Raw genomic sequence first — 72,089 nt, forward strand, 5'->3', positions numbered from 1 at the left:
AAAACAGAGGAAAATTTCTTATTTCATTAATGAACTGATATTTTGTACACATTAACAATCTCGAATATGTAGCTATTTATACATGCTTTACATACTCTAACTAATTGCTCACTAACTAATTATTAAACACAAGCACACTCAACTAACAATAACAAAATACAGAGTGTGCATTGTGAAGTTAGTTAAGCTGGTAACTGCTGCTGACTTGGATCTTCTGACGTGGCACTAATGACAGCTGGTAACTTGACATTCTTGTTACAAGGCTTAACACCATGCTGATTCTTCTTCTTCACTTCTGCATAATGAGCTATCTTCACAATAGCATTTGTGAAAATGTGGAGATCCGCACTCAAGAATGATTAAATATAACTGAGCATGTATTTATGTAACTCAATTAATTTCATGCTAATTAATTATGTGGTCAGCTGGTGGAAGAAAACAGGACTTAGGGAGAGGTTGAATTTTGCAAGAGACAGAATAATGGAGAATTTCTTCTGGACCGTGGGGGTGATATTCGAACCGGATTTTGGATATAGTAGACGGATGTCTACAATGGTCAATGCCTTAATAACAACAATAGAGGATGTTTATGATGTCTATAGGACTTTGGACGAACTTGAACTTTTCACAGATGCAGTTGAGAGGTTACTTTTATTTAATGTCATTTCTATTCGTATGATTGTGTATGGAAAATGATTTAGTGAGGATTAGTACTTATCGTATGATAAACACTTGGACACATGATATAATTTTGTGATTCCTAATGAATATTGTTAAAATTATGAAGTAATTATATAAATTATATGATAGTATTGCCCAGCATAAAGCGAGCACATTATTCACTAGATCATTACTCAGGAATTTATAAATTTATACACCTCTCTTATTTTAATTTAGTTGTATTACATTGTTAGGTGGGACGCTACTACAATAGAGCAACTTTCAGACTATACGAAGTTGTGCTTTCTTGCTCTCCATAATTCCATAAATGAAATGGCTTTTGATGCTCTTCGGGATCAAGGAGTTTGCATGGTCATTTCTTATCTTAAGAAAGCTGTACTAGTAGATTAAACCTTTCATTTTGATTAAGGAATATAATTCTCCAATCACCTTAAGAATATCAAAAAGTTTAAATAATTGCTATGATAACTAGTATTATCTCTACATCATTTCAAGTTTTAATTTTATGTAAACCGATCACTTTTCTCTTAACTCCGTTAGTCACTATTAAAATAATATAAGATAAAGATTATTTTGCACTACAATTTTACCATGTGTTTTTCATTTTAGGGTAAATTGGTCTTTTACCTTAAATTATTTAATGATAGCTAATAGAGTTAATAAAAAAATGTCTGGTTGATATAAAACTAAAATTTGAGTTAGTGCCAAGATATTATTTGAAATTTATGGTGACTAATTATATTTATAATATTCTTGAGGTGCTTGGAAATTATTTCCCTTTAATTAATTTAATTTATGCTTTTGTATTTGATATTATATTAATCAATTCGATATACAAAAATAAAATTTTCAGTGGGCAAATCTATGCAAAACATATTTAGTGGAGGCCAAGTGGTACGACAACGGCTACATACCAACACTCCAAGAGTACATGGAAAATGCTTGGATTTCGGTAGCAGCACCTGTAATTCTAGTCCATGCATACACTTCTACAGCAAATCCAATAACAACGGAGGGCTTCGAATTCGTGAAAGATTATCCCAACATAATTTGTTGGTCATCAATAATTCTACGACTTGCAGACGATTTGGGAAAATCATCGGTACAATTAATTCATTTTTAATATTAAATTTGTTATGGAAGATATCTCATATCCACTGACAACATAATATATTCTTATTATTAGTTGAGGAATTATTCTCAGCAGTATAGGATATTCTCCATAACAAATTGTAGTACTCACAATCTGATTATTAGATAATTAGTTAATTGTTAATGTTGTTGACAATAAGTTTGATTGAATTAATTATTAGGATGAACTGAAGAGGGGAGATGTTCATAAATCAATTCAATGTTACATGCATGAAGTTGGAGTCTCAGAGAGAGAAGCTCGTGAACATATACATGATTTGATTGCTCAGACATGGATGAAGATGAACTGTGATCGATTTGGAAACCCACATTTCGTGTCCGACGTTTTTGTTGGGATTGCAATGAATTTGGCGAGGATGTCTCAATGCATGTACCAATTTGGAGAAGGTCACGGACACGGTGTTCAAGAAATTACTAAACCTCGTGTTTTATCTTTAATTGTTGATCCCATTGCTTAATTAATTATATATAACTAAGCCTTGAATAAAAGAAAAACATGATGATGCTTCTGCTAATAATAATTCAATAAAATGATATATATGGTTACATAGTGAGATCCTTTTGTTTGCAATTTTTTTATTTTTATAAATAAATGTTGTTTCAATTTCCTATCTCATTGTCATTTTTGTAGTACTTTGTAGGAAATCGTTTCAACATTTTTCATTTAGATATTTGGATTAAAAAAGTGACAAAGGACTAATAAAATGAACTATATAACATCATCAATTAACGTACACTATAACACTACAAGGCATTATTTATTAACATTTTATCAGCCTTTAGTCCCTTTAGCAATTTTCATTTAAAAATTATATATCTCAGGGCACACTGTCTACATACCGAATTTTTGTCATTTGATAGAAATATCTAAATATAATTTTTTTAGGACCGACAGGTCTTAAAATTTCAGAGGCAACTTATGTTGGCGGCTGTAGCTGGTGGCACCTTTAGTTGTTTCTCTTCGAGCTCGTTGAACATGGCGTTGAAAGCTTTCTTCTTTAGGCAGTTTGTCACCCAATAGTCCACATTACAAAGGTAGTAGTTATGCTTACGCTTGACTCTCTCCTTACCGTCCTTCAAACCATCCTTCTTTTGTGACAGTTTTTCTTAGCCATCATAATGTGGTAGCTTATCTCCTTTTAATTTGCACCTTCACATTTCCTATGTTGGGGCTTATCATCCTTCTTTGGCTTAGATGATTCATCATTTCGAAATTCTACAAGTACCATCCCGTTGTTCCCATGGTTAGAGTCCTTCCATAAAGATGAACAACAAGTCATTTGGGTTCATGTTCTCGAGATGGACCCTGTATGCTTCAGTTCTCTCATCTTTTTGTTAGCCTCTTACGCTACACTCCCTGGATAAAATTGCTTCTTTGGCTCGCGCTTGAACAAGTCCCATGTGTTGATAATACACATCCTGCGTATAATCTTTGCATGCTTCTATTGCCACCAAGTAGTTGCGTGATCTTCAAGATACCCCATCGTAATATTTACCTCTTCTTGCTCGCCTTGAACATTGGTGGTTTCGAAGTACCTCTCCATGGACCACAGAAAATTGTCAATCTCTTGGGCATTTCGTTTGCCCTTGTACCTCTTTGGTCTCAGGAACCTCAATCTTTATTAAAGGTACGGCATTAGTGGTGAGCACTTCGCTGGCCACCGCCTTCTTTTAAAGTGCCCTATTGCTCCTGGTCTCCTTATGACACGTGTAAAGCTCCTCCACTTGAGCTCTTAGCCCCTCGATTTAGTTCATCACTACAGCTTGGAACTTCTTGAGACTTTAGTGTTGCACCATTATGTCTTGGCTTAAGTCAACCATTTGTCCCTCAAGATTATCAACCTCTTTCATCTTTTGCTTGAAGATCTCAAGGCGCTCCTTTATCTCAAAGACAACAATCTCCCTACGAACAACCCAATTCTCAATGGCGTTCAGCCTATCCACGGACTTCTCCTTATTGTTCTTTCTCTTTTTCAAGTTGGGATTTTGGTCCCTGCCCCTTTGGTCATCATAAGTGAGGTCCGACATTCTTCCTTTTAAATGACGCAATTACCCCAAGAGTGATTACGGCTTTGATACCAACTATCACGACCCTCTTGATCCCTCACTGAATCGCAGGGCCTTAGGTGCTAAATCTCACTCTCTTGGTCCTAAGTCAACCTTGCTCACTCACAACGTTACTGGATTCGAAAGTGGTAAAGATCATTCACTCAAACTTGCTCAAGATGGGAGGAAAGAACTCTATTACTCAAGGAAAGCTTATAGTGCTTTTAAGTAATGTCAGTGCTGTATTTCTTGTCTGTGTTGAGCCAAATGAGGCCCCTCCTATTTATAGGGTACAAGGAAATGTCTAGATGATGCTTTAAAACTATCTACCTATCTCAATAATTACATGGAACTATCTACAAGCTACCACATACGTTACATGAGTGTAGAAAGCCTCCATGGTTTTAGAACCTTCATGGGTGGTTGCACTTTTGAGCCTCTCCCATGATGATTTCTTACTCTAGCTTGCTGGCCAAAAAAGGCCTCGTTATAGTTCACACTTTCTTTCTCCTTTAGACTTACTATCACTTGCTTATGATTCTGTGATGCAAAAGTAAATTGTTTTATTGATGGATAAGGAGGCTTTTTATCAACATTGCCATTTTAGAGTCAGAGTATTTTGAGCCAAGGGCGTGTGACATCTGAAATACTTGATCTTCATCTAACATAGGCTTGCCAATTGCTGCAAGTTTGTCACAAAGCCCTTTCAATTTCTTAAGGAATTCTTTAAGCTCTAAGGAACCCTTCTTTAAAGAGTAAAAGTTATTCTTCAACCAAAATTATTGTTCTTTAGTTGCAGAAGCATGTGCTCTTCCACAAATAACCAAATATCTCTAATGGAAAGGCATCCAACTATAATGGTCATTATATCTTCGTACATCATTCCCCGAAGCCAAGGCATGAGTAATCCATCATTATTTTGCCAAATAGTAAATTCAGGATTGTTGACCTTTTTTCCATCTAGAAATATTTCTTAGTGGAACTGTTTCATCATTGATATGATGCTCTAGATCAAGGCTTCTTATGAGTGGCAGTGGCAGGACTTGCGACTTCAAAGAAGGTATTATTGTTGTTGAGTTTGATGGAAATTAGGCTTGCACATTGGTGGAATGACTGGATCGAGAGTTTGGGCTTAGTTTGTATTTTTGTAGCCATAGGCTCTGATACCATAAAGAAATATAGGATTGATTGAAAACAATTTGTTTTCTTGTTTTTGTATTTGCTCGATCATTACATTATATACACAGATTATCAAAATCAAGCTTGCACAAATGAAAGGTTCTCAAAATTGTATCAATTACACTAACTTCCGAGAATCATGACGTTGAGCGCTTTATATCAAAATTGGCTTGTGGCCGTTGGACTCCTTCAATCATGTACACTGATTTCTCTTGTGTCCGTTAGATGTGTATACTAGCGTCGTTCTTTCCTTAATCTGTCCTCAGTAAACCCTTTAGCTAAGGCAACAATACTGCCATATTTGTCACAACTGGTGACCTTGGTTCTTGTTGATTTGTCTGATGCTTTTGTTGATTATCAATTACCATAGCGTAGTTTTTATTTTCTCACTACAACCACCAAAATAATTTTAAAACCCTAGACCTTTTATCTTCAATATTTCACTTAAGCCATAACTACAAGCTAGTTAGCAGAAGAATATCCAAGATTTTCATTGCATGAAAAATATTACAGATTGGATCAGAAAAAATAGAAACCATGAGATCTCTACGCTTGTGATCGACAAAAGAAATCTGGGATGTAAATTGTTAAGATGAAAATAATATTAGTTTATTTATAAATTATTAATGAGTGTAGTCAGTAGGTGTCTAGAGTAGAAATTATCATAAAATTGTTTTTAATGGTAAATTAACATGTGGGTAATTTAGGAATGAGTGAGGTTATTTGCACTTTGCAATGTACTTTGAATATTCATTTTGTTTAAAAACATTATTTACTAAACTAGAAAATTAAATGTTTACTTAATCAATTTATCAAAATTCCAAAATTAAACTCAAATTCATGATTCATCTCTTTGTTTTTCTTTTCCTCACGACAATTAGCCAGTCACTTATTATTATATTGGGATATCAAAAGCTCTTTCTCATTTGAGAGTTTCCAGAATATGGGACCTCTCACTCGTGATCAACTTTAATTATTTTTTTCAAAATAACATGTTAATTCTCTCATATTCTTACAGAACTCCTTACAAACAATAAAAACCTCCAATAGCACCACTATGTTGGCCTTTTAAATTAAGTGGTTGTAGGTGTATTTTGTATAATGAAAGCAACTATTAATCATTCAAAACTTAATCGGCAGCTCAGTTTGTTTTTGGGCCTTTGATTTGCTTTGGCCAACTCTACTAGTTGAAGGAAAAGCCCTTTTATTACTCAATTCTCTAGTCAAGTCTTCTCTATAACATGCTTATATGTAAAACAAAAAATTAATTCTGCCAAGTTGATTTTTCATTTATCCCATTAGATAAACAACCATTTTCAAAGTCTCAATGAATATGACTGAATGGTTCAGTATGGCCAATAATAGACAAAAATGCAAAAAAGATATGAGGAACGAGCGAGGAGGAGTGATATTTGATTTGTATAGATTAGTTTGTCCTTAAGACCTAGCACAGATCAGTGGGTTTGAGCTCCGCTCAAGAAAGTAAATTCCAAAAATTAAAGAGAAAATTAGGTAAATTTCTAATTAGAACCCATTAGATTTGCAAAAATACTCCTTGTTGGATTTATAAAAATAGTCCCCATAAACACAAAAAACCCTTAAAAAATAATTTTTAACTACATAAAGAGAGGAAGATATTTGGTTTGTATAGATTAGATCGTTCTAAAGATCTAGCACATGATCAGTGGGGTTTGAGTTTCGCTCCAGAAAATAAATTCTAAAAATTAAAGAGAAAATTACTTGAGTTTCTAATTAGACCCCGTCAAATCTATAAAAATATTCCATGTTGGATTTATAAAAACAGCCTCCCATAAACTCATAAATTCATAAAAATTAAATTTTAACTATTAGAATTATAAAAGTCCACTCTTTAAATAAAAGCCCACAATAACTCATATGGGTGGTCTTACTATTATTTAATTAATCCCATTATTAAATCTATTAGAAAAAAATGAACCTCCATAAACCTGAAAACCCCTAAAATTTTAGTTTTTACATCTTGTTCTTATGTATTCTAGCCCCCGGTAAATTATTTTTCTAGATCCATCACTCACATAGAACCCTTTTTTACTATTATATTCTTTGATCATTATCTAAGTATATACTTACTGTAAACTGACATAGATACATACATACATAACATAAAAATAATATATAAATATCATATTAAAAGTAAAATATTACAATAAGTATAGTTAAAAAAATTTACATATATCTACTAAAAAGTATTTTTATAATTAATAAAATAATATAAATATTGAAAACTAAATTTTAATATTAAGCGGTTATCAGATTATCGTGATTGAATTTATTAATACTAAATTACATTAATCTAAAAATTGAATATAAGATATATACTAATATAGACATAGCTAAAAAGTTATTGTAAATAAAATAATGCAAAAACTGACCTTCAGATTTATAATTTCACAATAGCGATAATAATAATTTGAATATGGTTAAATAAAGAGAAAAAAACAACAACAAAAAAGAATAAAATAATACTAAAATGATAAAACGCAACAAGATATTAAAGTCAGTAGTTAATAAAAGTAAACATAATATGATTTATATAATGCTTATTCATGGAAGCATCATAAAGGCCACTATAACGCATTTCTCAATATTCATTCATATATATAGGGCCTCATGTATTTCTTATGCATCACCTCCTTTTAATTTTAATTAAGTTGTTTACAATTAAGTTTAGAAATTATAACATGTCGAAGAGTCTCAGTTTCATTATCTTGGCTTTGCTTTTGGTTGCAAGCACTGAAAACTCACATGTTTCAAGCGCTAGTACCGGCCAAGAATCTAATTCTGCAATATCACCTGATAGCGACAAGTGCTTTGGACTTACACCAGAAGAATGTTACAATAAGTATCACCATGATAGTCAAGACTACACCATCATCTATAACCCATGATTTTGTTAAATAGTTTTCCTCTTATGCCAAATGAATACTTTTGCAATAACCATCAATTGTAAAGAAATTGATGCTATATTTTAATAAAAGAAGGAATTAATCCATTATGAGCATGTGATATATTGTGTTTGTTACATGGTATTGATTTGTTGTATGTAATTTATCTATATCTGTTAACTTTTCTTACGATTTGACCCCTATAATTTTTCTTCCCAACCCCTTGAACAAATATTTACAGAGGCGTAGCTCAACATGTTTGAAGATTTTAATTTCAATGAGGTATGTGTGATCCATTTGATCTCTAGTTTACAACACAAAAAGTATTAATTTTTCATAGCCTTGCAACACAGAAAGTACAATTGTTTAATTATAATCTTTCGGATGCTACTTTCATGCCCTTTTTTTGTCTTTCCAACTAGCAAGCAAGAGCCTGCTAAAAGCAATGCGATGTAAGTGATAACCATATTTGCTTAATTGATTTATTTGTTTGATTTATAATGTTTATTTCTTGTGATCTTTTGAATGGTGAAATCTTTTGATGCGAGTTGTTGGCTCATCTAGTTTTGTTGTCGATCATTATTTGTTTATTGGCAAAATTGATTATCTAACCAAATAATTAAATTTTAATAAAAAGAAGTATTTGGAGAAATTATTTTAGTGTGTTTTCTCATGAGTGTGAGAGTAAATAAAGATAATTAATCTAAAAAGCGAGAAATTTTTTGACATTTTAAAAAGTGTACAATGTATAATTAATTTTAAAATTAATAAATGCGTGTGCAAAATAATGGAATGTACAAGATAATTTAAATGTGCAAGCATTCCCACCCTTGTATACTATATCTATCTGCTACTAGGGTGTAATTATTTGTACTTTAAAAACACTTTTAACACCAATATTTTACCCTTCCTAATTTCTAAACTTCTGACATATAAATTAAATAAGATAATAACACTAAAAATGACAAAATTAATTAGTTGTGCAAGTTAATAATTAATAAAAATAAAAGCATCTTTAATGCTCATTCATGGAATCATCAATATTTGAGCTAATACTGAAGGGAAATAAGCCTAAGTCTGTAAGGAGACAATGTGGTGGAGCACGATTTAATGCTTGAATTTGATGCAGATGGAAGTATTGACACTGTTAATTTTCGCCTTCTTGCTTTCTCTTCCTTCTATATATATATTCTTTAGCAGAAATGGAGAGAAGAAGAGGATCGGATTTTCTATTCACAAGATTTTTTTAAAATTTGGTTAATCTACGGTTTTCTTTTGGTTACCTTTGAGTACCATGCTCTTTAATTATTTTATTATTTTCATTTCATTTTATGTGTCACTATTTTTTATGTTATATTTTTCGCTTGCACGCTATGTCTAGAGATTAACGAGTTCGTTTAAATTTGAATAGTATTTCACAAAATACCAATATTTATAACAAGCATTAAATAAAGAGAAAAAAAACCAAGTGATAAATTCAACAGAAAGTAATACTAAAAAAATGATAAAATTGATTAGATGTATGTTTCAATTACCATGAATGAGAACACAACAAGATATTAAAGTCAATAGTTAATGCAAATAAATGCACTACGACTTATTCAATACTCATAAATAGAATCAACAACCTCATAAAATCCATTATACCTCATTTCTCACTATTCATTTATATATGCAGAGCCTCATGTGCTTGTTATTCTTTACCTCTCTTTTAATTCTCAATAGGTTGTTTATGTTTCAATTTAGAAAATATAAAATGTCAAAAAGTCTTGGTTTCATCATCCTAACTTATTCAATACTCATAAATAGAATCAACAACTTCATAAAGTCCATTATACCTCATTTCTCGATATTCATTTATATATGCAGAGCCTCATTTGTGAGTTATTCTTTACCTCTCTTTTAATTCTCAATAGGTTGTTTATGTTTGAGTTTAGAAAATATAAAATGTCAAAAAGTCTTGGTTTCATGATCCTGACTTATTCAATACTCATAAATAGAATCAATAACCTCATAAAGGTCATTATACCTCATTTCTCAATATTCATTTATATATGCAGAGCCTCATATGTTTTTTATTCTTTACCTCTCTTTTAATTCTCAATAGGTTGTTTATGTTTTAGTTTAGAAAATATAAAATGTCAAAAAGTCTTGGTTTCATTATCCTGACTTCCTTGTAGTAGCAAGCACTTAATACATACTTATTTCAAGCATCAATGTACTGATCAAGAATGTAAACTGTATGTTTCATTGTGTACCAATTTTGCAACATCACCAAATAGTGGCGGCTGCTTGGAACTTACAATTAAAGAATCTATCCTAACTCCCTTGAGAATGATTACGCCTTATACCCCAAGAGCTTGTTATTGGATGCCAATGATTTTTTTTAAATAGTTATTTGTCTTTTGCCATATGAATAATTTTGTTATAACCATCAATTGTTGAGAAATTGATCCTATATTTTAATATAATAAAGAATTAATTTATTATAAGCATATGATATGTTGTGTGTGTTATATTGTAGTACTAATTTATTGTATGTCTTTGAATCAATTTATGAGAGAGCATTCAGTTAAATATTAATTATAATCAAACGATTATAATTGAGATACTCATGACCTAAAATACAATTGATAAAAGAAAGCATAATTTTTAAACAAATGCACTAAAGTAGGAAACAATCAAAATAATTTTAATCAATAAAACAAAATAACAAAAAGTTATATCATCCCAAAAAAAACCTAATCAAGATGTGGTGGGTCTTTCAAATTTCCTCTGGTGTCATCTTCATGTGGTTGGTACTGTATATAGGACTTTAATTTTTTACCGTTAACTTTAAAAGTGACATTATTCTTTAGATCCTTAATTTCAATGGCCCACATGAAAAAATAGTGTGAATAATTAATGGATCATACCATCAAGAGTGTTATTTACTTGGGAATAGATGTAAGCGAGAATTGAATAACATCACTTTCTAACCTGGTGTAAAAGATTTTCTCATAATATTCTTGTCATGAAAGACTTTCATCCGCTACTTGAAATGTTTGTCATTTTCATATACATTATTGCGAATCTCTTTAATACTAGCTATAATCTTCTTTCCAAACTAACTTGTTGCATGTCAAAGTTAAATTTCTTGATAACCCAGTATGCACGATGCTCGATTTTCATAGGTAGGTGACAAACTTTCTTATACACTAGCCTATAAGGTGACATCCTAACAGGGGTTTTAAAAGCCATTCAATAAGCCTATAGTGAATCATCGAGTTTCAATGACCATTCTTTTCTGTCTAGCTTCACCGTCTGTTCTAATATATACTTTATTCCTCGATTGGAGATCTTGACTTGGCCACTAATTTGTGAATGATATGGGATAGCCACTTTGTGTGTGACGAAGTACTTTGCCCAAAGAGCTATGAATGTTTTGTTGTAAAAGTGGGTACCACAATCATTGATTATTGGTCGAGGGAGTCTAAAGTACGAAACAATGTTGCTCTTCAAAAATCCAATCGCTACTTTGTGATCATTGGTTCTGCACGGAATTGCTTCTACCTACTTTGATACATAGTTGACATAAACTAATATGTATTGATGGCCAAAAGAAAGAGGAAATGGTCCCATAAAATCGATGCCCCACATATTAAAAAACTCAACTGCCATAGTAAGGTTTAGTGGCATCATGCTCCTTCATGAAATACTTCTTATGCTTTGGCACCAATGACATGAAGAATAGAAGTCTAAGCATCTCAAAATAAAGTTGGGCATAAAAATCATGTTGTAAAACTTTAGCAGCCGTCTTTCTAGTACTAAAATTGTCTCTACAAGCTTGTTCCTAATATAATGAAAGGATGTTTTGAAATTTTCTCTCTGGGATGCATCGTCTGATAATATGATCCACATAATATTTGAATGGATAAAGATCATCAGAAAATAAATTCTTTATTTCCACAAAAAAAAAATTGGCCTTATCTTGCTTAGTCTAATTCTCTGAAAGTTGCCATATCACAATATAATTAACTATATCAGCATACCATTGATAGTACCTCTACACTCATTAGTTGCTCATCTGGGAACAATTCATTGAATTGTAATCGTTCTCGAATTGTGTTAAAATTGAGGCGAGAAAGATGATCTGCCACCACATTTTTTATGCCTTTCTTATCTTTGAACTCAGGGTCAAATTCCTACAAAAATAACACCCAACAAATTAGTCTGACCTTTACATCTTTCTTTATAAAAAGATATTTAAGAGTAGTTTAATCTGTGAGCACAATTATTTTATATCCTATAAAAAACTTTTCTAATGCAAACATTACTATTACTATTTCTTTTGTAGTAGTTGAGTAATTAAATTGTGCATAATTCAATGTCATACTAGCATAGTCAATGACATGAGGGATATGATTGACTTTTTGTTCTAATACAATTACTATTATTTGTACAAGAACGTTAATACTACTAATCAGGCATAGTCTCTTGAGGGTATGTTGTTCCTCAAGCCTTATTCACAACTAATCAATGTGGAGCACGAGATGTCAGTATGGAAAATTCTAAAAGAGATATTGTAAAAATAAGGGTAATGTTATAAAATTATGTTGCAGGGGATTATTGACTATTATGAAAATAATAGGTGTCATGATCCAACCCAAACTTGGCAAGATATTGGCCATTTTGGGCCTTAACAAGGCTCGCACGGTTTTGTTCCTAGGGCGCTCATACACCCCAAAAAGTGTCTTTCCAGTTAAGGTGTAGATCACCCCTTATAAATCCAGCATCTCTCTCGTGCTTTGCCGATGTGCGATTTGCCTAGGGTATTACATTCACCCCCCTTGGGGACTCAGCATCCTCGCTGAGGCTTGCCCCACCATTGCTCAAGAGGACACGCGGAACTGCTCTAATACCATAATATCATGGCCCAACCTAGATCTGACAAGATATTATCCACTTTGGGTCTTAATAAGGCCTATATGGTTTTGTTCCTAGGGTGCCCATACACCCCAAAACGCGTCTTGCCAATTAAGGTGTGGATCACCCCTTATAAGTCCAGTATGTCTCTCGTGCTTTGTCAATGTGGGATTTGCCTAGGGTGTTACAATAGGTGCAAGTGGTATACATTGATTTCATTAGTGAAAAATTGGCAACCTCCCGATTTAGAATTAGGGATGGCGATGGGGTGGGTTAGGGTAGGGAGGCCTATCCCATTCCCCACCCCATTCCCCAATAAATTTAGTGGGGTGGGGATGGAGAATCCCCATGTGGGGAATAATTTCCCCATCACCACTCCATTTCCATTTACTTATTTTATATTAGGTATAAATACATGAATGCAAGATCGTTAGCAGGGTAATAGTTCTCTAGGGATTTTGATGCATTCAAAGACCAAAGCTCCATAGGCAAAGAAAAAGTCCTCTAGGCAAGATCGTTAGTCCAATACCCTTCAAGAAAAATCAAAAGTCCTAATTTTGTCAATTAAAATCTTGAGTTCTTTTCCATAAAAATCATAAAATTCATTTAATGAAAATTCTCAAATTCTTCGAATAATAAAAATTCCTTAAGTGAAGTCATGAGTTCCAAACAGAAATTTTTAAATATCTGATAATTCCATGTATCTCGTACATATATTTAAAATCTCAAAACAATTTTTTTTTATAAATGGTGATAAGAAAGACTAAACGCAACTTTAGCTCAGCCAATTTAGTTTAAAACTTTTGATTATTTTCATCAAAAGTTTAAAAACTTTCGAGGAGTAATATCAGGGAAAATCCTTAAGCAGCTCGGCGGGCGGTCATAGGAACAACCAGACAGTACCCCTGTAATGGTGTTCCTCTATTAGCAACAAAACAATTTGGTGAATTATTATTAATTAGTTCTAGAAGTCAATTCAAACTAAAACCGTAACTTCAGAAGATCAAAATGCAATCGAAAACCAGAAGAGAACAGTAGAGCAGAAGAGAATAACAAAACAAAGCATCTGCACTAACTGAATTCAAATGGCCGAAATTATAAATAGAGACTATGAATTCTTGTAAAGACACGACAATTTGAAAAGCAACAAGAGGAACATTGCCAATTGAAGGTCACTGCCCAGGCTTCTTCCAGCAAGCTTCTAACAGACAGTTCAAGCAGCCATGACCTTTTTCGTCACAACAGTAAAAAACGAAAATTTAAAAGAAAAAAATTATAATATAAGTACACGTACTCTTTGTCCACGATGCCCCTAAAAGCCTAAATCCCCAAGGATCTAGGTCTTTTGGAATTGGAGGTTGCATCATAGCTTTTGTTGATTTGAGAGTCACGTCTCTCGCAAACGTAAATAGGCTTTCACCTTTGTAAGCTGAAAGGAAATACAAAAAGGTATAAGATGTAGAAGTCAGCTGTCACTGACAAACCGAGCATAATGCACCAAGTTTGAAAGAGAAGAAAGTACAAGAATGCATCAAATCCCAAGAGACTTAAAACTATAGACTTCCTGTTTTATATAAACAGAACAATAAAATTATAGTCTTTGTCAACACCTGGAAGTGCGAGGAGAATATACATATAAAAGCCTAAAGTCGGGCTCCCTCTCCTACTTTTTCATACTCTGTTTTATTTAAAACGTCTTGAATGACCTGGCTAATATATAGAATATAATATGGAACGAAGGAATGAAGTACCTTAAAAACATGTATTCTTGATTGCCTTTATAATCATGCTCTCGTTCATTAAATCAATTTAAGAAGAAAATCAATAAAGCGGTATTAAGTAACTTTCCCAGTAAAAAGACACAGAAGGAGACAGACCATGAAAGAAAAAGATGAGTAACCTGAAGTAACTTGAAGGTTTCATGATCAGTGTCTGCATGGTACCGATTCTCAGCCTGGTATCAAGACAGTCTAATTGGAAATCAAGCATAAGAATTCGAGCCATCTGCCGCTGGCTGCATTCTGGAATGTTAAAACCTCGTAGTGTGAACCTATGAGCTTCATCATATCTATGGAATTTCTTCTATTTTCTGAACTCTCCCTACTAGCTACCATCTCATAAAGGACAACCATGGAGTTCAAGTCTTTTCGGTGGGGTTTAAAAGTAACTACCCAAATAAACTTTTATCTTTAAAATTGATTTAATTGGAAAAATTAACGCAATAAGCAATTGAGCCAAGAAAATAAAAATCCCCACAAACAAAAGCATTGGAAATCATTGGTCATCAGGAAGGAAAATCTCACTAGGGTTTTGACCTATCCATTCCACTCATAAGGGAAAGGCAAATGCTACTTCTATGCATGTTTATTCTTTAAGGTACTTATAATTTGATGACTGTTTGATTAATCAATAGTATATACCAAGTAAGAATTAAAAACATTACCCAATATTTCGAACAAAAAACATTGCCCAATATTTCATGCTTCTTTCCTCAATTCGTCCACATAACATGCTGCATTTGGGGTTACAAATTACAATTGCCCTTAAGTCATGATTAGCACCAGTCAATTTACAAGGTTTACTCACGGGCACTCACTAGTTGCTCATCAAAGTCTTTTAATTTACATTGATTTTCAGCAGCAAAATTTCCGACTTGCACGCATTTTAGCTTCCAATACTTGGTAATTATAATAATAAGTCTTGACAACGCAGTCAAAAGCGAACAATTAAAAAAAAAAAGTAAACGTACTCTTTGTCCGCGATATGAGAAACCAAATCAACCTGAAAATTCCAAAGTTAATTTTTAATAAAAAATGTATAATTGGAAATGAACAAGAAAACAGGTGACTGCTTATTCTTGAAGAGTAAGACGGAAAAAGAAAGTCGAAACTTGGCGGTTGAAGAAACCATCATACCCTTAATTGAGAAATTATTTAACTACTTCAATTCCTTATAAGTCTTTAGATATATCAAAAGCAAAGCCCCTTGTAAACAAAAGTAACAACTAACAAGCCAGCTCGATACACCAAATCATTCAAATTTGAGGTGAACAAGCTCCGTTCAAAAAAGTACCCAATTATCCCAGCTTCAACTTTAAGGTGCGGATAATAATGATGAGCATTAACAATATCATAAGAGTAATTTAGATATTTAACACTAAGAATGGCGGTGATGTGAGGTGGGGTGGGGTGGAGGTGGAGAGACCTGCCCCCTTCCTCACCCCATTAAAAATCATACCTTCATTCCCCATCCCATTCACCAATAAATTTATGATGTGTTTATTAATCACTAATCAAAATGAGCTAGAATCATAATTGGGTTGGAATCAGAATAGCCTAGAATGAGAATAAAAATAAATTATTTATTTGAACAGTAGGAATCGAAATCGAAATAAACTTTATTTCTATTATTGTGTTTACTTTGTCATGAAATTGCAATGAATTATTTCAATTTACTAAAATTCTCTTCGTTAATTATTGTCATTTGGTAATAATAATTAGGGGTGGGCATGAGTTGGTTTGGGTTGGATTTTAAGTCAACCCAAACCAAACCATAAAAATTTGGATCCAACCCAAATATTTTTAACCCAACCCAAACCAAATCATTTGGGTTTTGTTTGGGTTTGGTTTGAATTTTATTATCAAAATATTTTTTTATTTTAATAAAATTTAATTATATCAAAATTATAATAATTATTAATTGTTATTAATTATTAAATTGATATTAAAATATAAAAAAATATAGTGGATAAAAATTATAAATTTTACAATAACTTAATCCTTAAATTAAAGAATACTAGAAAATCAAAATAAAGTTTAATCACAAAAATTATTATTTCTCAATAAATAAGAGCATACACTTTAATAATAAACTTTCACAAACATGACATTAACAATCTAATAATAAATTTTACCATTTGTTATTTATTTAATTATGCAATATTTGTTTTTATTTATCGTTTTGGTTAGGCTTGGCAAAATCCGGGTCCGGTCCGGGTTTTGGTGTTGCCCGGGACCGGACCGGATGAGAGAAATGCAAGCCTGGACCCGGGTTAAAACCCGGTTTTTCCGGGTGCGGTCCGGGCTTGAGCCCGGCACCTTCCGGGTCCGGGTTTTGATCCGGGCTTTTTAAACCCGCATGTGATAAATTTAATTTTTTTTTCAATTTTTTTCTTTAATTTTTTTTTTTCATTTCTCTAACAATGCAAATTTTAAAAAAGGAAATAATCAAATAAACTCATTCAATCTCAAACTTTAAAAAAGAAAATAGTCAAATACAAATATATAACACATTAACAATGCAAATTTTGCACAAATGATAAATAAAAATTATTTCAATCTACTTTCTAATACCTAAATTCATCCAATTTCTAACTTAAACTCATTCAATCTATATATAAAATAAATAAATTAAATTCAACAACACAATAATTACACAATAAATTTAAATAACATCCAATATATCATAAATTCATAATTATATATTTATATATAATATATTTATTTTTTTAAATTTATTAAAAAACCGGGTCCGGTCCGGGTTCCGGGTTTTTTGTGTTGAACCCGGACCCGGGACCGGAAATGTCCGGGTTTGAGAATTTCAAACCCGGGTCCGGTTTTTATATGCATGCGGTCCGGGTTTTGCCCGGACCGGATTGGCCGGGTCCGGGCCGGGTCCGGTCCGGGCGGGCTTTTTTGACACCCCTAGTTTTGGTAGTTTTTGCGTTATGTTATCTACTTATATGCTTAATTTTATTTACATTATGATATTATATAGTGTGTATGCTTTATGTTCTAATTTCATTATATGGTAAGCAAAGTTTTGTACAGGGCTTAATATGGGCAATACATTCAATTATTGACAAAAAATTAGCCGCCATCTAGCATATCGGACCCAGTCCAAGCCGAGTTATTATTGATCATTAGTAGAGTCTCCTGCTCTTTCTATGATGATCCTTCCATGTGAGAGGAATTATTTTTGTAAATAAGAAAAAAATTTATGTTATTTACAACAATATTTATTTAATTTAAATTTATTTTTACATGTTATTTTTATTTTCTAACTGTTGACAATTGATCACGCCGTAAAAATTTTAATGGTGGCCTTTCATTTATTTGTGTTCATTTATTTTGTTTTCATTTATTTCATTTGAAAAATTTGAGTGTTGGGGTTTTGTCCATGACCCATGGGTAAACCATACCCAACCCATAATGAAATGGTTTTCTAAATAAAACTCACATCTAACCCATTTTCATGATTTACCCAACCCAAACCATTTAATTTGGTTTGGGTTTGGGTAAACCCATGGGTTGTGGGTTTATGCCCACCCCTAATAATAATAATAATATTGATATTAATAAACAACAATAATAACAACAACAATAATTAAAATAATTATGAATAACACATAAGATTTAGTTTATGACGGAAAGAACAGCTTGAGCCAATCTAAGAACGAGGGTGAGACAAAGTTAAGCATGACTATGAGGGCAATGGTTCGAGTCCCCACGGACTCAACCTCCCTCAATTAAACATAATTGTGTGGACACTTCTTATAACGTCTTTCTCCCTTGCGAAATGCGAGTGGAATAGAGACATCCCTCCTCTGTGAGGGGTATTTGGCTGGGCATGTACTTTATAGAATAAAAATGTAATAATATAAGTCTCATATATATATCTGATTGTAAATATCAGTGTAATGACCTGTTGTCATAACAGTTGTATATATTTCTATGTAATACAATAACATGATGCTTAATCAGTTCAAAAAAAAAAAAAGAACGAGGGTGAGAACGAAAAGCAAAAAATAATCTTTTGTCTCAAAATAGTTATAAAACTCGCGTCCCCTCGGAATTAGTTTATGCAGGTTCTACCACATAAGATTTTGTGTTGACCACATTATAATACTATGCAGTGCAATTGACAAATATAATATATTTAATACTTTAATACAATGAAGAGTTATGATAAGGGCAGCAACGTTTTTACATTCATTTCTATCTTTTACTAGGAAAAATTATTGCTCTACATTTTCGAATGCAAACAGCAAATGTTCATAATTAGATCCACTTGTCAGTTTGTCTACAAGCCACAAAATGGGCACTCGACAAAGCTGTGCAAGTCAAAAAAAAAATTAAAATAAAATAAAGGCGGACTTACAAAATTGAATTTTGATCAAATTGATACAAATTTTTACAAAAAACTTGCCATCTAAATTCTATAAACTTCCATCATTCATATTTCAGTCATATTAAGTTAAATTAAAGATCAAATATACAGAGAAGATAACACAACAATTTCCTCCTTTCGTATTTTCTAGTGTACATCATCCCTCAATGTAGGGATTGGATGACTTTTCGTAGACTTCAACCATACCTCCGTTTATTTTAGGTAGAAAGAATCTTTGATTTCTTTTTTCCCCCATCTGGTTTGCAATGAATCTGGAAAATGCCTCTGGTAGCTTTAATGCAGATACGAACCAGGCAAGAAAAACCCAAATTATGACAACCCTACCATGCAACAATCCCAAGCGACACATGGCTTGTCATCCTTTTTGTTCAGTAAGTTCTGCATGGCCAAGAAAACATATCATTCTACTTGTTTTGACCCCGAAGGAACTCTCTCATGTGCATATGAATTTCTGCATTAACAACTAGACGCATTTTCTTTGAATCCTCCCAGAGCAAACCACTTCGATCTCTTGCATAATCACAAGCAGCCTCAAAGACATCCTACAAGATTTATGACGTAACTTTAAAATGTAATCCCTGAAAGATGTGAGATGAGAAATCAATCCAATTGAAATGCGCAGATTACCCTCGAGGGAAACTCCTCATAATAATGTGCAGGGGTCATTTCAACCCTATTCAAATCGGATTCCCACAATCTTATCTGTCAAAGAAACATCAGAATTTGAAATATTAGAATATAAATAATCATCTTTGTTAATTGATATGTACTATGTAGAAAATATCGAGAATTTTGCTATGGAAGGTCATGAAGCAATGATACGTGCAATACATCTGAATGCAAGAAAGAATTATGACCTGATCACAAACATTTTCTGGTACAGATGGTATTCTGTCAGCAACCCGAGGATGTGCATTTTGCTGAAGAAAACTAATTATCTGCAAAACAAACGATCATGGAGTTAGAGGAGTCAAAATGACTGCAAAAGTAATTGAAAAAAAAAAAGGCGACTTTGAAAGAAAAAACTATTTCGACTACAAGAATATTAGAAACAGTATGTAAGCTCGCAAAAAACCTTCTCCACCCAAAAAATAATAATAATAATAATAATCTAGGTTGATGTAAAAGTATGTTGAGATTAGGGATGGACATAAACCCACAACCCATGGTTTTACCCAAACCCAAACCAAATTAAATGGTTTGGGTTGGGTTGGGTAAATCATGAAAATAGGTTAGATGTGGGTTTTATATAGAAAACCATTTCATTATGGATTGGGTATGGTTTACCCATGGGTCATAGACAAAACCACAACACTCAAATTTTTCAAATGAAATAAATGAAAACAAAATAAATGAACACAAATAAGTGAAAGGCCACCATTAAATTTTTTATAGCGTGATCAATTGTCAACAGTTAGAAAATGAAAATAACGTGTAAAAATAAATTTAAATTAAATAAATATTGTTGTAAATAACATAAATTTTTTTTCTTATTTACAAAAATAATTCCTCCCACATGGAAGGATCATCATAGAAAGAGCAGGAGACTCTACTAGTGATCAATAATAACTCAGCTTGGACTGGGTCCAATATGTTAGATGGCGGCTAATTTTTGGTCAATAATTGAATGTAATGCCCATATTAGGCCATGTACAAAACTTTGCTTACCATATAATGAAATTAGAACATAAAGCATACACACTATATAATATCAGAATGTAAATAAAATTAAGCATATAAGTAGACAACATAACGCAAAACTACCAAAACGATAAATAAAAATAAATATTGCATAATTAAATAAATAACAAGTGACAAAATTTATTATTAGATTGTTAATGTCATGTTTGTGAAAGTTTATTATTAAAGTGTACGTTCTTATTTATTGAGAAATAATAATGTTTGTGATTAAACTTTATTTTGATTTTCTAGTATTCTTTAATTTAAAGATTAAGTTATTGTAAAATTTATAATTTTTATCCACTATATTTTTTTATATTTTAATATCAATTTAATAATTAATGACAATTAATAATTATTATAATTTTGATATAATTAAATTTTATTAAAATAAAAAATATTTTGATAATAAAATTCAAACCAAACCCAAATGGTTTGGGTTTGGGTTGGGTTAAAAATATTTGGGTTGGTTTGGGTTGGATCCAAATTTTTATGGTTTGGTTTGGGTTGACTTAAAATTCAACCCAAACCAACCCATGTCCACCCCTAGTTGAGATGAGGATGGCTGGGACCCAAAAAGAGGTGTAAAGGGGCAAATTATTAAGAATGTCAGAAGTTACTTGCATATATGCAGGTAATTGACCACATCGGACATTTTTTTATGGAAAAACAGATCACCAGATCAACTAAATACCAAACTCACCTGCTCAGCTGTAATGCCATTCTCAAAAGCATTATACAAACTTTCTTTCGTTATTGCTCCAACTATAAGGTTTGGAAGTTGATACTCTATCCTGCACATTGGCAAAATATTAAACAAAAGGTTTTAGGACTGACCAATGTAGTTCAATAACAAAATGTAATTCAGAACTTTAACATAGAAGAGAAACAATTTATCAAGCAGACGGCTGGCTTACTTTGAGAAAAGACGCAAAATTTCACAGTGTAGCTTAGATGTTGAATAAGCATACATCCTGAAGTTTGTTTCCACTACAACAAACCCCTAAAGAGAAGAAAATGTAGAATGAGCTATGTAATTAGAGAATGTAAAAATGAGACCTCATTTTGGTTTCTGACAATAATAATTTGACAAGATTGACCTAAACTAATAGAAAATTAATGCAGTTTGCAAAACAAAATTATCATTGTAAAAAAAATTCAATCACACAATTGTCTGCAACATTCGACATTAAGGGGAATTACAATTATTTTACTTATTCTTTCATATTCGTTATTCAGAGTGAGAGTCAATGATTTCTCAAACAGCATACCTCTTTCCGTGCTGATGAATCAGTTAAGCTCATTGAAAGATTGGTAGCTAATTTAGTAGGTATAAACCAACTTTCTTTCCTGCCCTGAATAGCCATGGAAAACATATGAGAACTCCAGCAAAGTAATACAAAATTAACAGAGATAACCAGCATGTTCTGTAGCACAGACTAGTACAACCTGCTGAAGTTTGACCAATCCCAAGTCTGCAAAGTCTTTGATCATACTTCTTTGTATTTCACTCAGTGTATTTAAATTATATGCCTATAACATGAAGAAGCAAAGAGTATAGCAATAAAGTGAGATCTCAAACCACTTCGAGAATTCCTTGACATAAAAATTTTAAGGACCTCAAGATGCTGAGAAGTTAAAAGCAATACTAGGATAGACATAAGCTTACAAAAATGAATAAGAGAACAAAAGACAATATTCAATGCAACAATGATACCCCAAAAAATGTTTGAAATTCTGTTATAACCAAAAGTATGAGCCAAACAGTAATCTATCATACTTCTTGAATAATAAATGGAATAACTGAATAATAATGTGTTTAGCTATAGAACGTATATGTGCTACCTCCCCAGCGACATGGAAACTAAGCTCCAGAAGAAAAGAAATCAGATCTGCTTGATTTATGCCTCGTTCCTGCAAGAAAATGAGAAAAGCTATATGATATATTATTGGTATTGTAGACCATAAGCAAGCATAGAGTCGTGCTATCCCACATATAATTAGATCACTGGTGAACTTTTATCTCTATTAAATAGTCCAATGAAATACCAAAGAAGAAAATCTTTTAGTTCTACTTTGTGTTAGCAGTAATTATACAGATCTATTGAGAAATAGAATAAAAATCAAAGAAGGCAGTTAATATTCTAAAAGTAAAAAGATATACATACATCTAAATATGAACTCTTTAATCACATAAACATGTGCATAATATAAAAATCAAAGTTCTAAAATGAACAATTGGGTAACATAATGAGATTTAAAGATAAGTCAATCCGTTATTTTGCCCTTTGAATACTTCACTCAGTTCAGTTTTTACAAAGAGAGAATATACCAGTGAATCAAAGACAGGGACGCGCAGAAATTTTGATGCAGAGAAACCACTGAAAAGAATATCAGAAGCCACACCTGGGAATTGGAGATATATTCTCTAACGATGTACCAGAGCTGTGCATTAGTATCCATCAGCTGCAAATTTAAACATATGAAAAATATGTTCCACTAGCTCAAACAAGAGGGAATCCAAAATCTTGTGATTAACACACATACCAAAAATTGAAAACCACTCTCTGTTAACCTTGGGGCTTCTTTATCCCTGCAAACAAGGCACATAAATAACATGATACCAAATGCAAGAACCAGGATTCTCAACTGTTTGCAACAAGAAATTGACGATTACAAATGTGAGAGAAAATACTACCTTTGAATCAAAAGACCACGCTGGAAAACCTTCATCATGGAAGAGCTGAAATTTGTCGGCCTTTCAGCTTGGGCTGAACTAATAAGTTGCAGCAAGAAACACTGGTTTTACAGAATTGGAAGATTTAAGATAATAGCTGAAGTGATACACCAATTGTAATTAATTATGTCATCGCATCTCCTTGAGGTAAGCATGATTGGCATGAAAAATCCTTAAACATGAAAGAACAGAACAGGTAAAGTTCACACCTCCCATTGTCCAATGGCATAGGCCTCAAGGTCCTCCAAGGTTGGAAGCCTTGCAGTAATACCAGAAGGCATTGGTTCCCTTGGCAAAGCTCCACTGCAAGTTTAGAATCATTAATTTTATACATAAAATGTGATCAAAGGTGCTCAGAAACAAGCTTGAAAGTAGCTGCAAAACCAATGCAATCTCATATGTTCAAGTTTAAGATAATGAAATGTATAACGCAGGTTTCAAAATTTTGAAGGACAGTCAATCAATGAATTATCATCATCAAACCTCTTAATTGCATGACCCTACAGAATACATACAGAAGGGAACCTCCTTGCAAAAAACTCACCCATTTATTAAATGCTTCTGGAGATTAGACTGGAATGTTGAATTTAATCTATAAGTGGTTTCCTTCTTCCTGTCATTAAAATATGAAGAACATCAGCAATTCAGCATAGGGCAAACAGTACAGATTAAATTCAAATTCTTTTTTTAAAAAAAAAAAGAATACTAGTGATATTAATTGGAAGACAACATTCAAGCATATAGAGATACATCTAAATATAAACAGATAAAGCTGCAAAACTTAATACTTTTTAAAATAACTTGCCATGACAGCATATTAACCGGCAGTACACACAACCGATGTGAGAAATGGTCAACAAATATAACCCAATTCCTAACTGAGCTTTGTATTTCACATCTCACAAAAGAAACTCATGATGACAAATCAAGATGTTGTAGCAACTCTCTTAGAGTAAATTAAGCTTAACGTATCTCACATCATTTAGGCCCCTTTGGTTCTGCCAGTCAATAGAAAAAATGCTTATAGTCGTGAAATTTTCGGCGATTTAGCATTCTTCTCAGTTTCTAGCAGTCAATATTGGAAAATAAAGTAAAAATATTTCAGTGAAATTACATACTTTTCCTCTGAAAATAATCTCAACTGAACCAACCGATCGATGGCTACTTTGTGCTTAGTGAACCCATCGGGAAGCACCCACTCCTCCATCGTCTTAGCCGGTATTGCACCATCAATATACAACATTTGGAATACATACTTCTTTGCTAGTGGTGGCAGTGACCTGAGAACCACAAAAAGGAAAAATCACAACAAGCATTACTGTATCATTACTCTCAAAAGAAAAAATTGGCAATTAATTCTTAAAATATAAACAATCTGACGTTTTGACTACAAGTACGTTCGTCCAAAAACATGATGAAAACGCACAAACAAAACACAAAAAAAATTTGCATTGCCTCATAAAAGAATCTGTGACAAGTTATTGTATTTATAGAAATAAAATTTTCATTTCTTTTTTTTCTTTTTGCAAATTTCAGTTCAGCAAGCTGTTGTCTCAACGAATAATCTAGTAACAATTTAACAAACAATTGCCTTAGTTACGATAATTAACTCGACAAAAACAAAACAAATGAAATTAGAAAATAATAAATGTGTATTACCTGAGAATGGCTTCGCAAATGAAGGGATTCTCGTAGAGCTTATTGAGGTCTCTGGCAGTCAGTGACGCCACCATGTCCATGAAATTTTTCGCTATGATCTTCACCTGCGGCATTGTTACTGCCAAATTCCTCTTTTTTTTTGGTGGGGATTTGATAACTTGAAGGTTTCGTGAGTGCTTTAACGATTCAATGAATTTTATATGAATGGTAATTTGGAATTTTTCCTTTTTCCGGCGTAAGGAGTGCTAGTGACAGTCGCTAAGAACACTCGCCGCATCAGTCGCTGGCCTCCTCTTGCCACGTGTCTATGTTTATGCTCTTCATACATCAGCTTTGTTTTCTGAAAAAAGTGTCCTTCAAGTTAAAATTTATTACAAATTTCGCCACTGATAGTGATTGCCAGGAGTGATCTTCACTTGTTTGCTCTTCAAAATAATGAAGGAAACAAAATGATGCAGAGGGCTTCACTAGTCTGCTCTTCAATACCCAAGCAAGCAAAATGAGTCAACCATATTACTCATATACACCGGCCACTTGTGTAAGTTTGACTTGATGTTGAATGTACCATGGAAAAATGCTGAAGGTTAAAAAATTAGCACATATAGAGATGCCCAATATACGGTAATCTATATAGCTAACAAGCAATATTCATAAAGATTAGCAGGCATGAAATACCATGACCTTTTGATCTTTGGGCTTGATTTTTGTTTTGGGGCCAAAAATATTTGAATCTCTTTATCAAAATATTTCTTACTTTTTCTAGAGCTAGTCGGCTTAATTATTGTAACAGCTACAATTCCTAGCTAGGTTCATTAAAGAACTTGAAATTAATTTAAAAAATTCTCTAATCAAATATATAAAAAACGAAAAAAAAGAGCAAAGAATTAACTCATGCATGTGTGTCACATACATACTTGAAAGCAGAACATACCCTACTAACTTAACCCACCTGCCAATGCCAAACTTGCACCTCCTTGTGTTTCTTTCTTTTCTTCCAGCATTGCGCACTTGTGCCCTTAACTACAGCCTACTAGCTCCCACAAATTAACTTCGCATGAGATAGACATGTCAAGCAATAAGAATCTTCTTTAATTTATAGATTTGTATATTATTGAAGCCTCATAAAGTATTACCTAATCATTATAAATTGATTAGTTCGACCGATAAAATCGCTTAATGTGGTATACATATGTAAGGAAAAGGGATATCTATTGTTTATATTTATATACCATTTAAAGACTAGATGAATTTGAAAGAAAAAGAAATTAGAAAGGTTTGCTTGAAAGTCACGAGAATCTAAGAGATAGTGAAGTAGTGGTATGGTACTTTACTTTAAGAAGACATGGAGTGAATGAGGGGCAGCAAACCCTTTAATTTTGCAATGGCTTTGCTTTTAATTTAAAAAAAGAATAAACTCATGTCCTAATTAATTTCTATGATCAGTTACTTTCTTTCCTTCTCTCCTGCATCTTTTCCCATCTCTAATTTTCATCTATAATGCTTCTTTATTTTCCCCCCACTAAACTTGGTTAACACTTTAATTAGCATACTCCTAATCTCTCTCTCACTTTAGTAAATTATTAAGTGTTTTAAAGCAAATAAGGGTTTCTTAAATTAATTTAACTAAACAATTTGAAGCTTCCAAACGCAAGAATTTTCATGGTAACTGTTCACAGGACAGCTTTTGACTCCACAAATTTGTTTGTTACAAAGTTTTATTACTAATAATAATAACAAGAACAAGAACAGAATAACAATGATAAAAAAGAAGGGTAGCTAAGCTGCTATGAATTTTTTATATATAGTAAAGATAAATCGTTTAAAAAACAGTAGCTAACAATATTCTTTCTCAGAGTACCACATGTTTATCTCTTTCTCTATTCGATTATCTAACTCTGTCATTCTTGAGTTCTATGATTCCTCCATCAATTTTTATTATTTAATATTGCTTACTAGTTTTATAAATATTATGTGTATGCCCTGCCAAGATCCCATCTTTAACTAAACCCAATAAAGCTTAAGCATATTTCATCCACTTCATCATATACCAGTCACAAACAGCCTTTTAGTACTGTAGCTTAATAAAATATCATTACTATAATGTATATAAAAGCGAATGAGTTCTGCTGCAACACTACTTACAATATTGTTGCCAAAGCCCGAAACTCGATCCCAGTCATAATTCAGAGATGATCTAGTAATTACTTAGCACAAAAGTCACCACATCATTTCCCTCTAAACATACTTTTACACAAAGCTAAAGTAAATACCTCGCCAACCATATTACCTGGCGCAATCTTGAGAAGAGAACAATGAGAAGGACAATCGCAATTAAGCAAGTCTCCACCACCATAGTTAGTCTTTCTAACTGCTCATACTGGAACAAATCTACTGCAATGCTTGATCTATAGTCTCTAGTTTTCCAGATTTGGAACACACAAACTACAAATCTAGAAATAGAACACTTATTCACTAAAAAGCTCAACAACAACTCATAACAACTATCACAGGTCGTGGATGGACACAACACAGTCATCCTTACACCTATATATGGTAGGAGGAAGCTGAAACAAAATAACCACCCACACACCTAAAAGAAAAAAAAATATGATCCACCAGACAGCGAGAAGAGATCTCCTGCTTCAGGAGCTGGAAACGAAAGCAGAGGATTTTTTTCAGAGAGTCAGTATATCACTCTCACTGTTTCACACTTTAGGCTTTTGGAAGATATTTCTTTTCTTAAATTTAATTAATTCACCAATCGAACCATGCACTCGATGGCTTTGGCCAAGTAATCATCTAACCAAAAATGCAACAGCAGCATTATGGGTTTTCAACTCAAGCCATTTGACTTGAAAATACTTCATTAAAATTAAAATCGAAGCTTTAACATTATCACACTCAAATCATACAATATTTTTAAAGCCTGAAAACATGGAACGCTAGGCTAAAGCAAGCGACGAAAGAATCATTATAACAAAATTATTTAAATAAATGTTAATAAATTTTTAATTGCAGTGAATTAAAAATTAAGGAGAGCACGAAAAAGAAGATCAGTGAAACAAATTAAACAAAAAAGGCAGAGATTGAGGGAGTCACGGGATTGAGCTTACCTTGAACAAAGATTGAGGCAGTATGGCAGCGATGGCGGAGATTGAGGCAGTACGGCAGCGACGGGACGAAGGCTGAGAAGTTATCACCAGTGATGAACGGCTGAGTATTGATGGCTGGAAGCTGTTACGGCCTAAGGGTGATGATGGCAGTGGATTTGTTACTGGTGACGGCCCAAAATCATAACTCACGGCAGCGGATTCCAACTTTGGTGCACGGGAGATGACGGGAGAGGACGGCAGTGGGCAGTCTAAAGCAATGACGGCAATGACGGGAGAGGTTTTGGGGGTTTCGGCGGCGTGGTGGTGGGTGTGTTCTGTAAGTTTCGATTCATTCACAATACGATGAAATGGCGAAAGAGATGATTTAGCGATTTTGCTTTTTAACTTTTGTTCTTGAATTTTTTAAATATAATATTCCTCTCTTCATTTTTATGTGGTGCAGTCGTTTGTGGATCAAACATAAAAATTTTGAATTTTTTAATTCTTAGGATAAGAGTTGGATGATTTATAAATTCTAATAAAAATTTTTTATTTATGATATTTTAGTGTACGTGATTTTTAATGTTTGATTTAGTGATATATTAGTATTAATAATTTATAATACTATTAAAAGTAAAAAATAGTGTATATGTATATAATTATGGTCACATTTTATAAAGTGTCATCTTCCACTACGAAAGTTTTCACTATTGCAAAAATTGTTGCGGTTACTAGGGTGTAATTGTTTAGTCTATTGATAGAAATGCGCAACTTCTCATGTCCACTCGCCGCTTAATGTGGGGCTCTACGCTTCTATGATATAAGAAAATAAAGTTGTACATTACCTATCAGCTTAAGTTTTAACCTAGTGGTAAATGATTGATCCTAACAATTCAAAATGGAGTGATTAATGCCGTCAAAATTCCTTTTAAAGTGAATCCTGCAGACATGTTAATAAAGCCATTACTAACAATCAAGTTCAAGAACTCCTTGAACCTAATTGGAATTATTAACTTGTAAGTCAAGTTAACTATTACTAATGTGATGGGTAAAGCTATAACTGAATAAACTAAGGTGAAGATTTGTGGAAGTTAGTTAGTTATATTCGGTTATGTATGTTGAGGTGGCAAGCTTAGTCAGCGAGAGTAAGGCCCCCTGGTGGTTAAAGTGGTTATTGTAATTGGTTATTTTTTGGCATATATATAAAAGGCAAAACAAGCTGGAAAAGCACTTTTTGTAAGATCAATCTTTAAGTGATTATGTGCGAAAGAAAAATTTTGTGTGAGAGGAATTTATTTCTAGTCCTCTTAAGAGTGCATTGTAATCTTGATCAGATCTAATAAAGCTTTACCCCTGCTGCTTTCAGTCGTAGATGTAGGTACTTTGGTACCGAACCATGTTAATCTTTTGTCCTTAATTCTATTTCTTCTTCTTCTTCTTAATTCGTAATTCTTTGTTTTGAATTGATGCTTTGTTGCAATTGATCTTGGTTAATCAAAGATTAAGAATCTGGTTTGATTTCATGAACAAGCAGTTAATAATTGCAAAAATAATAAAAATGAGGAGAAAATCAAAGCAAGGTCTTGGAGGCTATATTGGATGACATGTTTCAGTATGAAAAATCCAAAGGCAAAGACAAAGACAGAGACAGAGACAAATCATCAACCTCAGTGACATCTTCACCGATTCATGATAGCTATTATAGTGATACGAACTCTTATTATCGCTATGAGGATCCAAAAGTAGTAATTTCCTATTGCAAGAACTCACAGGCATTGGGGAATCAAAAATGAATTACAATAGCGTTGTAGAAAATGATGAATCCTTTCACTCAAAAATTAAAAAATGCTCAATTGCAGTTGCTGCGAATGTTTGCTTATTATGGACAAACGCATTTAAATTGAAAGCAAATTAAATCAAACACTAATTTAGAAATCAAACATAAATTAAAAAATTAAACTCAAATTTAAAATCAAACCTTAGGCGCGAAAGGGCGACAACAGTGGTGTTGCATGGTGGAGTGGCGGTGGCTTTGGTGTTCATGCACACATTCGCCCAGCAGCCATTTAGTCTTAACAGGCCAGACCCCCCATCCATATTGAAGGCTGTCGTAGATTTGTCCATATGGATGATGATGACATTAATAGTCCACCGCTTTAAACAATTTACGAGACTTGTATTGGGCCTAGTAAAGCCCATTTTGAAAAGCAAACAAACAATTGCACATTGTTAAAACTTTGAAAAATATATCACCTCGATCATCAGCTTCAACTTTTCCAATTGAAATTATTAGTATCATCTCTAACAAAACTCACAAAAAAGGAGCGGCCCCAAAAATGGAAAAAGAAAGATTACGAACAAAATCTCCTAAATTATTGCCTACTGCACCTAACAAACTAGTGTGTATATGATGAAGATTGGTAAGAGGACACTGGAGCAGAGCTATAATCATATGCACCATAGCTGCCAGTCTGCCCAGTATAAGAACCACTGGCCCTGAACCCAGCAGAACCCATATTGTCTGCAGGTAATGAGTAGTGTTGCTGCGGTATTGCTGCAAGGCTTTGAGTGTGAGGCACACCATAAGTTGATGCATAATGAGCAGTACTAGGACCTTCATAGACACTCTGACTAGGATACCCGTAAGGCCCAGAGTACCTAGCAGCTGGGCTATGCTGTGCTTTGGGAGCCGGATTCCTGCGGCTGAAAGATTGGGAAGAGTTTGAAAACTTGGCTGCTTTAGCTGGACGAAAAGCAGGTGGTCCACTGCCTCGGCTATTACTAGCACCATGGCCTCGCTTGTTTTGGGGCTTGCTGTTGGTGGCTGCTGAACTTTTCTTCCTTTCCACCTTGACTTTTTCAAGTTGAGTAGCTCTCTTCCTCAAGTTATCAACAGAGAACGCTGATTCAAGCTTGTGGTCTTCCACGCATTTGATGATAGCTTTAATTGAATTCAACTCCAAATTGTTTGACTCTTCCTAAAAGTTCAAATAACATTAGTTAATGGTTCCAAAAGAAAGCATAATAAATCATGGTCCTATATCAGAATCTAATGGTAAATAAAAATACAAGGTAAATGTCAACATACCGTTGCAGAATTACTATGATTGCCATTCTTCAATATGGAAGTAGAATTCTTTTTTGAGTTCCGGAGATGGGACTTGAGTAGAGAAACTGGAGGAAATTTTTCAGTTAAACCAGACTCAGAAGCAAAATACACAGCTTCTATCTCTTTGCCACTCTTCACCAATTCAGCAATTATATCTGCAAAAGTGGAGTTTTTCTCAATCAATACAGCAGTTGAAATCAATTCTAAATTAGTATGCAGAAACATGATTAATCACATAATGCAAATACATACAAAATTTGCAATTTCGCTTATCACAGTCTTAGATCATACAATAGAAAGACAAGTTTGAAATATCATCCAGATCTACACCAAGCACATCTTCACTCCTTGTGGAGGGTGTGAAAGCAATTAACAGGTAATAAAATAAGCAACAGAAATATTATTCAGCCATTTTCTGTATTTCCTTCACTGAAATTCTCTCAGTCAGATCCAAATAAAAGATTTGCAGATATTTAGCTTTGATTTGAGTTTATGCTGGTCCAATTAGCTGTCTAGTACTCAGCTAAAAATTTGCAGACTGGGTTAATGCACCTTTGAGAAAGGAGCACAATTTGGATTACAGAATTCACAACTTCCGATTTTAGGTTGTAGCTCATTGGTCTATTCATATACAAGATACACTTTAATCAGTGAGAAAACCCAAGGGAAATAAAATAAAATCCAAGCATTATAGCAGAGATCCCAAATGTCTTGTTTTCTTGAAAACATATATCTTAACATGGAGAAACATATATGGTTGTGACAGTGTAAGTGTCAGCATCACCTGACGCAAGAAACCAGCAAAAATTCTCATCTTTTGCATTCATGGTATACATTAGCAAAGCTGAATGGTTCCAAGTGATGAGGTGCATGAAAACTTCCCAAGAATACCCACAAAAGTAAATCTCATATAAACTAGATACCGATTATAGGCAAGGTGTTGCATAACTAATTTAGTAAAAATTACATTCAAATAAACTTTAGTTCAAAGTAGGCTAAAGCTATTCGTACCTCATCCTAAGTAGAGTACAATAATTTCACCACATTTTGTGCATGCCATATACATTCACATTGGTACACAAATCCAAAAGTCCGGAATCCATAACCAATAATGTGAACGATATTTTCAGTATACACTGTTGAAAATTGCAACTTTGTGATGCATCATTGATGAAACATCTAGCTAAGGACTTCTGGCAAAAAAAAAACAAAATGCATAACTTTCAGTAGCAAAGAGAATGAAGAAATTGCAAGAATGGACATTCTAATGTAATCCCTAAGCAAGTGAAAACTACAACTTTGATATCTCTCCAGACAGAGAACTAACCATAACCTCCTCTAGAACTTTGTTACCTAATGAAATTCGAATGGCTAAACGGCAGTGCATGTAAAGAAATTTCCATTTCATCTAAACCAATGCACATTCCAAAGCTGAAGGTTATAGAAATCAAACCTTCCATTTTCTCGCCAAATCCCAAACAAGCAGCAAGCCTTGCCATATCCCTCCTAGAAGCATAATCCATCACTAACTTCCTAAGAAAATCCTGATCAAACCTTGAACTCAACCCAAACCCAAACACCATCTGCAAAAACATCACGGCCTCTGCGGGGCCCAATTCACTGTCCCGGAAGTCCTCCTTCCACCTCTCCACAACTCCCGCGGCCCTCTCCACAACTTTTCTCGCATGCACCGGGCCCACTGCCGCCTTTTTACCGTTGTTACCCGAACCTTCTGGAAAAATCGCCTGGACGAGCAGTCCACAAGCCCACCTCTTATCCGTGACCCCAACTTTCTCTCTCTTTTGAGCCAAAAATTCCTCCACAGCATCAAGTACCAATCTTGACGGGTCGACGGCCTCCCAAATTGCGCGGGAAATCTCAGTCCGCAACGACACCGATTCCTTGCGTTTAGAGATTATAAACTTTAGCAGTCCCGAGGAGTCCATCCTACGGCAGAGGGATTTTAACGTGTCCGATAAATCTGCGAACTTAGGGGGTTTTAAAAAGTCGGCGAGTGCGGAGTCCCTGTGGTCGTGAATGAGTCGAAAGGCAGCGTTGTGGCGGTCGGGGATGGAGTTCTCGCGATGGCTGAGGGAATCGAGGGTTTGGGCGGAGGTGGAATCGAGAGAGAGGAATTTAGAATCTAGGGATTTGAATTTCTGAGAGAGGGAATCTTCGAGGGAAGTGAAGTGTGAGGTTAGGGATTTGAACAGCTGCATGCACGAGGACAGAATCGTCTTTTGCGCTTTCAGGTCCTCGAAAAATTTCTCCACTCTGTCTGTTTTGATGGATACCTCGGTCGCCATGATTCAGTGACGATTTGGATGAAACGGTGACGTTTTGTTGAATGGCTTGTTGAAAACCCCTTAACCCCGGCGAAAAATGAAGATGATGTTCAGTGATGGTGACACTGATTTTTTTTAATTTTTTTATTCGTCTGGTTACAGCTAAAAGAAGAACGGAAACGACGTCGTGCCGTTAAACTTAAAAAGGTCCCAAATTGTAATGGTAACGTTGTCGTGTTGTCTTCTCCTCTATTTTACGCGCGTTATGATGTGTTACAACGAACTGTCTTTTTGTACCGTTGAGTTTTAAAATTTTTTTTAATTATTGTTTGACAAATGTTCGAATATAGAGTGGTGTTTGGTCGTGGACATTGGAACAATTTTAAAATGCGAACAATATTTTTTTTTATATACTGATATATTATAGGATTTACCTAAGTTGCAACAGTTATATAATACCCTAACTTTTATCTTTTATGATTTAATTACTGTCAGATTTATTTAAGTACCTTACACTCTTTTTATTTATAATTTGTTTACGAGTCTTAAAAAGATAATATTATCCTTCTTGGCAAAGGTGGAAGAAAATGGAATTAACTAGTACAGCCAGCAACAAAAGCATGTCATTGTCAAATCTCATCTTCATCAATCTTAGTGACCCACAACCATACCTAAAGTCGCTTAAAAACCCACAAGCAACACAAACAATATCTCCTCACAAGATCGCGCATCGGCTACAGCTCCGTCGTACCCATGCCAAGCCACCACATTCGGCGCCATTATTGTTACAGGTGAATAATCTGGGTTCCAATGTTGAGTGTCATATTCGACGAATAATGATATTGTTGTCTCCATAAGTAAATGATTAAGATCCAAAACCTCTTGTTGGAGACCAATTATTTGTCCACTGAAAAACAAGAACAAGAATAGCTCCACCAAAATGAAAAAGAGAGCAGCAGCAACCAAAACTTGCAAACGATTTGGATTTGTCGATGCTAATGGAAACGAACGGCCACCATCATCACTCCTACAGATTGTTGGACTTTGAGATTGAGATTGGAAGGGAGTCTTGAATTATCCTTGTTGCTGCTAGTTAAAATTCGAGTTATTGAGTTCATAATAAATGTTTTAGTTGAAGGCTAATGAGTTTGGGATCGGGATTTGGAATAATGGGTCTAAAACTAAGAGATTTGATGACATCATAATGAAGAAGATGGCATCAAGGCAAATTACAATTCGCTTTGACAGGAGCGGCCGATTTGAGTTTAGAATTGAAGTGATTGCCATGAAATTTTTTGAACATTTTGGGGCAAAAATGTCATTTTATTAATATTCCGTAAGTTTAAAATATGTGAAAATGAAGGTGAAGATCATGACAATGGAAGAAGATGAATGTGAGGAGTGATGATGATGGAGATGAAGGCGAGAGGAGAGAGGAAAAAAATCTTCAATTTCATTTGTTAATTTATAAATTCAAGGGTATTATTGTCTTTTGTTGATATTAGTGTTTTACATGGATTAATATGTCTTGGATGTAATTCAAATAAGTACTTCAATACTTAAAAAATAATAAATAAAAAGAATATAAGGTGCTAAATAAAATTTTAATATTGTATGTAAGTAGAAAGTATCATATTATTTCTTAGTATTTTATGAATAAAAAGGTTCAGTGAAATTTAACATTAGTTAAATTACAAAAGACAAAATTGGGGTACGTTACACCCGTTGCAACATAGGTGAACCCTATATTATAATAAAAGTTTAACTGATATTTTCAATCAAAGATCAGTCGAAATTCTCTTTAATAATTCTATTATAACACAGTTTGGAAGTCAATCCTTACTTAATATTAGAGGGAGATCTACCCTCACTTTAATGCTGGAGGGAGATCTATTATACCCTAAATGCGGGAAGACAGATGGACCCCTACTTAAGAGGGGAGTCAAGTTCCAACCATTGTTGGAACTTAAATGCGGACGATGTTTAAAGGTAGGGTTTTGCTAAATAGTAATTTATATAACTTACAATCTTTGTAAAATATGTAAAAATTAATAACATGACAATGAGCCCTATTGCTATGTGACATGGGTTGTAAGTTACACAAGTTTAACTTAACAAGACTCTTAAAGGTAAGAAAAACTCAGGCTCACTACTGCACTATTTTTTTAGTATATTAAAATTCTTTCTTTTTCCTTTTAGTTCTATCTAAATATTTTAACATACAGATATCCACACCTTAATACGAGTACAAAATGTGTGTGCGTGTGAGGGAGAGAGAGTAATTTTTCAATAACGGATCAATTACTTTATTAAAAATATAGTCTATTTTATAATATAACACACACACACACACACACAAACACATATTATAATATATATTTTCTAATGTATAATTTTAAAGTGATAGAAAAGTTTTGGAAAAACGCATAAACCACACCACTTATGTGCTTTAAATTTTAAATATATTAAATCCTATGGTTTAATAGCTTTTCCAAACTTTCCTGATCTGATCCAAAATTTTAAAATATTGGGAAAGTTTGGAAAAGTTATTAAACGATATTTTAATACACTACATACTGTGTATTTTGTCTTATAGTGTATTAAAATTTATATATATTTTTTTATCTTTTACTTTATCCCTTACTTTAATATGGTTGGGGATTCTTGATTGGAAATTCACTCATGTATATATATAGGTGCAGATGACTACATCACATGCCATGAGAGTTTAATTGAACAAAAACACTATAACACCATATGGTGTAATAGCGAATCCACATGAAATCTACATTTAAGTATCCGTAGTTGAGATGACACACATACATATATAGGAAAATGACCCAATCAAGGATTCCTGACTATATTAAATCATGGATGAGTTAAAAGGAAACAAAAAATTAAAAAACATAAACTCCAATACAATGTACTTTGCGTGTAGTTTACTGAAATTTGTATTTTTTTGTCTTTTAATTTGTCAATGACTTTAATATAGTCAGATATTCCTAATTAAAAGCTTATTACACGCACACAAACACACACATTAATTTTTTCTCTTTCATATAATCATCCATTCTTACGTGTATAATTCAAAATTTTAAAAAATGTTTCATTCCAATTTTGTTATTTCTATTAACTGCAAATTCTAAGGTAAAATGAGAATTATCCTTTGTTGTTTAGAGAAATTAAGTGGAATTCTCTTCATGTTTTGAAATGGATTTAAACTTCCTACAATTGTAATTGTGTTAGTTTTATATATCATTTTACTATTCTACCCCTAGTCATGATGTTAACTATAAAATTTAAATGTTTTGATTATTTTTTATAACTTATATATCCTTAATAATTAAATTAATTTAATAACAAATTGTAAAGTATGAAAAAAAAATTATAAGTACAAAAAATGTCATAAGTACCTTGAATAATTGTATAAAGTATTTATGTAAATGAATATAACAAATTTGATAAATTTTATTTGTTGCTTAATTAATCTGGCATAAAATTACTCGTTTTGTTAGAGAAGCATAGGTTAGGCCATACCATACACCCTTTGTTGTTTATGACCATTGTTATTGTTGCTTGTGTGCTTGCTTAAGCTAATTAAGCGATTTTTAATTAATTATTTCTCATCAAACAATAGCAAGTGTGTGTGATTTATTATTTTGTCATTAGTTACTTTTGTATCGCTTTCGTATAGTGATTTTTTCCTCTCTTTAATTTATTATATATTATTCATTTGCAATCATGAGTGAATTTATTGTGTTTAGTCCAATTATTTATTTGATCTTTATCTGCATGTATATTCAGATTGTTTTATTTTATATTTTAAGAGGTACATTTAGAATCTTAGATTTCATACACTTAGGGCATGTTTTGTTACATTCCGTCAGTTTATACAACTACTAGAGGTATTTATGACATTTTTCTCTATAATTTGTAATTCGTTATGTAATTAGTTTAATCATTAAGGACATATAAGCCATTTTGCGTAAAAAAAATGTTCTCAAAATATTTAAAATTTGTGACTAAAGGTAGAATAGTAAAATAATATATAAAACTAACACTGTTATCAATACCAAGTTTTTGAACCTATCTTTTTTAAAACATAAGAGAGTTTTGCTTAGTTTTTTCAAATGACAGAGATACCCCCATTTTTCACCCAAATTCTAATATTTAACATTCATGAAAAACAATAATGTTTGTGGCTGTCAAATTAAAGCACCTCGACATTTGCTGATGTAGTTTTCAAAATGCAGCAATAGATTAGCGGTTGTTACCTGTAGATGTCTTTGAAGTGGTGAATATGGCTCTTGCTGTACACGTATTAAGTCCTCCAATTTATCACAAGAAAATCAAAGCTTGAAAGTAAAAGAAACCCTTTCGGTATCCGTTAGTTTCGAGATAGATGTGAATATGACTCTTGCTATACAGGTATTAAGTCCTCTAATTGATCACAAGAAAACCAAAGCTTGAAAGTAAAAGAAACCCTTTCAGTATCCTTTAATTGTTGAGATAGATGTGAGATGCATAATTGGCCATTCACATATGCATCTTTCATCTGAACTCATTAGGAGTAGCAATAGCCCACATAACAGCTCAGCATTTATGGTCAGGAAAAGAGCAGAACAAGTTAGAGGAAAAGCAAGAATGGTAATAAATTATAAAGAATTAAATAAATATACAAAATTTGATGGATATTTTCTCCCTAATAAAGAGGTATTAATAAATCTTGTAAAAAATAAGACCTATTATTCAAAATTCGACTGTAAATAGGATTTTGGCAAATAAAAATGGAAGAAAATAGTATTCCTTATACAGCTTTTAGCACCCCACAAGGTCATTATGAATGGTTAGTAATGCCCTTTGGACTAAAAAATGCCCCTCAAATTTTCCAAAGTAGAATGGATAAAATATTTAGAAATTATAACTATATCATAGTATATGTTGATGATATATTAATAGCTTCAGAAACAGTAGAAGAACATAGGCACCATTTAAAGGAATTTGTTAATATATGTATTAAGGAAGGAATAGTATTATCTAGTAAGAAAGTAGTTATAGAACACAAGAAGATAGAATTTTTAGGAATGATACTAGACAAACAAGGTATTAGACTTCAGAGCCATATAGGAAGAAAAATAATTGAATTTCCAGATAAATTAGAAAATAAACAACAAATACAAAAATTTTTAGGTTGTTTAAATTATGCAGAAGGATTTATAAAAGATCTAGCAAAAAAGAGAAATATACTTCAGAAATTACTAAGAAAAAATAATACTAGAGGATGGAGTGAAGAACATACAGAAACTGTAATGGAAATGGCTGCCCCGAGTGTTAAAAACTCTTTTAACTTGCAATAATAGTTATGAAGTTCAGCATATTAAATTACTTGAAGCTGATACTTTATATCTGGCTTTGTAAAACCCTTTAACAAGAAATGCTCTTAGAGATACAAATTGGGCTGATGACATGTTGGCTATGGAAGGGGCATAAGCTTATGCTAAACCCCTTTTTTGGATTGCGATTGAAGCAACATCTTTTTCAATCATTCACCATTTCAAAATATTCTTTTGAAGCATTAACAAAATTCTTCTACTGCTTTCTTCTGCAGTCTCGCATATATAGCTATTAGTTTAGTAACTTAAGAACCAAAATCTTCGAGGACTGTGGAAGGTAGGGTTCCAGGCTTCTAGCAGCTCACTGTTCACGAGAGATTTAACTGTCAATCCCAAAGAGAGAATTTTATAAGGACAAAAGAACTATAATAAAATAGTGATCATGCAACATACAATAATATGTTTTTTTTTTTAAAGACATACAATAATATGTGGTTACAAATAATTATGATAGACACAAGACGATAAGGATGCTGCAAATGACAATTAATTTCTACCACTTTCTGCATTATTGGTGTTTAGGGTCACTTCCACTGAAGTTGAACACTATTTACGTAATTATGATAAGGGATAAATCCATCAATACAATAACTTTAAAAAAAATTTGAAATCCCTTCCTATAAACATGTAGAGGGTCGGGGATAAAAAACTTGTCGATTTAGACTATGCTTAAGTCTATGGTTTCACACTCTTAATAGAAACTAAATTATAATATATTTGTTCTCAAACAAAAAAAATCCAAATAATTACATCTAACAAAGTTCACAAGCTGTTTTGCTGTATCACAACGATACATCTTATGGTCATTAAATGTCAAGCTCAAAACTTAAAGGTGGCCTGACAACACTTCAAGACACATCAATTGCATCTTATACAACCTGTCTTTGCTCTTCAATTTCAGGAATGTGTGCTCCACAATTGTTTGTTTTCTACTTCGTATACATTATCAAGTGTTCCTTTTTTTCATTATTACTTTTTTATAATAAATTTTACTAAATTAAATTATTAAATTGTGTCCTACATTAACCAGCATAAGAAATTATCTAAGTAGGATACATCTCTTTTCCCGATAGACTCAGCTTTTAAATTGTATATCTAAAAATCATAATCACAAAAATAACAATAAAAACCCTTATTCTATTATGATATCGGCTTCAACATGAATATAATATAGAAAAGAAAAGGTTTAGATACCAGAGAATCTCATACTCTACAAAAGCAATATTTCATCCTAGTGGTGAATAAAGTAAAAAAGATACACGGGAACAATCGCGCTTTCCTATCTTATATATATATATTCTCTTTGGACGATGGTTAATTTAAAATCCAGTTAATCTCAGTAAAATCATTACTTTCTTAATTTCTTTACATTGATCCCGAAAGCGAGAACACAACGCCAATAACAATTAAAATTTTAATATTCATTCGTATCTTGCATCAAATTTAGACTAAACCAAAAGGGAAAAACGATGAACCAAAAAATAAAGAGAACTTTAGAACTTTTCAGATTAAACTATTGAACTTTTCAGATTAAACTAACAGAAAGAAAGCACCAATAAAGATACAAGGAAACAAGTCATCATAGATCATGCTTCAAACTTGTAACTAAAGACTATATATACAAATCTGTACATAAGCCCAAAAAAGGCAAAAATATTATAGGAGCCAAAGTTTGAAAGTGTTGTTTTCTTGCATCATCCCTGTGATTTCATGAGAAAGATCCTGTTAGGATCAGCAAAACGAACAGAGAATGAACGAGAGAAGCTATCAGGCTCATCCCATGCAAACCCTTGATCAAAATTCTGAGAGTAAGTGTAGGCATCATATGGAACCTGGAACATCTTCCTCTTCTCTTTCTTAAATTTCATCAGCAGCACTATCCACCGCAACTTGCTTTGTCCCTCGGACGGAGACGACGGCGGAGGTGAGTTCACAGGCCGACGCTCGTCACAGCATCGGTCTAGTTCAATGGTTCTGCTGCCTAAGTGGTACAACTTTCTGATGTCCATTTGCGGCACAAATTGCTTGTGAAGCTTTTGGGGCACCACTGCCACTAAGGAGTCGGAGTATGAGAATAGTTCGTTTTAAGGATAAAGTAAAGGCACATCGACCTCGGCCCCGTTTATAAAGGGATCGAAATACAGCTTTTTTTATGAAATTAAAGATTTTATAAGTAAACTAATGTTGACGAAGTAAACCAGCAATAAATTGAAGAGTGCATGGCAGATTCTCATTTAACACAAGCATGCAATGCACGTGATTAACTGCGGTGACTAATAAAATTGAGGCTGTGCGGTTCCAACTTCCATGTGAATGTTTAACCATTAGTTTTAACATGTTCGTCTGTAACAGTCAAATTTGGATTCAGCATTCATCTGAATTTTACTTTACCACTGAGATTCAATTATCTTTATATTTTTATCTAATGAATACCAATTACACCATCTTTCTAAGAAATTAACCAAAAACTCAGCTAAAATATGAATCCCAAATCCGCTGGTAAACTTGCAGTCATCCTCTTAAATAAAGTGCGGCATACGATAAGTTTCAAGTAAGCATCATTCAGCAAGTAAATTGCAGATTTAACACGGCATAATTGATGGCACACATGGATAGTATGAAATGTTCTGTTTTGATATTAGCAATTCTAGACAGAAAAAAACATGGAGATATTACAAGAGTAATGCAGACCTTACAAAAGACTACAAAGACATTTTCTCAAACACGTGTTTGTCTATGAAGGTATTATCACACACTGGTGCGCTACCACCTGCACTTTAAGACACATCACATATGGACAATCTAAGCATCGTTTTCAGTGCTCAGGCTCAGCTACCGCTTATCCTATCAGAGAAACCGAGGGCATAAATATAATCAACCTGCTTAAAATCCAAGGCAATGCCTCAGAAAATTTTTATCACATTAGCAGAAGAATTTCATAAAAATTTATATCTGGGCAACCGGTTACAACAATGACAGTCACAAGATTTAGATTTAAGAGAACTGCTTCTGAACCCTCATCTGTAGTACTTTGTTGACAGCCTTTGTTAAACTTCAAATGCCTAAGGAGCTTATCCTCTGCACATGGTGAGCAGAGCCTTCTGGGACCACGACGCGTCACAGTGTGTAAAATCCCACAGGTCTGGGCTTTCAAAAGGCAATTAATTCCAGGCTTTCAATACATTCTCCTCAAAAAAGTGGCCTCTGGCTGACAGAAGCCAATTTCTCTGTGGATACTCCTTAACTTTACTTGTCTTCAAGAGGACAGGCAGAGCAAGTTGTGTTATGCAGTCTACCGACCTATATATAAATATATATTAATGCGAGAGAGGTTAAAACCCCATTGAAGTGAATTTGATCTATAACAATCTTTGAATATAGTTACCAAGTCAATTTGATCCACTTGTTTGATACAAGACATTATTATTGGATTTCAAATTTCATCCGCAAAAAAATTATGAGAAGCCACATGGGTTCAGTGGTTCACTGGTTGAGAATAAAGCACCATGGTGCTAAGGACCTCTATAAATATGCATGCATGATGCAGATCAGAGGAAGTGGGAGCCCAGATTCCAAACGCAAGCCTGGATTTTCCAATATAAACAAACAAGGAAACTGATATCTTCCATAAACAATATGATACTAATCTTAACCCCATCAAATTTTAATGTCAATGTAATCCGCCTTGGCATGCATTCCAAAGATGCCCAAAATACATGCAAGAGACAAGTTCCACATAAATGAAGCAAATCAGCATGCAGAGTAAGAAGAATGAGGGAAAATAATAATCTTAAACAGGGAATTATTGCACATACTGAGAAGATTATGTGTCCAAAATCTTAAGAACTAGCAGATGTACAAATTACTCATCTCCAAGGATCAATGCCAAACTAAACTGAGAGCATAAGAAAATTGCTAATCTAGAAAGTAATGGAGATGGCAATTAAAATTGGCAGATCCGTGGTATAAAAGTATATTAACTTCGTACAGGCACTGATAATTTTTAAGTAATTGTGACTGCAATTCCAATTGACAAATTTCTGTGCTGCTCTTCAGACATAAAATAGAATGAAATCTCGTGTACTTTCTAAGGCAAAGGTGCAAAGCTAGTTGACAGTTTACCTAATGGGATCAAATCATCTACATTAAAATATTCCTAAACTGCTTAGAATGGGAAGCATTTTAGCCATTAAACTTAGGGCGCCTAAAGAGCTTTTCATCTGAGTGAAACAAAATTTGAGACACGAAATATAACAATGCAAAGAAACACTACACACTCAGAGACACTTCATGTAGCAAGTACATTTGAAAAGCTATTATGAATACATGATAAATATCTTGCTGCTTATTTATACTATTATATCATCAAGCATCACAACAGAACGCAAGGAGCAATAGTTGAAATGGTATCAACAAAACAGAAAACTCATCACCATATATTTAAAGGCCACAAAACAGATTAAAGTATGATATATGATGTGGGATTAGACTGGGAAGGCCTACCTGCATTGGTTTTGCACATGCAGTTTCCCCTCCTGATCCTGTATTTCAAGATACTGTTCTCCCATAGCCTATAGATGAAATATACAAATTCTTTGACCATTTATCCTGCCACACAAGCAAAACCAAAAATTAGAGATGTTAGAAGGCTCTGCCAGATTGCGGTCACCCAGCTGAAGTGTTTCACAAAGATACTTGCTCTGATGACATATTTGAAGCTAGAACTATTTTCATAAGTTCTGACTCCCCAAAATATGTGCTCCAATGAAAAGAACAAACGTTAAGTATCAGTGCACCACTTCTCTGAGATGATTGAAATGATAAGCAAACATAGAAAATATATAATCCACATCAGACAAAAGTTGGTCTCCATGTCAGTTGGTCAACAGGAACGAAACAACATGGCATCTAGGGTTAAAAACATATATTTAAGTTTGCTTTGATGTGAACCACATTACTTTATTTTTCAGAATAATTGACATAAGGTTAGCAATTACTACATGGACAAAAAGTAGCACCCAACATATAAAATTAAATCAGTGTAGCTCACTCATCAATAATAGGAAAGGATGTCCATTCCCAGACCCTAATGCATGGAAGTAAAATGCCCTATTTTGTATTACCACATGATAGCTAAAATATGACTAGCAGCTATACAACATTAATATAGGTTTTGGAGAGGAAGGGAAACTTGAGAACTTCCACACACATTGATATACCATGAACTGTCTAATAAGGATTCAGTTTCTCACGAACCATAACATGCTCTACAGCAATAAATTACAGCTCAACCCTCACACAAGATATCAATTTGAAAAAATAAAAATTCCCAAGAATATGTTTTAGATCATCACATTCACCAATGAAACAGAAACCCCAAGAAATGATGAATATGGAATTATGCATTTTACATGTACCTTGACATGGGTACAAGGAAAAGCAGATGTCCGTAGAGTTTCCTGCATTACATCTGGTGATTTCTTCTTGGGAGAACTGAGTATAAATGCAGCTTGATCCTCTGTGGCAGCAGTTGAGGTAATTCGATATCCATTCTCCCATCTTCTATGGATCCCTTCGCTTGGATAAAGGAAATCAAGTTCAACAACCTGGTAATAGAGTACAAAAGATGTAAGTACTTTATGTAGTATTGCATCGCACAGTTTATATCAGATGGAAATTGGATAACCTGATTAGAATAGCCAGCATTTCGGGACATGACAATACCCCATTTGCTACCCGCTGTAGTCATAGAGGTGACAGAGAAGCCTTCTTTCCACTTCTTATTAATCCATTTGAAAGGAAAAACATCACTAACCTTGTAAGACTGTTGAGTGTAAGGAGCACCTTTAGAAAAAAGGGGAAAAATAATCAACAATTTTGAAGACTTTCAGAATGATATGCTAGAGAATTATGGCTCCTTATGGCATCATCCTAGCACTCAGCTAAATTTATAAATTTCTCAGTCTAATTGATTTTCTTCTTTTATAGTGCATAGATAGATTCCTCCAAATAAGCACAATTTGTCAAAAAGTCAAAACTTTAAACCAGTCTGTAAAAACAGGGTTATCATAAACCTACAGGACGTCCAGAATTCCATCAATTTGTACATATCAGAATCAATCTGTAACACGCCTTAAAAAAAAAAAAAGCCAAGCTAATTGATTGCCTTCAGCAAAACATACCACAGCCAGGGCACACGTGGATAATTATGAACCAAATTACAGTACTGGACGATACCATATCAGATTCCTGGATTCTATATGAATGCACCAAAGAAAAGCAAATAAATAGCATAACAAAACAAAGAAAAAAAATTGGTAAATTTCAATTACCCTTTGACATAACCACCAAGGCACTACCATTGCATGTACCAGCAACTGAAGTGATATAGTAATTCTTGTCCCACTGTTCCATTATCCACTCCTGACAAGATTAAAAAGAATAAAATACAATCCCTTTTCTGAGCATGATTAAAGTAGTAAAACTGCTCAATGTCGGCCAAGAGTTTTGAGCAATACCAACCTTATGCAAGAAATTATGCGATAATTCATAAACCTGGGAAGTGAACCCTGTCCCTCCATCCATTACAACAGCCCACAAATTATTAGATGAAGCAACACAACTAATGTACAAGCTATCTTCTCTACCCTTCGCCACATGCTGGTGAAGTCTGGAATCCAAAACATTGTAGTGGTACCTGCAGTATAGGTTTACCCATTAGCTAATAACAAGGAAACACAAGACTCTACCACCAACATTTTGAAGATAAATCATATAAAAGCATATATAATTGCCCCCAAACTTTTTTTATCAATCTTAGTTTTGACACTACCCAACACAGGTATCAATCCTCAATCCCTTGAGAATACGAGATATACACTCGGTCTCCAGTTCCACCAAAAGGCTTCATCAACTAACCTAAGACAACACGTTTCATATCTCCCACCAGCGCCGTCCAATATTATTCCATTGTACATTTTTGAAGCATGCACTGTCACTTAGGAATCACATTTTTATCTTAAGGGGAAAGAAACACTGTTTCAATTTTACACTGCCAGATTTACTCATAGATGTAAATTTGACAAGTCATCCCTCAAAACTATTTTTGCATGCCATTTTTAGTGTCATAAAGGCAGAGACAAAAATTCATATGTCATAAAGGCAGAAATGCTTCATAATGAATATTTAATTACCAAATAACAAAATAAAACAATTAAGATCCGAATCAAACATTCATTTTGTTAAAAAGAGACAAAATTATTAACTCAGAAGTTTCTCGATTCATAGGCTTTACCTCTGCTTCATTGGTGATCTAGAGTTATAGACTGAGATCCACTGAGAAGCTGGGAAACCCAACCGAACTTTCTTCTTAAGCTGTCCACCATCTTCCAACACAGCAGGCAATCTTCCCCTTTTTTCACCCACCTAAAACACAAAAGATTTAGCAATAAATTGTAAAAAGAATAATCCATGTTAATTAAAACATTAATGAGTCAACATAAAATAGCAGGCAACAACCTTCAATGCTCCTACAGTTTTAATAGGTCGCAATGATGCATTGTGGCCTAGGCTGTTCTCAAAAAGGGAAATAAGCTTTGCATAATTAGGTTCTTCATCGAATCTCATGTTGGTGACCATCTCAAGAAACTGCTGAAAAGAAGGAGGGCACAAGCAGCAAAGCATCTCAGGGGAAGTTCCCATCTTCTTCTTGCAAACAAGGAATCCTCTATTCTCTCCCTGCACCACAATAACGCAGCATGGTAAAATAAGTTATCAAGTGAATTCGAAGTAGTCAAAGATACAAGTTGCACTACAGTAAGTAGTGAAATAAACTGACTATCAACAAGTGAATTCGAAGCAGTCAAAGATACAAAGTTGCACTACAGTATGTAGTGAAATAAACTCACAACAAATCCTTGCCAGGGAAGTTTTCCTCTGAGAAGAAATATTAGGGTATATGCCAATGATTCAAGGTCATCTCTTCTGCTTCCGGTCCTACCTAAATGAGCATGTACACTTGCATAACGTACAGTTCCCCTGCCAAAAATATAAAATATATCTGGCTGTCAAAAGATACAGGTATTTTTTGTGCATTGATTTGATGGAAGATAAAATCATGAAAATCAATTCTGGCGATTTGATATGGCATAATGAAAAGACAAACCATCACATTAAATAAAAGCATAATATGAAATACATGACATATGCAGAATCAACGAAGCTCAACCATTTTCATGACCTGTTCATCTGGTGTACCAAAAGGCACCAGAATTATGTACTTGTTTAAGGGTAATGGAAAATGTGGTTACCTGAAAACATCGGGCTTTTGGTCATAATCAATATGACGGCCAGAACCTGCATCTCTCCATCTTGAAGCTGAAGTAGACAATATTAGATCAGTTATCAGTGACATCAATATTAGATCAGTTTCTGGTTGATCTCCATCTTATAGCTCATTTTGGTTGTTATCAATGACATAAAATTGTTGAAGTATCTCCATATGCCACATATTGAGTGCTGTTAAAATAGGACCGTGAGAGAAGCCATACCTAAACCAAGATCAACCAGAAACAATTTCTTCTCATCAGGTGTTCCGGGCCGGCCAAGCAAAAAGTTCTCTGGCTTAACATCTCCATGTACAAAACTGAGGTAGAAACCAAGAAGTTGTAGAAAAAATGCAGTAAAAGAGTAAAGGAAATAACAAAGAAACAAATGAAGAGCATAGCAGTTTCAAAGTACCCTCTCAGGTGAAGCTGTTCCAGAATAGATATTCCCTCCACTGCTATACAAGCCACCATCTCTTCAGATAGCCTGTAAGAGGAAGAAAAACAATGATCAAAGTTAAAAACAGAAAAACAGCAATAACGAAAGGCAGAATGCAATTTTTGGAAACTAACCATGGTAATTTTTTAATTAAAAGAAATAAATAATCAAACAATGAAAAACAGAGAGAGAATATTCATACATCTGGTTGTTAGAGTTCCAAACATCCCATAAACTTGGGCCTAGCATGTCCATAACCTGGATTCACAGACCCAAAACAATTGAGTACAATGTAATCACAGAAGATTACTGATATCAATAGGCAAAAGGTAAAAATAATCTTCAACATAAACAGGAAATATAAAAGAAGCAAAGGGTGAAACCTACAAGGATATAGTAGTCTCCTTGCTGGCCTTTGTAATGGACCAAAGGAAGTCCATAACAACCATTAAGAGTGCTAAACAATAATTTTGAAACAGAAAGATTGGTTAGGACATAAAAGTCAGAGTTAAAACAGCAGAAGAATCAAACCCGCCTACCTATATACTTGCCACTCATAAGGAGGGCTAGAGCTGCACCCTTTATTATTTCGACGCTCAAACTTCATAGCAACCTACAAACGTAACAGGAGAATACCATTAACAAAAAAAACCACTTCCTAATAATTCTGCATGGTTTACTAGAATTGCACAAGAAATTAAACCTCCAAGGCATCAGGCCCACTGCGCCCTATGCCACCGGTCATCCTTCTTCCAACATAAACTTGTCCAAAACCCCCTTTTCCCAGCTTTTTCTCTACCTTGTACAAGGGGGAGTTCCCAAGCTGTATCTGAAGAGGAAACACACAATAAATTAAAAATAAACTACTTCCAAGTATTGCCTTAACGCATGAACCAGAAAGACATCACATAGGCTGCCAAAGCTAACAATGCATTGTAACAAGCAGAAACGTTTTCAGTAAAAACAACATGTAAAGCCTAACCATTTTAAAACTTGACCGTATCTTACAAATGCTTGGCTTGTTTTCCCATAAACAACCAAAAAACACATTAGTTTGACTGCTTGTCATGGTTAAGAAGAATGTATTAACAAGGTTAAAGAAAGAAGCAACTACAAAGTCAATAGTCGATAAAAATGAAAAATATTGATTCAGGCTAAGTCTGATGTGACTTTGATATTAGAAAATGGTAATAGAAGTTGTTTATTTTTCTATCTACTAATTTTACTACAAGTGTTCACGACAAAATAGTACCTTCTCAGGAAGTGGACTTGCACTTCCTTCCTCCTGAACAGCCAATAATTTTTCAGCTCTTTGCTCACCTACCTGTTTCACGGGCAAGTCCAAACCTGTTCCACCCCTGCCTCGAAGCCCAGCAACAAAAGTCTTGGTATTCTCTTGATTCACCATTTTGCAGCCTCTACCTCTGCCTCTACCACCTGCGCCTGGATTTGGACAAAATAAAACTGTCTTAACTTGATTTCTTGTTAGAACATCCTAAGACCAGAGCTATAGTGCTATTACCTCTTCCAGCACCACGCTGAGCAGTTGGAGCTAAAGATAGAGGATTCTCCTGGCTTTTATTGAGCCTCTTTGATCGACGAATTCCACCTTCCAAGTCTTGCATTCTTTTCCCATGCAAAGATGAACAGCTTTAACCTTAATCTCCTTGCCGAAAGAAAAATCAGTAACCTACAATTTCACCCTATTAGTGGATAAAGATTACAACACTATGGTAGAAGAAACAAGGAAAAACCCAATAGTAATAACTAAATCATAAACTTGCTCCATGGATATGAAAAAACACACGACATGCATTCGCAAATCCAATAAACAAAACTTGCTTATTTTGGCAGATGGTCAAGGCTTAAGACTCTTCAAACAAAATTTAAAACGAATACATAAATTCCATTACATGATGCTAGCAGTAAGTCCAATGGGAGTTTTACAACATCAACAAAAATTGATAGATTGACTCAATCTCGATGAACATTAGATGGATGTATCAATCAATGCGAAGCTTGCACTCTAAATGTTACTGTATGATAAACCATTACTGATTTTTCAGCAGTCCAACAAAATCTAATCAACCAACCACAAGTCCAACTGCATCCTCTTCAACATCAAAAACCAACACACATGCAAGATGAATTCTAACAAATCAATTCTTACATAAGCAAAATAATCACATCACCAAACTAGAAAATAGCAGACTCCGTACCAAAAAAATACAAATTTTAAATCCAAAAATTACAAGCAATGCTTAAAGTTGAAATCTTTCCACCTATAAGCATAACGTGAAACCTGTATGAAGCAAAACCCCCTCGGTTGTTTAACGGCTAAAAGAATAAAACGATCGTCCAAGATTTCAAAGAAACACAATCAAGGCACAGTAACCATAAAAGCCAGCCAAAAATGGAGAAAAAGAAGTTTAAGTAAACAAATGGACCACGCACCTTAAGGAATCATGCAAATTTTATAAGCTTCGGTAAGCACAATGCGTTGGATTTTCTTTTTTATTATTTAGTTTTTAAAAAGTTTAATTTTTGAAGGCATAGCTGTAAGAGAATTGACGGTCGGTGACTTCGTGGCGTGGTGTATGTGTGAGAAAGAAGGAAATGGGAGAGACGGCGCACCATAGCACGCTGGCTGACGGGCGACATACTGAGTGCGGGACTACAATATAGCTGTGGTCTCTACAGTAGGAGACTTTTATCCTATTCAAGTTTGCGTAGATGTTATGCTGTGACGTTTTTGTGGGCGTACTGACACATTTTTGCCGTTTTGATTAATTTGAAGCAAGATGAAGTTTTTCTCTTAAAACGCCAAATAATTGTTATAATTGTTATGTGCTAGGTCGAATAATGGTGCGTGTATAAAATTTAATGGTACGTGTATAAAATTTGGATATAACTTTTGATATTTTTCATTCATCGATATGTGAAATCGTGTCATTAATAATTTTATAAAAAGTTGATTTTTTTTGTTAAATATCATTGATCAGTGATACTTTATTTATAATAGAAAATAATAATATATTATTAATCCTGTTAGGTCACAGTAAACTTTTTATATCAATATTAATGAATTAATTTCACAACACAAATGAATAACATGTCAAGTGCCATGTATTTTGAGATATAAACTTTATATCTCAACTTTAAAGCATGTCATAACTCAAAGATTATATCGCACATCATTTGGAGCTATTTAATGATTAAGCGATAAACAATTTTTTTTTTTTTTGGAAATAAGATATCTCCTTCATTAAACAAAGACAAAACTATGCAACAATAAAATTTTGAGTTGAAGACTCCATTTTAATGTCGTTAGGGTTTTTATTATTGATGTTATTGTGTCAATAATATTATAATTTAATTGGTCTTATATTAAGGACCTATTTAGATTATGTGGAATATTAGAGAATTTTTTAAGACAATTGGCATATATACATATATAGATAAATGACACACAGCTTTGAAATATTAGAATAGAAAGTAAAAATGCATTAAAAGAAGTTTAGAAAAAAAATTGCACAATATGGGTGTCAAAAGTATTTTTTGAGTAAAAAAAAATCACACTCTAATAGTAGATACATGTAAAATAAAAAAGTGAGAGTATTTGCACTTTAAAAATTATTCTAAACACTATTGCTTTATGCACTCATCTTCCTGAATGAGGTAAAAGTTCATATATAAGTTTGACGATAATTTCAAAAGCTCGATTGATTCTCTCATTTGAAATTATGTAGAGAGAATAATATTAAAGAAAACATATTAGAGGACACATGATTTTATAGCACAAATATGCTCTTTCCATAGCAAATCAAGAGTGCCAATATAAATTGATGTTATGTTTTCTTTTGTTAAAGATAAAATTTGAGTTTTTGATTAAATTCAAATTGGTGATGGATCACAAGTTCAAATTCAAAATCTTCACTAATTTAGCTTAGTAAATTTGCTATGCAAGTTTAAATCTTTTGTGAAAGTTCTTCTACAATTAGGGAGAGCAAAGTGATAAATATTTAGGGGGACAATATAAATTATTTGTTTCACCTTTATCCCATTTTGATCTTTATATGAGTTAATTAATTTGAACTTGAAGTTCAATAAGATTATTGTACAATACGCATTATTGATCAATTATTGAATGAATTTATTGATACGTAAAAGTGAAAAATCACAAACAAAATACGATTGTTGGTTGATATGATGTTCTTGAAAGACGAAATGGTGAGACAAATAAATATATAAATGCCTGAAGCATGTAATAGATCAATTAGTCTTTATATGAGTTAATTAATTTGAACTTGAAGTTCAATAAGATTATTGTACAATGCGCATTATTGAATGAATTTATTGATATGTAAAAGTGAAAAATCACAAATAAAATACGATTGTTGGTCGATATGATGTTCTTGAAAGACGAAATGGTGAGACAAATAAATATATAAATGCCTGAAGCATGTAATAGATTAATTAGTCTTTATATGAGTTAATTAATTTGAAATTGAAGTTCAATAAGATTATTGTACAATGCGCACTATTGATCAATTATTGAATGAATTTATTGATATGTAAAAGTGAAAAATCACAAACAAAATACGATTGTTGGTTGATATGATGTTCTTGAAAGATGAAATGGTGAGACAAATAAATATATAAATGTCTGAAGCATGTAATAGATCAATTGATGCAGAAATGTAATTGTTGGGAAGTTAAAGTGAAATAATTTGGTGCTCTTAAAGAAGTCATGTTTGCTTGTAAAGCAAATTTTTTCATCTATATTAAATTATTGAATATATTGCCTCTAGAAAGACATAACATACCAACTAGAAAAATGAATCTTAAATACCTTTGAAGAGGTAAATAGTGTGAAATAAAGAGATTCAAATTGTCCTATAAAAGACACACATGCAATTTAAGAGAGAGAGATCTTTAGACTTGTACATGCATATCTATTAGAAACTTTGAAAGATCTAATTGGGCATATATATTGAAAAATAAAAAAATTTGATCAACAGTGTGTTCGTACTTGGTGCAAGAGAATAATTGAAATTGATATAAGATTTTTGTCAATAAAAGTATAGTTATTAGGATCAAATTTTCAGGGATCAAATTTTTAGGATCCTGAATAAATAAAAAAAGTGAAGATCATCAAATTATATGATTGGGCAAATTTGTAAAATATTTGGACTTATAGTCCATACTTTAGAGACATAAAATTAATCAGTAAAATTTGAAGAATTTTGGACTTGTAGTACATACACTTAAAGTTGTAAAACTTATTAATAAAATATGACTATAAACTATAGTGTGTCAAAAATTAAATTGAAGAATTTATGTACGTATCATTGAAGGATAAAATACTTGAAACAAATACTTGAAGTACTGAATAAAAAAGGTTATAGCTTACATGTTCTTGATAAAGCTATAATCATAGTTGTATATATCATAGCAATCTAGATTTGTAAAATATAATCACTTGAGTGAAAATTTATTATAAGTGGAATATGTCATTATCCACTTTACTATGTGATTTTTATTAAAAATTACAATTCCAATCTTTCCAAAATGTGTTGATGAGTTCATGAAAACACTATTGAAGAGCCTATGAATTTATCTCTTTTAAGAATGGAATTCAAGATGAAAGATCTTGAAATGAAAGAATTTCCTTCAATTTGTGGATTGAAATTTATCAAGTGAAATGCTAATATTATTGAAATGCCAGAAGCATTTCATATTAAAAAATTGATCTACTTTAAAATAGATTGTATGTGGCTTGGTTATAAAGAAAAACATTTTATTCTAACTTGTGCCTACAAAGGCATTGAAAAATTGCATAATTACAAATTAAATTATGTTCAGCATAAACTTGAAAATGTCAAAATAGTGTGAAAAGTTTAGCACACTCTTTTCTTGAGACTGAAGGGATATGAGTTTAAATCTAAGTTTGAATGGAGACAATTGTTGAGCGTTAGAAAGTGTATATTTATAAAGGAGAAAATCGTAATTTTATACTTCAAGTCTCACTAACATCTCTACTTTTATGTATTTAAGTCCCTTGTGATGTTTTATTATAATTAAGCATTTTATGTATTTTGGGGGTATTATGTCATTTCACAATGAACGAGAGATCAGATGGCAAAACATACAGTAATTTTGAATGCAGGACAGTTGAAAACCTTAGGAGGAGCATAAAAAGATAAACGACATTGTTTAAATATACGGTACTGTTTATGAAATTGTTCACGACACTGTTCACATATCGGTACGATGACATGACATTGATCGCTAATGTGGCACTGACCAATGACATGGCAGCATTCGATTGGACGAATGATGTGCCATTGACTGCTTTTGTGGCGTTGACTGATGACGTGACTTGACCGATGATGTGTCACGATCCTATTGGACTAAAATGTTGATGTGACGTTGACTGCTGATGTGGCAGTATGTTAGTGGACCGAAAAAACGTGCGTACGGTATATGCATATACACAGAATGATAGCCCTGATGATGTGTTCTATCTAATCAGAACTTGCCATGTGGCGCAATCCTGAGCGTCTAAATTGTTTTAATTCGATGGTCATGGTTTACTCATTGTATCTATAAATAGAGGACTTCCCTCGCTAATTGGACACCCCTAAATTCATTTTTTAGCTTCATTTTCTGTAATTCCTCTCTATCTTGTATTTTCTATATATTTTAATAAATTTCTATTTTACCCTTAGTTCAATTATGAGTAGCTAAATTTTTTTCATGTTTGGGTTGAAGGTGAAGTCTCAACATATTCTATGGGCTTAATTTGGTAAATTTACTTTCTCTTCCCCTCTGACTTATGTGGATGTTTTGACTTTTCATCAACAGATAGTAATAATTTTGCCTAGATATTGCATTGGGTAACCGTCTCCCTAGTGCAATGTTATTACTATTTGACATAATAAACACTTAGCACCATATTGATTAGAGTGCGGTTCATGAAGAGTGGAAACCCCCTTCATGATTTAATTAGTACTAATAAAGAATATTAAGCTCATGGTGTATGTTGAGTGCGGATCCAATGACCCAAGCGCTTCATTTTATTAGTTTTTACTTTAATTGATTCTTGCCATTTTCATTTAAATTTTAGGATAATCTAAATCACTTCCACCACAAATCCAACGACCCATTTAGAAAAATAATTCTACACGCTATTAAAATCCACCTTCTTGTGGGATCGACACTCGTCACTATTGATTTATTCTATAATAAATTCGTGCACTTGCGAGTTCAATAAAATTTGCACAACATCAATGTCGTGAAGCATTTCACAGACCATTATCATTGTTGCAAGATATTAATTCAAACCAACGGAAATTGTACCAAAAATAGAGTTTTTTAAATTGATCTAGTTTCCTAGAATAGCTGCGTGTATAGTTGTCAATTAGTTAGGATAATTTCCTCAATTAGTTCATTGTAAAACTATATATTTGTACTATTGTATTCTAATCAAATATTCAGTAATACAAGTTATTCACCTTCATGGTATCAAAGTAAGAATTCCTTTAATTCCTGGAAACTTTATTGTTGTTCTGCCCTTTCTCTTACCTACAGATAACCTAGCCGTTCTCCTACTTTCTTTTCTACCCTAAATCAGTCTTACCTCTTCATCATGTTGACGTTGTTTTCGAGTCTACAAGCACCCTTGAACATGCCCAAAATGCTCCTACAAGCTTGCCAACACCTGCTGCTGTGCTGCCTAAAACCCAAGCTTCGGCCACCAAATCTCACTCCATTCAGATCACTACCACTAAACTGAATGGAGGAAATTTCTTGCATTGGTCTCAATCTGTGCGCATGCATATCTATGGTTAGGGCAAGATCAAGTATTTAACTAGAGCAAAGGAGCATGCGGTTGATGATGCAACCTATCCAACATGGGATGCTGAGAACTCGATGGTAATAACTTGGTTGGTGAACTCTATTGAGAACATAAGCTCTAACTTGATGTGTTATCATACGGCCAAAGAGCTTTGGGACAAAATTAACCAAATGTATTCTGACTTATGAAATCAATCTCAAGTATATGAGTTAACTCTGAAACTCGGAGAAATCCGCCAAGGTAACGATATTGTCACTAAGTATTTTAACTCCTTGAAACGACTTTGGCAAGCTTTAGACCTATTTAATGATTATGAGTAGAAATCTTCTGAAGATTGTAAACACTGTAAGAAAACGGTAGAGGATAACCGTATTTTCAAATTTCTCATTGGACTTAACATAGAGTTTAATGATGTTAGAGGCAGGATTATTAGGAAGCAGCTGAAATTCTAGTTATGCACCAAGAGGGGGGTGAATTGGGATTTTAAAAATTAAGCTAAGCAAATCACACAACAATTTAATCTAATGCCTTAATGGAATCAAAAACAATAAATTCAATAAAGCACAATAATAAAGGAGTAAGGGAAGAGAGAGCAAACACAATGATTTTTAAGTGGTTCGGCAATCCCCGCCTACGTCCACGCCTCCAAGCTCACCGGGCTTGAGGATTTCACCAAACAAGCCTCTAAGGCTTCAAATGCTTACAATTAACTTCCAAGGTGTCAATGAACCTTCACAACAAGAGATTATCCCCAATCTCTTAACCCAAGTGTATCACAACACTTACAATCTTTTAACTTGATTTTACAAAAATGATTACAAATGAATTTCTCTCACACAATGTGTTTGATCACAAATGAAAGCTCAATGTGTGAATGAATGAGATGAATACAAGGATTTAAAGCTCAATGAAAGTTGTATTCTCAATATTTTGCTCAATGATGATCGTTAGAATTCTTCTTGTTTGGATTTGAATGAGCTTATTTATAGTTGGAGCTAAAAACTAGCCGTTATTGACTTTCTGCTCACTATCGGATCACCGTTAACTAGATGTCGGATCGCCGTTAGTGTCCAGAGGCTAATCTTCAATTCTGTTCAATGTCGGCTACCCGTTATCTAGATGTCGGATTGCCGTTAGTGTCCATAGGCTAATCTTCAATTCTGTTAGTTGGCGACGAGCCGTTATCAAGATGTCGGATCACCGTTTTCTACAGTAACTACTACAGTGAACTATTTTATAAAATAATAGTTTGAACCCAAAACTTTATATAATTGTACTATGGCCCAAAACGTTATACATTTAGCAAATAAGTCCAATTTCAGAATTTCTAAATAATGCTTACTATTCCCAAAACTTTCTAAAATTATGATATAGCCCAAAATGCTATGAATACTTTTCAAATAATTCCTTCTCCAAAATTTCAAGCAATACTTGTTGATTTCAAAGTTTTCAAAACTCTTTCAATTAAACCATAAACTTGAAAAACAAATAATTTCATAAAATCATTTTTTCATTAAATATAAAACCTTTAAAATGTGAAAATAATGATTTATTTAAAATGTATAAAAATAATTTGAGCTTAAAAGATTAATCATTCTTATTCTTGTTTGTTATCATCAAAATCAACATTATGGAAACATATATGTTAACATCAGCTGCTTCCCTATATTGGAGAAGTGTTTTTTGAGGTACGTTGTGAAGAGAGTCGGCGTCTTGTTATGATTGGCAAAATGAATCTCGGTAACACTATTGAAAATTCGACCTTTGTTGCAAGTATTAATGCTAGCCGAACTGCTATAAAGAAACCCCATGAAATGTCTCGCGTTTGGTGTGATCACTGCAATAAGCCATGGCATACACGAGAGACTCGCTGGAAGATCCATAGAAAACCAGCAAATTGGAAGGGTTTTCATGAAGGTAGATTTACTTGTACTCCTGCTGCACATGAGGTTGAGTTTGCGCCCTTTAACAAAGAGCAAATGGATCACCTTCTGAAGCTGATGAAATCTAACTCAGGATTGTTAAGTACACCTAATGCTTTCATTGCTCAAGCAGGTAGTGAATTAAATGCTCTCTCTTGTTATTTACTTGTTTATTATACTCCTTGGATTATAAATTTAGAAGCCTCTGATCACATGACAAGTTTTTCTTATTTATTTCATACTTACACCCCTTATTCTGATCATGAAAAAGTTTGTATAGCAGATGGTTCATATTCCCCTATAGTTGGCAACGGTTTGATAAATCTATTTAAAACCATCTCTCTTAAAAATGTTCTTTATGTTCCTAAACTTACTGGTAATCTGCTATCAGTTAGTAAATTATCTAGAGACTTTAACAATCGTGCTATTTTTTTTTTTCAAATCCCATGGTGTCTTTCAGGAACAAAGCTCGGGGAAGATGATTGACAATGCTAAATTGATAGATGGTCTCAACTATTTTGAAGATGAAGAATCTAATAATAAAGAAGCTTAAGGTAGTAGTATCAGTTCCACTCAGGTTAAGGATCAAATTATACTTTGGCACTATAGGCTAGGGCATCCTAGTTTTCATTATCTTAAAAAATTATTTCCTAGTTTATTTAAAGGTTTGAATTGTTCTGAATTCCATTGTGAAAATTGCATTTTATCAAAAAGTCATAGAACTATCTATCCTTCAAGGCCTTATCAAGCCTCAAAGCCTTTTTATTTAATCCATAGTGATATTTTGGGTCCATAAAAATTTATTACTTCTTCAGGAAAAAAATGGTTTGTGACTTTTATTGATGATCATACTCACTTATGTTGAGTTTATTTAATGAAGGAAAAATATGAGGCTCAGAACTTATTTAAAATATTTTAATTAATGATTGAAAACCACTTTCAAACTAACATTGGAATTATTCATACCGATAATGGAACTGAATATTTTAAGCAAAATCTTAGAACTTTTTTTTTGCAGAAAAATGTATTCACTATTAGACTACTTATGTTGATACACCTCAGCAAAATGGTATTACTAAACGTAAAAATAAACATTTACTTGAAGTTTCTCGTGTTATTATGTTTTCTATGAATGTTCCTCAATATCTTTAGGCAAAGTGGTTTTAACTGCATCATATCTAATTAACAGGATGCCCACCTGCGTTCTAAACTACATTACACCACTTGAATGCTTTAAAAAATATTTTCCTGAATACGGAATTCAATCTAACCTTCCTTTGAAAATTTTTAAATGTACAACTTATGTTCATATATTTAATAAAAATCAGTTTAAACTCGATCCAAGGGTTGAAAAATGTATTTTTATTGGTTATGCACTAAATAAGAAAGGATATAAGTGTTTTAATCTAAAAACTGGGAAAACTGTTGTTTCTATGAATATCACTTTTATGGAAAATCAACATTTTTTTCAAAAAATTTCTCTTTAGGGGGAGAACAAAGGAGAAGAAGGAAATTTTTGAGATGTTATTTCCAATCCCTTACTTAAAACCGTATATTGCATTACTAAACCTATACTTCAAAATGAGTTTTTTAATGAAAAGGAAATTGGTATTCCTAATGTTGTTCTTGAAATAGTGATACCAAGACTATTTTGCCAAACACTTCTGAGACCGCGACAGGGGGAGAAATACTACCTTTTGTTCTCAAGGAATATGATAGAGAGCTTCTTACTTATTCAAAGAGGAACCATACAAGGAGTAAGAGACCTATTATCCCTTTAGCACAGGGCCAACCAAACACCCTGCGTGAAGAATCTGAAAAAAATACAGGTACTCTAGATATTTTCTTACATAATCTTGTTCCTAACCCTAATGAAATATCTGAACCTACTGTCAATCCTATGCCTGATGCTAATTCTAATGATCATGCTATTCCAATAGCAATTAAAAAAGGAAAACGCTCTTGTACTTCTCATCCTATGTCCAAATATCTATCATATGGTGAACTCTCGAAAAATACAATGCCTTTATATTTAAAACCTCTAATCTGCATGTGCCAAAAAACATTCAAGAAGCACTTAATGATTCTGATTGGAAATCAGTAGTGATGGAAGAGATGAATGCTCTAAGAAGAAGTGGGACATGAGAAGTTATTGACCTACCCATGGATAAAAAGATAGTTGGGTGCAAATGGGTGTTTATAGTGAAGTGCAAGGTGGATGGAAGTATAGAGAGATTTAAAGCCAGACTCATGGCTAAGGGGCTTACTCAAACACATGGGGTTGATTACCAAGAAACATTTGCCCCTTTCACCAAAATAAATTATATTCACGTACTATTATCCTTAGCAGTAAACTATAACTGGCCATTACACCAGTTAGATATCAAGAATGCATTTCTGAATGGGAATTTAGAAAAAGAAGTGTTTATGAGTCCAACATCAGGATTTGAGAAGGTGTTCGGTGAAAACAAAGTCTACAGACTTGGAAAATCCCTATATGGCCTTAAATAATCTCCAAGGGGGTGGTTTGAACATTTTGGAACGGCTGTGAAGAGTTATGACTATCACCAAAGCCAAGTTGATCATACAATGTTCTATAAACACTCAGAGAGAAGTAAGATATGAATATTAATTATCTATGTGGATGATATAATTCTAACAGGTGATGATCTTAAAGCGTTGACAGATCTCAAGAAGAGAATGGCACGAGATTTTGAGATCAAGGACTTGCGTATGTTAAAATACTTCCTTGGTATGGAATTTGCAAGATTAAAGGAATATATCTTTGTAAACCAAAGAAAATACATCCTTGATCTTCTCAAAGAGACAGGTCTTTTGGATTGTAAGGCTACTGAGACTCCCATTGAAGTCAACTTAAAACTTAATCCTGCTATGATAGCGAGAAATTTCAGAGACTAGTAGGGAAATTGATCTACTTGTCACATACGCGTCCTGATATAGCTTTCGCTGTAAGCATGGTAAGCCAGTTCATGCATTCACCAAGACAAGAACACTTTGATGTAGCCTATAAGATACTAAGATATCTAAAGGAAGCCCCTGGAAAGGGTCTTATGTTCTGGAAACACAACAAGCTTCAAATTGAAGTCTATATAGATGCAGATTAGGCCGATAGCTCAACTGACAGGCGATCAACTTCAGGCTACTGTACCTTTATTGGAAGAAATCTCGTTACATGGCGAAGTAAAAAAAAATGTGTTGTAGCTCGAAGTAGTAGTAAGGGAGAGTTCAAGTCTCTCGCACATAAAATTTTCGAGGCAACATAGGTAAAGAGACTATTTGAAGATTTAAATATTCCAGTGTCTCTTCCTATGAAGATTTACTGTGATAACAAAGCTGCCATCTCAATTGCCTACAATCTAATTCTACATGATTGAACTAAGCATATTGAGGTTGATAAGCATTTCATCAAGGAGAAATTTGAAAGCTGGGTAATCTACGCTCCCTATGTACCAACCGCACAACAAATAGCAAACATACTCACCAAAGGACTACACAAGGGACATTTCGAACTACTAGTTAGCAAGCTAGCTATGGAAGACATCTACAAGCCAACTTGAGGGGGAGTGTTGCAAGATATTAATTCAAATAAGAGGAAATTATACCAAAAATAGAGTTATTAGAGTTTATCTAGTTTTCTTGAATAACTATGTGTATAGTTGTCAATTAGCTAAACCATCATCAGTCGCAGGTCACCATGCCGATCTCTATGCCCTAAACATCACAGACGCCATCTCACTCTCTCAGTCTTAATCCTTATAGCCGTCATCACAGCTGATGAAGAGAAAATGCTCATAACTGCCATAACTGCTTACAACCGAAAAAAAAATGTAGTCACAATCGTAACCCTCAAATCAGCCATTGAAAAATTCAAAGACCTCGATCTCTCACTCCAGTCATACCCAGCTATCACTAAAAATTAGTTGTGAGGTATTAAAACCCTAGGTATTTAGTAAATTTTAATTTTGAATTAATAAGTTGTAATCGTTGAAACTGTATGTGTTGCATGTCAAATTAACACTTCACTTAGAGAACTAGACATTGATTATTTTGTTTTAGTTTAAAATTTGTTACTTTTGTGCGGCATGTGGTATTTAACAGTTGATTCTTCTTTTGGATATATGGTAAGTGAAATTTGTCATTATCTACATGTTGTTTTACTAATTTGTATATGGATTATGGTCGGTTAACATTGTTTTGCGAAGCTGTCTTTTTAAGAAAGGTTGTTTTGTTTGTGGTCCTCGAAAACGACATGCAGGCCACAATGTCTGGTGGACCATCATTTTTTTTCTCCAATCATTATTTGATAACATTATTATTCGATAAATTGCTTTGTTTAATGCACTGTTTTGATTAGTTTAAATATTGCAGGCCATCCATTCAACATATATTTGTTTTTTAATTTATTTTCTTGTTTAAACAGTGTAAGGCATCTTAGCCAAGGAGGGCCTTTGTGTTTTACATTTTCACAACACATGGGTCCCCTAGAATTACATATTAACATTTTTAAACTGAAGATTGCCATTGGAGTTTATATATATATTGCTTCATACTAAAGACGAGGTCATTGCAGCTAAGCAAGGCTGTTAAAGGTGTAATGACGACACATTAGGTAAAGTGATTCAATTGTACTACCTTTTCTTATTATATTTGTCAACTATGATCTTTTTTATATCTGAATGCATGTTAGGTAGTTTATGGATGTGTGCTTTGCATATATTTGTGTTGGTTTGGTTATTATTTCTGTGGCTATGATAATCTTATACAGTGGCTGTAATTTTTAATATAACAAATCGTTATGACTATTTATTCATTTAACGGAAAAACAACTCTCTAATAAGTGAAATAATGATGATATTATATATGAATAATGATGACGTTATTAATTCCCACTGCCTTTTCTTTTATTTAACTTATTGTACAAATAATAAGTTATTAGAAATCCCGTAGAACCCTTAACTGAGTTCATAAACTTGTAGGGAATTCATTATATATCAGCGGGAAATCGGCAACATAAATTCTGGTGGTTAACTGGAATAGGAACTAGACCAGTCTTTAATGTCGGTGTAACAAGCCTCGTACAAGTCTTCCTCTTATGTTTTTTGTCATGTATGCCTTATTTGGATGGATTGTGGTTATATTTTGTAGATGTTTGTTGGATAAGATAGCCTTATTCAGTGGCTCTGATATTTGATCTGAAATAGTTAATTACTAACTTTAAATAATTTGATATGAATTAAAATTGAATAAGACGTAGAGCAGTAGCTAAAAAAATTCAAATATATATAAACCAGTCCAGAGTAATGATGATGTTTACTTTTTTGGTGTCACTTACTATAGAAGGAGTTAATCAATAGTAGATATTGTGAATTAAAAAAAAAAGTTATATGTTTGTGTTTTCTGAATGATTTGAATGTTTTCTGCACCAACTGCAACTCCTCCCACTAGCCCATTACAGAAAAATAAAAAGATGTTGCCAGCTGCCTCACCACAAGAATCCCCTAAGGATCAGCTACGAAGCGCATCTAAAAAGCGCTGAAGTCACTGCACCAAATTGCAGCAATACCCCGCAACATGGAAGTACCCCCTACCTGCTAGTTTTTTTTTTCTCCTACAAAACTGTTCTTGCATTTAGTTTTAATTTTTTGATTCATTCTGCATGTCCTTTTATTATAAGCATGTTTTGTTTATATAGTTTTATCTTGTGTGTTTGTGAGGACACAATACCTCTCAAGTTTAGGGGGGTTGTGTTTCTGATTGCATATGTTTATGTTTGTGTTGTGTGTTGTGTGTTGTGTGATTGCATATGTTTATGTTTGTGTTGTGTGTTGTGTGAGCTCTGTTATCTAATATTTGTGTATGGATTTGAAGACCTAATGAAGATAAATTGAGTGTTATTCAGTATTTATGAGAATGCCAAGTAGAGATAGTTATAGATGGAGGTTGGAATTCTGTCCTGACACTTAAGACTTTGGTTGAGTTTTATGAGAATGTTGTATCGGAGCCGAGAAAACTAAAAAGAGTAAAACATATCTCAAGTTTGGGGGAAAATATTTTGTTAAATTGTGCTTGTTATGAAATAAATTTAGCTCCAATTGCTTAAGTTGTTGAGTAACCAGGGCTGAGTATGTACCCCATATGCAGACTTGAGTTCAAAAGTAACAAGAGTTATGAGCATTGTTGTAGCATCTATGGTTTGCTGCTCTAAAAATAAAAAATAAAAGAAATAAAAAGTCTTATGTCTAGGATATTGAGTAGCCATGTCTATTCGTGAGTCTCATGTTCAGCCTTGAGTTAAAAGATATCTCTAGATAAGACTATGTTATAAGTATTGCTACAACAACTCTGATCTATGCATTGATTGAGTAATTGGGTGTCATCATTATAAGTGATCAACATTCACATGAAAAATCAATGTTACATTGAAGAGGGTTTAAGTGCATTATAAAAAAAAATTATTGTTATAGCACAGTTTGAGTATATTTATGATTTCTGCTCCCCCATATGTGAATATATTTGTGTTCTACCTCTAAATTATATGCAATGTTTGTGTAATGTTATAGCATCTTTGAAATTTGATCAAAGTGGAGCACACACACTTTGGACAGAATGAAACCTAAATCTAGAACTAAACTGCTAAGGCTATTTTGAGTGATTAAGAGTGCGATCTAAAGGTGAAAGAATTCTTACAAATTTGATGACAAAGCTGAGTTATTTGTGCATGATTGTGTGACATAAAGTGTTAGCATGTTCTCATTATTTGAGGACAAGTAATGATTTAAGTTTGGGGGTGTGATAACTCTATAAAATGAGAGTTATTATGGCAATTCTAGACTTAAATCAAGATTAATTTGAGAGTAAATAATGTGTTTTTATTGCATTTTTGTTACATTTTGCATAAACATTCATTTTAATTTATTCTTAATAAATTTTGCTTGATTTAGAGTAATTTGTTCTCAAATTATGTGCATAATTGTAGGTGTCCAGAAGCTTATTTTGCACGGAAGGAATGTACAACAGGCTCGCAAAAATGAGAAAGAACATGGCTACATAAGAATTGAAACAAAATCTGAAACAATGTAGTGATGTAGCTGTTGCTGGAGCAGTCATTGCTGTAGCAATCCAGGAACAACGACAGAGAAAATTTAGCGCAGGATATATGCAGAATCGCGATCTGCAGTTTTCTAATCTGACCTATGCGCGCCCTAGGCTTCTATTTACCCTTGTTTTCAGATATAAAAAGAGCACGCATCATATGAAAAAGGAGGTGGCGAATTAACATTAAAGGAATCAAGAGGAAAAGAAGGAAAATTCAGAGTTCACGGGAAAGTAAGTTTGCACCAGTGAAGAAAAACCAGCATAACTATTGTAGATTCAATTTTCATCATTCTTTACTTGTTCATTTTCTTACTCTTTGATTGAACTGATGTATTTCATGGCTGATACTTTGCTTTTTATTTTCTTTTTCAAAGTATGAACTGAATTCGTTTGTAGTTGAGTGACAAACAATCTAAATGGGTTTTGTACTGTTCTTATGAGTTGCTGCAAGATTGTTGTAGCACTTTGCTCTAATAGCTTATATTATAATCATTATTTCGGTTGATCATCCATTTAATGGTTCAAGTTAAGAGAGAGCTGCAAAAATGTCTGTCTTAGTGGAAATTATTAGAGTAATACTTTATCTTAATTTAAGTTTCTTAGACTGAGATTACTTGAGTCCTAAAAGGGCTATATTTGAGTTAAGATTTGTGAAGAACTAGACATAAGAATTCACCTTGTAGGGTAGAGAGAGTGTATGTTTATAATGGCATACCTTAGGTGGAATAACAACTGATCATTGTTAGTGTGCTTAAGGGTATGAGAAGTCTAACAAGCGACAACTGAGGATGCAAAATAATTCTGCCAAGTGCTGTAGGAATTACTATAGCAACAGGTAATAATTTAAACAAAACAGTCAGCCCATGAAGATAGTTTGATCATTCAGCTACCTTATTCCCATTGAATTCTTTTTATGCAATTCATCTAATTTACTTCATTACTGCATTTATTTGTTTTAATTTCTTGCAATTGTTTAATTCGGTAGTAATCAACTTTGACTAGATTCTTTTTTTTTAAATAAAAGGAAGTTTGCACTATCATGATTGCTGTAGCCTTTCTAGTAACATTAGTATCTATGGAAACGATCTTGAATACTCATCACTTTATTACTTATTGTATACACTTGCACATTGACATCAATAGCAATTAAGAAAAAAATACCCAACACATACGATAAAAGGTTTGTAGAGCATATTGTTGGGGTGAATATGTTTATAGAGTTTTATTGGTTGCTTATTGCTATAGGTGTCAATGTGCGTAAACTTACTTAATGGTATTGACTATTTTTCCAATTAAGATTTCATTGCTACAACATCTATTACAGCACTGGGCAAAATCCCTCATGCATCCTGAACTATCGGTTGTTGGATATTTTATATCTAAATGCAACCTAACAATGACCAATTATTAGTTAACATTAAATATAACATTATATGTTCTACGTTCTAATTACTCTACAAGGTGAATCCTTATGTCTAGTTCTTCATTAATCTTAGATCAAATATGGCCCTATTCAAATTAAAATTAACTCAACTTGGAAAACTCAATATAAAACCATGTATTGTCTTAATTTGTTTCATTAAGTCAAACCTTTTTGACGCATTTTCTAATTTGCAGTCCAACTTGAAAAACTCAAACTAAAAGTTGTTGCTTTGTTATATAGCCTGACACGACTTAAAAGTATATTACTCCCAAGTATAAGAGTGTTTAGTTATAATATAACCCGGTGAGTCCGAGGTCGAACCACAAGGAATTTTAAATCCAGTAGTCAAATTAAAACTAAGAAAATTAATTGTGGGGAAAAGAAATTATTTGAAATCAATTTAAAAAATAAGCTAAGGCTACGGGATCCACTCAAAGTATTCAAACTATAATTTGAATACTCTCTCACTTTTACCCTCACTTTTACCAGTTAATTATTATATTATTTAATTCTCAACTAACTATGTGTGAGGATAAATATGAAATAAAGTACCTAATGTGCCACAATTAATGTTTCGACATTATGTTAAAATACCATAAAATCCAGTGAGATTTATAAATTAATATGATATAAAAATATCCAGAAAAGAATAAAATAACTTAAAACTCATTTGAGAAAGTAATTAATTTTATTATTTGAAACTTTGAGCTTTAACATTCACCTCGGCTCAGTAAAATTAGCCACTCATATTGGAGGAAAACACAACACTTTTTTTATTTGATAAACTTTTGAAATATATTACAAGGAAACTGATACAGATGAAAACAAGAAAAGAAAAATAAAGAAGTCCTCAACTGAACTCTCTCTCGACTTTTGAAAGATTAACTCTATTGGCTTTTGGCTCTCCTTCAATTGCTTGCCACCCCTTGCCTTTTATAGGCAAAGTAAATCATCTTCTTTTATTTTATTTTATTTTATTAATATTAATAATTTATTTTATTTTTATATTATATATATATATATATATATATTGAATTGTGTGATGGTCAGGAGGTGTGATGGCCTCCTGACTATCACCAACATGCTTTTGTTCTTTTTTTCTTTTATTTATTATTACATCTCTTCAATTGTATTCTAGTAGTTCTTCTTTATTCCCGCTTTCAATTCCAATTCTATCTTTATTCCTGAAAAATATTTACAAGATAAAAATTAACAAATTACGAATTAATTTAACATAAAATATATTTGGGGAGTATTAAAATAATTTAGAAATAATGAACGCATTAATTGACACAATAAGTGAAAAACTAATAATTTTATCCTTATTAAATGTACAATTTTTAGTGTCAATCACACCCCCCAACCAGCTTATTGCTAGGCCTAGCAATTGAAGCGATAAAAATTTAGAGAAATTTCAAAACCAAATTGAAAATCTTTTTTTTTTTGAAAAATTGTGTTTACGTCTTTTATCAGATTAATGACAACAATCAAATAAAAGTATAAGTATTATCTTCAGCCTAAAGAAAATCACACCCCCACAAAATAATTCAGTAAAATCTTATAAAATGATCAATTATTAGAGCTACATTAATCAAGCCACTTTTAAGAATGATACATCAAACCCCAAAAATTTCACGATTAAGAGTGACTCTCTCGAAAGAATATATACCCCAAATTAAATTGTCACTCTAAAAAAAATGGTAAATGTGAGAGGATAATAAAACAATATCACACACTCTCACCAAGATGAAAAAAATAATGCCCACAGCTTATTTTTATTTTTATGCATCACCACATCTTTTAGTTCATATCATCAGCTTTACTTCAGACTATAGTTTCCTAAAATCAAGAAAGACTTTTATTAGGACGTAACGTAGGCTAGGGTCATGGCTAACAAAAAAGGTAATAGGGAAAACAAAAATATATGTTTGAAAAATAGGGGACTTTTTGGAGATTACAATGTGCTCTTTTTTTTTTCTTTTTGCTTGGATTTTTTTGCTCTTTTTTATTTTATTTATTCATATATACATATCATCTTTTTTTTATGGCACCATTATTAGGAATACATAATCATACATATTTTCAAACATAATTGGGTGGTGGAAAACATAAAATATAAAGTGATACTTCACATTAGAGTAGGATAAGATAAGTTACCAAAGAAAAAGTTTCTTTTTTCAAAGGGTCAAAGGGGTTAATTATGGATTCTTTATAATAGGGTTGGCTAGAACATCTTTTAGGGCTCTATATAATCTTTCATATCCACTAGTTCAATGGACTTTTAGATGCGGCTGCACAAACTTTCTTTTTTCTTTTTTAGAAAATATTGAGATCTTGTACAATAAATTGTGAAGCTGTATAGGCAAGTAAGGTTACTCTCCAAGGATAATAAGCTCAAAAACTCGCTTGGTCTTTTCATAACATATACATTCCTCCAAATGGCTTACTCAATTTCACTCATCCAATTTCTTAATTTATGTTTCAACATTCAAAAGGGAAAATATAGTGTAACATAACTCAAGGGCAAAGATATTACAAATACCAAAATTTAAAAATCATCATGTTATCTAATGTTAAAAGATCACACCGAAAAAGAAAACTCTTTTTTTTTGTTAAAAAAACACGAAAAGAAATTGGGACTAATTGTATAAACTTAAGGGAGATGATTAAGAGAAAAAGAGAAAAAAAGACAGAAAACAAAACGTTAGAAGACATTTTTTTTTTTGAAACAAAACACTAAAGTTACTGAGACATTCCAGTCTATATTCTGCCATCTTCGACTCAAATTTTTATTCAAAGTTAGTCTTTACAACAAAAATTAGTAAAAACATCACTAGAACTGAGACATTTCACAGTTATCAACTATTCCCTTCCCCCAACCTGAAAGAGACATTGTCCTCAATGTCTAAAGAAAAGAATAGAGTTTAGAAGATATCACCTGGCCACTGCTGGAAATATTTACAAACAGAGAGTTAAATTTAATTTACACTTTTTACGAGAGTTACTGCCATCGTCATCAGTTGCCTAATCCAACGCCAAAGTCATGGGATCTGGCTCTGGTTTGTAAGCTTGCAAAAGATCAAATAACTCGTTAGTAGTAAGAGCACAAATGAAGAGGTTTTTCGCTGAGGATGGAATGAAATAATTTTTTATTGCATAATTAAGAAATGTTATTAAGCCATCATAAAAGTTATTAACATTTAACAAACCAATGTGGTTTTGATGGATATTCAAATGGGCTCAAGAAGCAAATGTAATTAGCCCCTCCAAAGTTGTAAGGTCTCCTAGCAAGAAAATAAAAGCGTAAGCATAATTTAACATTTCGAATATTCTTTCTTGCATAACTGAGACAACTAACTATTCTTCAGTTGGTGAGTCTGGTAGACATCCTAAAGGTTTTAAGGTTTTTGGAATGATGCCTAGCACTTGGCTTCCTCAAACGAAAGCAGCTTCAAAGACAAGCTTTAATAACCCTCAGTCACCTCCTCCATATACAAGCTGTAGTTTCCTCTTTACTATAGCACGACCAAGACTATGGCTGCCTGAACGAACTCCTTATACTTTCCATAACGAAATTCAGAAAGCACACAAATGTTCTTTAGTTGTCTGTTTGAAGTTGCTGCCATTATAAAAATTCTAAAAAGAAACAATTTGTGAGTGCTTGCAAATGAGCTCTTATTTAAGGATCTTAGTGACGGATATAGTGATATACATCTGTAAATGAGGCGGTGTGTTTGTCAAATGACGCGTGAAACTTTTAGCTTAATAATTCAAAGGAAAACAATGAAAAGAAAAAGCAAAAAGTGATTAGATACAAAAACACAATAATGATAATGCAAAAAATAAAAGAACAGTAAAATAAAAGGATATTTACTGATAGTTGTGATTGTGGCTCACATCTTCCTCTGGTTTTACGCTTAGTAACGGCTTGAACGCCCTCTATGGGTCGAGAATATGCTTCCCATCCAGTTTTCTTATAAATTGGCAAACAATGTCTTTTAGAGTCAGATTCCCAAGACTAAACTGTGCACTTTCCTTTTGGAACAGCTTTAAGAAATTTTGAATTTCACGTTGAACATATCCGCTCGGATGCGTCTCAAGAGATCGTAAGATATCATCCAACGATTCTTTACTCATGCCATCCTTAACGAATTTGATTTAATCTTCACGATTTACAAAAGCCATTCCTAAAGCTTTACAACATGGCTTTTTGCAAGCAAGTCTTACATAGTGAGAACATTCAAAGCCAAGTCGCTTAGCTCTTCTTTTCTTAGCAAATGTACTTTTACCAAAACCAGGCATGTAAGAAATGAATGGATCAGAAAACTCACCTGCCAATCGGACCTTTACTTCAATTAACCAGCGAATGTCAGCAAGAATCCCATTGATCATTAACAAACACAGTCGTTCACAACGAGCTTTGTAAATCTTCTTAAGAGCATTTTAAAGGAGAAAAGGAAAATGTTTATGTAATTTTTGTTGTATTTCTTCCATGCTTGACATTGATGTTTAAGTTATTATGGGAAACTGAGAATACTGACTTAAAAAGTCACGGAGTGTCGTTTTCCACCATTTATACGGGAGAGTGAATCAAAACAAAACGAATCAAATTTGCAAAATCAAATCAAAAGTGAAGAAGAACAACAAAATAAAACAAAAACACACAAGGAATATAACTCACCTTCATCCTTTTATTGAATTTACCTCTAGTTCCAATTGCAGATTATAAATACCATTCTTTATTTACTTGAGTTGTCTTTCTAGATCTTTCATGTGAGATATGAACTCTGGTGGTTGTAGATCCAAAATGGGATATGATTTACAAAATCGAAGCAATTTCCTCATGTGAAATTTTACATGTAAAAGCGTTTTAAGATGATCGAAAAGGAAATTTCTCATGGAGGTACTCATGACAAGTATAAAAATTTGGTGAGCTAAATCACAATTGTCAAACTACACACAATTAAAACAATGCAATGCACTTCATTCAAGACATAGGGAAAAGGAAAAAGAAAAAAAATCAAACAATTCAAACGATAAAGTAACAGTAAATCAAATTCACAAAAAGTTTAAATGAAAAAGCTTAATTAAAATTTGGTGCGTCACTCAAATTGATTTCAGTATCCGCTTTACGTGGTTGGTATTCTAGATGTGGTTTCAATCTTTGGCCATTAACTTTAAATGTGACACCATCCTTTGGATTCTGAATTTCTACGGCTCCATATGGATACACATTTTTTACAACAAATGGACCATTCTACTTTGACTTTAATTTCCCTGGAAATAAATGAAGACGAGAATTATAAAGCAACATTTTTTGACCAATTTCAAATGTTTTCGGAAAAATTCTTTTGTCATGAAAAAATTTGGTTCTTGCCTTAATAATTCTGGAATTCTCATATGCATCATTCCTTAATTCCTCAAGTTCATTTATTTGCAATTTACGCACATTACCAGCATCATCAAGATTTGAATTAAAAATTTTAATGGCCCAAAATGATTTATGTTCAAGTTCAACTGGTAAGTGGCAAGATTTTCCATAAACAAACCGATAGGGTGATGTTCCTAAAGATGTTTTAAAACCAGTACGATATGCCCAAAGTGCATCAGTTAGTCGAAGAGACCAATCTTTACGGTTTGGATTAACTGTCTTTTCAAAAATTTATTTTATCTCTCTATTTGCTAATTCAACTTAACCACTTGTTTGAGGGTGATAAGGGGTAGCAACTTTATGTGTAATTCCATATTTCTTCATTAAGGACTCAAATGGCTTATTACAAAAATGCTTACCTCCATCACTGATAATGGCTTGAGGTATTCCAAATCTGCTCAAAATATTTTCTTTTAAAAAGCGAATCACAATCTTCTGATCATTGTATCGATAAGGAATCGCCTCGATCCATTTTGAATCATAATTAACAGCAACTAAAATGTATAAAAATTCAAATGATGATGGAAAATGACCCATAAAAT

At 33.1% G+C, this 72,089-nt stretch overlaps 4 protein-coding genes across 17 annotated transcripts; 1 reads left to right on the top strand and 3 right to left on the bottom strand.

The window, feature by feature from the left end:
* Window positions 1–480: 480 nt before the first annotated feature.
* LOC127903016 (gamma-terpinene synthase, chloroplastic-like) lies at window positions 481–2,291 on the top strand. The gene is made up of 3 exons (XM_052443550.1): window positions 481–644; window positions 915–1,056; window positions 1,995–2,291. The coding sequence occupies exons 1-3, from the start codon at window positions 481–483 to the stop codon at window positions 2,289–2,291; spliced, it is 603 nt and encodes a 200-aa protein (XP_052299510.1).
* A 16,751-nt stretch (window positions 2,292–19,042) lies between these two features.
* On the bottom strand, window positions 19,043–28,725 carry LOC102608810 (general transcription and DNA repair factor IIH subunit TFB2-like). 10 transcript variants are annotated; one of them, XM_052436425.1, is made up of 17 exons: window positions 28,266–28,725; window positions 26,102–26,179; window positions 25,153–25,624; window positions 24,612–24,773; window positions 24,038–24,106; window positions 23,703–23,796; window positions 23,455–23,555; window positions 23,304–23,349; window positions 23,163–23,222; window positions 22,602–22,670; window positions 22,206–22,289; window positions 22,028–22,111; window positions 21,674–21,759; window positions 21,460–21,550; window positions 19,934–20,014; window positions 19,704–19,778; window positions 19,043–19,618 (listed from the first exon to the last, which is right to left on the bottom strand). In XM_052436425.1, the coding sequence occupies exons 3-17, from the start codon at window positions 25,263–25,265 to the stop codon at window positions 19,481–19,483; spliced, it is 1,353 nt and encodes a 450-aa protein (XP_052292385.1). In that variant the 5' UTR covers window positions 25,266–25,624; window positions 26,102–26,179; window positions 28,266–28,725; the 3' UTR covers window positions 19,043–19,480. The 10 variants fall into 10 exon arrangements, with proteins under 10 accessions (XP_052292385.1, XP_052292369.1, XP_052292383.1 ...); XM_052436409.1 differs by having other exon boundaries at window positions 25,153–25,729; XM_052436423.1 differs by having other exon boundaries at window positions 26,102–26,182.
* Window positions 28,726–30,493: 1,768 nt separating this feature from the next.
* On the bottom strand, window positions 30,494–33,859 carry LOC102609291 (FRIGIDA-like protein 4a). Its single transcript, XM_006475536.4, has 3 exons — window positions 32,807–33,859; window positions 31,333–31,508; window positions 30,494–31,222 (listed from the first exon to the last, which is right to left on the bottom strand). Exons 1-3 carry the CDS (start codon window positions 33,657–33,659, stop codon window positions 30,641–30,643), a joined length of 1,611 nt encoding a protein of 536 aa, XP_006475599.1. The 5' UTR covers window positions 33,660–33,859; the 3' UTR covers window positions 30,494–30,640.
* A 7,785-nt stretch (window positions 33,860–41,644) lies between these two features.
* Window positions 41,645–50,477, bottom strand: LOC102609857 (hypothetical protein). Of its 5 annotated transcripts, none has more exons than XM_025097489.2 (19): window positions 50,249–50,477; window positions 49,317–49,497; window positions 49,047–49,237; window positions 48,498–48,623; window positions 48,334–48,407; window positions 48,182–48,251; window positions 47,997–48,052; window positions 47,771–47,842; window positions 47,581–47,675; window positions 47,341–47,407; window positions 46,939–47,068; window positions 46,550–46,768; window positions 46,326–46,456; window positions 45,554–45,728; window positions 45,364–45,454; window positions 44,718–44,875; window positions 44,449–44,637; window positions 43,535–43,639; window positions 41,645–42,331 (listed from the first exon to the last, which is right to left on the bottom strand). In XM_025097489.2, exons 2-18 carry the CDS (start codon window positions 49,417–49,419, stop codon window positions 43,580–43,582), a joined length of 2,007 nt encoding a protein of 668 aa, XP_024953257.1. In that variant the 5' UTR covers window positions 49,420–49,497; window positions 50,249–50,477; the 3' UTR covers window positions 41,645–42,331; window positions 43,535–43,579. The 5 variants fall into 5 exon arrangements, with proteins under 5 accessions (XP_024953257.1, XP_006475602.1, XP_024953256.1 ...); XM_006475539.4 differs by having other exon boundaries at window positions 49,317–49,484; window positions 50,249–50,476; XM_025097488.1 differs by lacking the exon at window positions 50,249–50,477 and adding an exon at window positions 50,097–50,240 and having other exon boundaries at window positions 49,317–49,484.
* Window positions 50,478–72,089: the final 21,612 nt, after the last annotated feature.

Source organism: Citrus sinensis, chromosome 1, assembly GCF_022201045.2.
Source record: "Citrus sinensis cultivar Valencia sweet orange chromosome 1, DVS_A1.0, whole genome shotgun sequence".
NCBI classification, from domain to species: Eukaryota; Viridiplantae; Streptophyta; class Magnoliopsida; order Sapindales; family Rutaceae; genus Citrus; species Citrus sinensis.

What these genes read in the sequence shown, in the direction of transcription:
- LOC127903016 (XM_052443550.1), top strand. Translation starts at nt 481, where the DNA reads ATGGAGAATTTCTTCTGGACCGTGGGGGTGATATTCGAACCGGATTTT. An exon ending in TTCACAGATGCAGTTGAGAG is followed by an intron (nt 645 to 914) that starts GTTACTTTTATT and finishes TTACATTGTTAG; the next exon opens with GTGGGACGCTACTACAATAG. An exon ending in TTTCTTATCTTAAGAAAGCT is followed by an intron (nt 1,057 to 1,994) that starts GTACTAGTAGAT and finishes ATTAATTATTAG; the next exon opens with GATGAACTGAAGAGGGGAGA.
- LOC102609291 (XM_006475536.4), bottom strand. Translation starts at nt 33,659, where the DNA reads ATGGCGACCGAGGTATCCATCAAAACAGACAGAGTGGAGAAATTTTTC. An exon ending in ATTTGGCGAGAAAATGGAAG is followed by an intron (nt 31,509 to 32,806) that starts GTTTGATTTCTA and finishes CCACTTTTGCAG; the next exon opens with ATATAATTGCTGAATTGGTG. An exon ending in ATCATAGTAATTCTGCAACG is followed by an intron (nt 31,223 to 31,332) that starts GTATGTTGACAT and finishes TTGAACTTTTAG; the next exon opens with GAAGAGTCAAACAATTTGGA.
- LOC102608810 (XM_052436427.1), bottom strand. Translation starts at nt 25,265, where the DNA reads ATGCCGCAGGTGAAGATCATAGCGAAAAATTTCATGGACATGGTGGCG. An exon ending in ATGGCATTACAGCTGAGCAG is followed by an intron (nt 20,015 to 21,459) that starts GTGAGTTTGGTA and finishes TTTGTTTTGCAG; the next exon opens with ATAATTAGTTTTCTTCAGCA. An exon ending in ATGAGGAGTTTCCCTCGAGG is followed by an intron (nt 19,619 to 19,703) that starts GTAATCTGCGCA and finishes TAAATCTTGTAG; the next exon opens with GATGTCTTTGAGGCTGCTTG.
- LOC102609857 (XM_025097489.2), bottom strand. Translation starts at nt 49,419, where the DNA reads ATGCAAGACTTGGAAGGTGGAATTCGTCGATCAAAGAGGCTCAATAAA. An exon ending in CAAAAGCCCGATGTTTTCAG is followed by an intron (nt 47,069 to 47,340) that starts GTAACCACATTT and finishes TATTTTTGGCAG; the next exon opens with GGGAACTGTACGTTATGCAA. An exon ending in TTCCTTGTACCCATGTCAAG is followed by an intron (nt 43,640 to 44,448) that starts GTACATGTAAAA and finishes CTTGTGTGGCAG; the next exon opens with GATAAATGGTCAAAGAATTT.